Below are 72,089 nucleotides of genomic sequence, written 5' to 3'. Positions count from 1 at the left end.
TAATTATATTTTTTTTAGTTCTTAATTATTTTTTGTGTATTCTGAACTAATTTGGTTCCACTCCTCATGTATCGCCTTTATAAGATCAGATTTATTATGGATTCAATATTTTCTTATATTTGTCTTCAAAACCGACCACATATTTTCGATAACGTTCACATCCGGTAATCGTATGTACATATATATGTATGTATATATATCCCATAAATACATATTTTTCGCTTATCAATCAGTGCTAGCCCCGTCGTCAATGTTAATAAACAAACGATAGACACAAAAAAAGAAGAGTGCCAATAAAAATTTGCTAAAGTCTAAAAAAATATAAAATATTTATGACTTAAAAACGCATACTAAGCAAATCTGTGCTCAAACATACACATTCGCATAACATACAATACATATGTACGTACATGTGTATGCCTGCAAAAGTCCATAGTGTGATGCATTTATTTACCAGCTGGACATGCCTTTCACTCCTTGTCTTTCATCCGCTGCAGTTGTCGCTGGAGACTTGTAGCAAAAAGCGTCAACTTCAGCAACATGAACAGTGACTTTTATGGTATTTTATGCATGCTTTCTTGGCAGCTGTTGACATTTTGGCACATTCATTTGCTTTTTGGTTGTTCTTTACACAATTCTGTAGTTTTTGTTAATATTTTTCTTTTCTCTCTTTTTATCTTTTATCGTTTTATTTTCTGCGCTTCACCATCAAATTGTCATGGACATATTTAGTGCTTGGCCAGTTGAAAGCGATCAACTGTTTGCCGTGTTCACAGCTGATTTTACGAGTATTCCATGCGAAGAGAAGTTGGTGGAGGTCGTCTGCTGTCAAGTGCAGTTTTTCGATGCACACACACACACACGTTGATTCCAATTACTTAGGGTTTTGTTGCACAGTGTTTGGCTTTTGCCACTATACACTTTTGTATCGGGTTTCCAAGGATCTAAACGCGGCTCAAGAACATTTGTCCAAAACATTAAAAAATGTTTGTAGAAGTTGTGATACCTAGATTTTTCTTTCATATTTCAGAATAGGACCACTTTGACCCTACATGTGATTTGATAGCTAAAGTATACACCTGATGTGGCATTGTTTGACTTCCGAAATTGAAAGTAGCACTTCAAGGTATCACTTTTAAGTTGATTTAAGATATACCAAGAAAGCAGAACTCAGCGAAAACTTTATTGAATTATAAAAAAGCGTTGAAGAAGTTTTAATAACTGAATTTTTCTATCATATTTCAGAATGGAACCACTTTGAAGGCAACGCAGTAACTATAAATAATAAATATTTTATGTTTTTTTGACCAATTTCTAGGACTTTCTTGCCGGACGCAGTCGAGGTAGCCACATGACCATAATATTCTTTTTAACATTGGTTGGTTGGTTGGTTTGAGTGGTGATTCTTCCAGAATACAACTAGCGCTTCCGCACCATTTTGTTGCCACATCCTCGTTACCAACTTGTTTACCAGTTATTAACGGCATGACTATATCCAGTCTGTGCGGTTTAAGAACCTTATTAGGTTGTTGACATCTAAGCCAGACAGTTGTTCAAGACTCTGGACCATAATGTTCTGCTGATTTTGCATTTCGTCTGGTCTCTCCATCTACAATCCGCGATTCGAATGTATTTTTGGGAAATTGTACTCTTGACTGCACCTAATGGTGTGAATACCGATTCTGCAAGAGCGTTATTCATGGCAGATCCCCCTCTCGCCAGTTCATCTGCTTTTTCGTTACGTTCAATATTCCGATGTCCCGGGACCCAGATTAAGGTAACTTTATGGTTTTCACTTAAGATGGTGAGGCTATTCCTACTTTGTTCCACCACTTTAGAGGTTGTAGTAGCCAAACCCAGAACCTGGATTGCAGCCTGGCTATCCGAAAGAATAGCGATATTACCCTTAAAAGAGAAATCTCTGATTAGTAGCCTACAGGCTTCCCCAGTTGCCAGTACTTCCGCCTGGAAGACACTGTTGGTATTAGGGAGACGCACAGATTTCTCAATTTTAAGTCTGTGAGAAAATATAATACAGCTCCAACACCGCAGCCCATTTTACTGCCATCTGTATAGACTGTAGTGTCGAAGTTGTTTAGTAAGAATCCCTTATTCCATTCCTCTTTAGATGGAAAGAGAGTAGCAAAATTCCTATTGAATGTTACCGTCGGGACGATGTAGTCAGTCCTCACCGAGGTTAACTGAGTTTGTCGCAATAGTAGACTGGCATGACCATAAGTTTTTTCTCTCCAGTGACCCACCTCGTTTAACCTAAATGCACTCATGGTTGCCGTCTTCTTAATGTGTAGGTCTATTGGAATAACGTGTGTCAGTACGCTGAGATCCTCCCTAGGACATGATCTGATTGCACCAACAGTTATTGCACAGGCTGATCATTGTATTCTGCCGAGTAATTTGGTATTGTAATCTCTCCCTAGAGTTTTCCACCAAACTACCGAACCAAACGATAAAATTGATCGTAGTTGATCGATGTTGAAGACCCCATCTTCTTCCAAGCATACGTTTACAAGCATATAAAGCAATTTTTGCCTTCCTTACCCGTTCTTCAACGTTTAATTTCCATCTAAATTTGGAGTCCAAAATTACCCCTAAGTACTTTGCACTCGGTGAAAGTGAGAGGGTTTGTCCGTTAATATTTGGTAGGGTAAAGATTGGTACCTTATATCTGGTGGTAAATTTTAAGATTAAATACTTTAAAATTTTAAAACTATTAAAGCCAAAATATTAGCAATGCTACTGATTTTTAAATTTTTAATTTAATTTAAAAAAAAGTAAGTAGCTGCTAGTTGTAAATATAAGAAAATAAAAAATCGCTGCACAAGGTGATCCAAATATTAGCATAATTTTGATTCATAAATTAAGTTTTATGACCTACGCAGTATGCAATGAAACGTTTTACATTTACTAACCGTGTTATCTTGCTGGCTTGGAGCTATCAATTGCCTATGTTGGCCATGATTGTACCATATTTGATAATTTTTCTGAATCACTGAAAGATCGATATGGTCAATCCAAATGTGATCGAGGACTTTTGCTGTCGGAGTAGCAGTTAACAATTAGAATGAAATCATTTTTGTTCTCTTTATTTCATTTTTAAATATGAACTTATATTTGAACCACGCTTTATATAAGGTGGCACAAAATTAGTCACCCTTTTGGAAGATTTATAATTTTTGCAAGTGGCGCTGCACGTCAATAATATTGAACACTTGTGAACTAGACAAGACTTGTGAAAGAGACAAGCAATGGAGTTTAAGGTACAAAAAAAAATCCCATCATTCTAATTCGTTTTTTATTTTGTAAAAAAGCTATTCAACAACAAAATTGGATGATTAATTTTGCACCACCACGCACAAAAGATCTGCAAAAATATTATTACAATTCTTAAACTTAAACTCAACAATGTATTTTTATTTTTTTCATATGTATCTTCTGAAATCGAATTCATTAGCATTGCTTACGTTGTTTGCCAAGTTCACATTTTTAATTAAATAATTCCTTTGAGTTCAACACACTTTTATTGTTTTGAAGTAATGCTTCACTGTGCCATGCAATCCCTCTATTCGCGGTTGCTCGCATTTGACATGTCAAATAACATGAACTATGAATGAGTAAGCAGATTTGCGCTGTAAAAACCAAAATAAATTCGCAAAGAAATCCAAATGGTAATCTTTTATTTGCTCTACTCCTCTCGCCTGCCGAAATGCATCTTCTCTTACTTTATACGCCATTTTTGTGTTATTCGGGAATTTGTTTTTGCAGTCGTCGTTCATTTTTGCTCCATCGTCGAAATTTTATTTGATTTTGTATACTACGCGAACTCGACTAACTCCTCTTGACGGGCATTGTGTTCGGGTGACACAAGACATATGTATGCATGCATGTATGCACATGCAATACTCACCAAGTGCAAGCAAGCCTCGCAATGTATGGCACATATCATCCAATATATACACATACATACTTATAATTGCAGAGTCAGCATTGTGATCATTCTCTTAAATGGAAATCCAATGTGAAACAAATTCAACATAATCAACCGCACTGAGCCGCAACTACCCGCTTCAACTCCCCATGCATGACTCCAAAGCTATGGTAGGTTTTACTTACATTTCTCCACTGGAAATATTTTTCTATTACATTTTTATTCGCGGAACTTTAGATTCCAAATGGATTGCCAAATATGTATTAATGGTTATTTCTTTGTTCAGTCTTCTGCTGACCTACAAATGGAAGAGCCTACGGTTTTATTCGAATATGTAGTGAATAGTTTTTTACGAGAAGCTGTTTCATTGTGTATTGAAGGGCGTCCTTTATTAGAGAAGACATTTGCTATTATTTCCTGTTTCATGCCGGTTGTGGGTGAGCGTAAGTATTGTGTTAAATGCTCTCACAAATAAGAGAAAACTATGTAAACGCCTCGGAAAGCAAAACCATGAAATATAAAACGTTAAATATTTAGAAACATTTCCGTGTATGATAAAAAGTGTTGTTGCAGACTACTCCCATTTTCTAGCCTTTACGAATTCGACTGTCACTAGCCCATTAGCGGAGGTTTTGTTACAGGTACTAAACCGAATAATTTACCTTTCTACAACAAATCTGATATGAAACTCGCTCGACTTTCTGCTACAAACTAAAGCCTGTGAAGAAGTGGTATTAAAAGCATACTCACTTCATGAAAGAGCATATATGAACTCTCTGTGCACGTACATGTGTATGTGCATATGTATAAAAGTAATATATAATATTTCATTTGACTTTGGTAAAAGGCACAATTTTCTTTACCGCCGGCTTTACCGCAAATACAATACCTCAATTTATGGCATACCATACGGCGTAGTATTAAATAAAAATATGTATGCATGTACGTATGTATGTAACTTTGCTTCCATTGCAGCACTCACGCATAACTGCCGATGAAATGACCAATAGTTGCAAGAGGATTTACAACCTAGAGACCAGTGAAACATGCAACAAATGAAGTTATTCCAAAATGCCACGTTTGCAGCAACAGCGTTGCCAAAGCGCCAGAGTAAATATTATAGGTGCATACATAAAAAATTGCAACAGAAACAGAAATAATGAAATAAAATTGAATGAAACGTTAAATAATAATGAATGTGAGTATAAATAAATTATGACTGTGAACCAACCGTGCAGCATTCATGGCGCTTAAGCAGCCTTTGCTATCGACAGTAGTGCGTGCCCATTTACGGAGCTTAAAATTTTTTATTTATTTTTTTCTTAATTACACTTGAAGTTCAGTTGCAGTTTTTTAATGGCCAGTGGAGGTGATGGGTTGACGTCCAAGCATTTTGCAAAGAGCTGTCAATCAATATTTTGTCAACATTAAGTGCCACAATAACAGTAGTTGCAAAAAACAAAAGTAATAAAACCAATTATTTATTTTTTAAATCAGCGAAAGGTCCTTTGGCGGTTATATGGCATGCATGTGTGTATGTGTGTGTGTATGACGAACATTTATGTGATTACTGACGCGTTACAGCAAGTCATGCAACACAGAGTTGCATGCATGTCTGCACAGTGAAGCCTCCCTGAGTGTCCGCTCACTGTTAGTCAACTTTCTGCTACCAAGTGAGGTGTCCGCTCAATGGGAGGGCATCTTATTTTAGAACTTTTTAGTTTTTTAATTATTTGATTAATATTTCTTATTTGAATAAATGATTTTATTATTATGCCATTCTAACAAAAATATGTACGTAATTTCTTCAAAAGTGCATATTTCATTTATGTGCATAAATGCATATAAAACCGCATTCAAAGTTGTTTCCTTTGGGAAAATTTCATTAGATTTTTCGGTAATACTCTCAGTAACCAAGTCCTACCCGAAATCTAGGTTTTCCATCCATGCATTATTATCTGTTGTTATAAATTCTACAAAATTTTAAAGAAATTCCAAAAGGATTTTTAATAACTCAAATAACGAAGCCAGCGTTGCTAGCGACGAGTCATCTTCGGCTGTAATTGAGTTGGCATATTTCTACTTTTGTCAAATCCTGCTTTTTGGAAACAGTTTTTTATGATTTCCGTTAGAACCTATGCCCAGGCTTCGTTTACGGAATGTATTACCTTTAAATGTATTGTACTTTTTTTGTTTGCTGGGACAACTAGAAAGACATCTGAGTAGATCTTGTGGTGCCAGGAGCCAAGGAGCCAAGGTGGTCACTTTTTAGCACATCAATACGAAAGACCTCAAGCGAAGGCCGGGCAGACGCACAGAAACTGTGTGAGATGTCTATCTTTTCCGTGTGCTTCGCCCATAGAAAAGGGCCCGTTATCGGTCCAACCAGCACGGGCCGAAATAAGCCCGCAAATTTTCCCAGACATCTTTGCAACAAATCACCGAAACTCATCACAAACGGATAAATGGAGTCCATAAATAATAATGAAATAAACCAACTTTCACATTTTTTTATAAGATCATATCCAGAAAATTTAACTCAGAAATGAATACTTCTATTTTTAATATTCATACTCAGTCTTTTGTATTATTAGTATTTGTTGCTCCAGAACAGTATCAAATTTATAAGTAAGAAAATTTGCTATTAAAAATAGTGTTTGTCTACTAAATCTAATATTTTTCAGCTCTTAAGGAGCATTGCTTGTTTATTATGTCTTAATAGATTTTTCAGCTGCGGATCTCTTACACTGCATCGAGAAAAGGGCGTCATTCGATGAATCTGACTGACCATCCGCATACATTTTAGACACTGATACAAAACATTTGCATTCCGCTGAATCTTTGGAGAATACTAAGAATTCAAAGATCACGAAAATTTTGATATTATTTATCGGCATTCACACGAGCGAATTTTTAGGAGAATATAAATATCTTAAATTCGCCATTTTTAATTATCAATTTTCAATTTTTATTGTTTTTCTTGAATTTTTAATTTTTTTAATTATGATGTTCTCCCAGCAAATGAACGATATGTAATATAATGGAAAAAATTACAATTAGTACCTTCCTTCTAAATCATTTTACAATGAAAATATCTACGGCCATCGATAATCGTGTACCCCCAGAAAACACGTCTCTAGGTGACGCATAGAAAGATGCCATCCGGATTCGGGTGGTAAGTGAAAGTGGTGAAATAAACAAACATGAAAGACCGAAAAAAAATATCTAAAGCTAAGCATAGAGAAGATCGAGAAAAAATCCATTCGGGCATCTACTCGAGTGATACTTTTTATTTTAGTATTTATGATTGATTTCCCATTTATGTTAACATTTATCAGTTCGTAACTGTATGAGCAGATTCCGGAACATAAAATATTCCACATGCATACATACATAACATACACTTCTGGGAATTAACATTAAATGCTAAGCATTGTATTTTCAGCAACTCCAACACTAAGAACACAAAAATGAGAAACTTTGTATGTTGCGTAATAACCACTTTGTCGGTACGTGATTCTTGTACACATTTATGCGAATCTTATGAAAAAAGAAATCTGTCTTTAAAATTCAGAGAAAAAAATGACTTCAAAGCTGTTAGCATATTGTGTTTATTTTTTGCTTTACTCTTCGCCTGCTACACTCGTACTCATACACACGTACTACTCACTCATTTTATCGCACCATTGATAGGCTTTGCATATCCGCAGCTTCAGAAAAATGTTTGAGCACGGAAGAGAGTGGGAGTGCAAAATGTGTATCAACGCCATTGATTGTTGTAATGATATGGATTTTTTTAAGCACAATTGATTAACGGTAAGCAGTACAAGCAGGAAGTGTGCCGAAATAATTTGGTGAGATAATGAGATGTTGATGAGAGAGCGAATTTAAAGTTGGTGCGAGTAAATTTGTACATATTCATATACAGTGCACTCGCGGTAACTCGAATAGCCGCTAAGTCGAACGACGTGCTAACTCGAACACATTTTTTTCCCTATTGACTTCTTTGTAACTCGAACAATATTAAAGCGCTATAACTCGAACAAAACAACAAATTTATTTGTACACACATTCTTTTCAAACATGTACATTTTGTACATACATACATATGTAATAGTATATGTATATAAATTATATGTATACTAGTGTATTGTCCATATGAATATTTCGACGTTAATATCCCGTTAGTTTTAGGGGAACAACATCTTGCATTGACCAAATTGCTTTAAATTTGTCATTTGTAGTGTAACAGTGCACGTGAGTAATGGATCGTAAAAGGTTGAAGTGTTTAACATTAAAAGAGAGGGCTGAAGTCCTTAACAAAATTAAACGTGGACGTAGTGTTACTTCTCTAGCGAAGGAATATGGGGTAGCCAAGTCCACCGTAAGTCTTATAAAAAAAAAAAGTTAAGGCGATTTTAAAAGCAGTAAACAACACGTTTTTGGGTCCTGGGAAGAGGAGAACTTTAAAAGCTTCTGAGTTTCCTAAAATGGAAGCCGCTTTATTCAAAGGGTTTCTGTCCCAAAGAAAAAAGAATTACCCAATAAGTGGACTCATCTTGAAAGAAAAAGCGAAAGCTTTTCATACCCAGTTGTGTGCGGAAAATTCTACATTTTTTGCCAGTGACGGGTGGCTTCAAAACTTTAAGAAACGTTATGGAGTACGCTTGTTAAAAATTTCTGGAGAAAAACTGTCATCACAGCCAGAGCTGGTAGACCCTTTCAAAATGGCTTTACAAGAAAAAATAAAGGAAATGGAGATATGTGCCGACCAAATCTATAACGCCGACGAGTCCGGATTGTACTGGAAACTTCTTCCTGAGAAAACTTATGTTTCGTTGTCGGAAAAACAAGCACCGGGAAGAAAGTCTGAAAAGCAGCGTTTTACATTTATGGCATGCACTAACGCTACCGGCAACCATAAGCTTAAACTTCTCGTTATTGGGAAAGCAAGAAATCCTCGTGTTTTCAAAAATTTTAACTGTCCGGTAGAGTACAAAAATTCCAAATCAGCCTGGATGACTTCGGCGATTTTCAAAGACTGGTTTCATAATTCGTTCGTGCCGCAGGTAAAATCCAGATTCATTAAAACAATTTTTTAACCAAGTTAAATGACTCTAATATTTAGGTAAAAAAATATTTGAAAGAGGAAGGACTACCTGAGAAGGCTCTTCTTCTAATTGATAATGCCCCATCACATCCCAACGAAATCGAATTAAAGTCCGAGGATGGTTTAATTTTAACTATGTTTATGCCGCCGAATGTGACACCATTGATCCAGCCAATGGACCAAAATGTAATTCGTATAACGAAGCTATACTACAGAAATTTTCTACTGGCTTCCATTTTCAACAATAATTGCGATATAACCGAATCTATGAAAAAAATTAATTTAAGAGATTCAGTAACTTTATTAGATGCAGCTTGGAGTCGGTTAGAAAAGGAAACTGTATCCAAATGTTGGAAAAACATTTTGAGTTTTGATAACTTAGGCGACTCTGATGAAGATAATATTCCATTGAGCGTTTTAAAAAAACAATTGTTGGAAGAAAACCAGATAGTAACAGACTCTATTCTTAATAAGCTTAACAATTTAGCCCCACAGGTATTCTGACTGGAATATATGTTTTAAAACTTTGACTTCTTTATGAAAAACATAATTTACAGGTCGAATTTACGCTTCATGATGTTAACAAATGGAATGATGGTGCCGAATTTACCGACACAGAAGAAATAATTGAAACTAGTGATTCTGAGTCTGAGTTTAACAACACAACTGAGACATGTGAGCGGATATCATCTGAGGAGGCAGTTAGCTCTATCAATAAGGTAATTCAGTGGGCCACAACTGAACAAGTAAGCCCCGCAAAGGTTAACACTCTTCAATTGCTGCGTGAAAAAGCCATATTCAACATTGCTGCAGGCAAAAAAAGACAAACACACATTACAGCTTTCTTTTCGGCCTAACTTTTCTGTTAAAGCTGACTTTTTTGTGTAACTGACACAAAGACTGCCAAATATTTGATGAAAAATATTGAAACGAATTAATTATTTTAAACATATTCATGTTCATATCCATATGTAAATAAATAAATAAATTTAATTGAAAAAAATCGATATCGATGACTGTTTTTTTAACATAGCACACTCAATTGATAAGTCGAACAAATTCGATAAATCGAACAGCGCCTGTTTTAATTAGTTCGAGTTATCGCGAGTGCACTGTATATACTCTTATTTATTATTTCCAACGATTCGCTCTTATACGAAAAAATGAGATAAGAAATACGTTTCTGCTTTATTTCCTTTCAGAAGTATTAAAATTTGTTGTACCCGAAATGGGAAATCATTGAAGCAGCTATGGGTGTACTCATCAATTGGGCGACAGACTAAGGTTTAAGTGTAAACCCGAGTAAAACTGAATTGAAGCTATTCACTAACAAGACCCAAATACCAAACTTTATTCTACCAAAAATAAGCAAAATATTTAGGTGTTATACTAGATCCCAAACTCGGGTGAAGGCCCACCTGTAGAATTCCGGGGCAAGAAGCTACTATAGCACTTTGCACGTGTAAGAAAATGTTGGATAAAAAATGGAGTCTTCAACCAAAGCTATCCAATTGGTCTGTGTAAGACCGATTTCAATATTCGCGGCACTAGTCCGGTGGCTTTCTATAGAAAAGAAATACAACCAATCCAAGTTGAACAAAACATAAAGATCAGCGCGTATCCTAACCACAGGAGCGTTTAGCATCAGCCCTACTGAAGCGCTTAACGTACTAACACGTCTATTACCATTAGACTTACATTTAAAAACAACTGCTGCATGCAGTGCGGTGAGAGCCAGAGACATAGAAAGTTGGACAACAAGAGCGTACAGAAATTGGCGCAAGAGTAGCTATATTTTCAGACAGTCCAGCAGCTATCATGGGCTTAGATTCCAGTTTCATTTCGTCCAAACTGGTTTTACAGTGCAGGGAGGAACTATAATTGTTTGGTCATTGGCTTCAAATTACTCTGATATGGGTTGCCGGTCATAGGATTGTAGATGGTAATGAGATAGCAGATGAACTAGCACTAATAACAGAGGCCGTGTCAGTTGCTACCTCACTTTAGCCGAAAGACGGTGGAATCAATTAACTACATGCACTACAACAAGAAAAACCAGGCTGTTGTACAACATCCAAAGGACGAATTATCTGTTAGGATGCTCTCGCCCAAGCATTTCACGTATCACTGCAATTATTACCCAGACTTAACCTTCCTTTGAATGTCATCTGCAGAAGCAGTCAGGATCTTAGGAATGGATATGGCAAAAACAAAAAACAAGGCATCACACGAGAACATTGGCAGATAATAGAAATACTCAACCAATTCAACAACAACAACGACAATACAGTTAGAAGGACGAAATGTGTAGCCCTGAAATGTTCAAAAATATTTAGTGATATTCAAGGAGAAGGAGAGTTTTAGAAGGAAGCTTTCCAACCAATTCGCCCTTGTGTATAAAAAATTGAGTTTCTTTCAATTTGCAGAGAATTTTGTCTTTTACGCGATATTCATATTATTATTTTTTGTAGGTACAATGCACTGAATTTTATAAACATTTTTTTAACTACTCATATTTTTCGAATTCGTGAAAAAAGTTCTGAAGCCAGAGAAAAGTAAAAATAAAAATGCAGTTTTACTATTTTTAGTTCCTAATTTAGCTAGCATTTATCCTGCCATGCTGAAGGAAGGCATAGAGTCAGTGACTGCGCCCTGAAGAAAATCTTCACTGCATGCCTGGCACTGGCTTATATAATACGCTCGTAGAGGATGGTGAGGGTCGCCTTCACCTCTAAGGTTGGGAGAGATGACTACCCCAGCCCCAAAAGCTTTAGACCTATCAGCATGACCACTTTCATGCTGAAAAGTTCGTTGCCTGTTTGTTAAAGGGCCCTTCGCTTATCAACATCTGTAGAAAAGCGAAGAAAACACTGGATATGATTGTCTCTTGGTGCTATGCTAATGGGCTATTGACAAACCCCACCAAAACTGGTATTGTCCTCTTTACCAAAAGGAGAAAGCTTGATGGAGTCGTTCTGCCTAAGCTAAAAGGAGTCACAATTCATCTATCCAAAGAAATCAAATATCTTGGAGGAATTCTCGATAGTAAACTTCTTTGGAAGTCACACGTTGAAACAAAGACATCTAAAGCACTGACAGCTTCTGACAGTGCAAAGGTGTCTTTGGGAAAACGTGGGATCTTTCTTCTAGAAACGTCCTATGGATCTACACGGCTATGCCTCAGTGGTCTGATGCTTTGATTGGTGGTGGTGCTTTCATTCAAGGAGAGGCCATCTGCAGGCTGAAACACAATGGGAACTGGTACGGCGCCTGTCCGGCATTGGAAAACAGAGAAGGGATGGACTTCGATCCAACGATTCTCTCCATGCCCCTTGACTCAGTTGTGGTAAAACTCTGACACCGGCAAACACTTTTTTTTATCATTTTTACGGATGGCTACAGGACCGAGCACAGCTCCGGTGGCCAACTTCTTTGGCCCAGAGCCCGTTCTGCCACTCCCTTCCGCAGCCAACAAAGCCACGGCTAGCAAATGCGTTACTACAACCCACAAGTGACCTTAGCGGTCTTAGAGAGGCTGCAGATGGACTAAACTGATGGTACCTGTCATGTCCGACCTCGCAGTTCCTCCTGTCACTAAGCAGAAGGGACTGCGCACAGCTGGTTGGACTGATGACGGGCCACTTTCTGTGGGCGAAGCTCATGGAAAAGGTAGGCATCTCAGACAGTGTGCTCTGCCCAGCTTGTGAAGAGGAGGAATGCCGCGAACGAAAAAAAAAAAATATTAAAAATTTCAAGTCATTTTTTAGAGGTGTACGAGTTTTAACTTTACTACATAAAAATTTCATATAATTTCAAGTACAAAATTTAGATGGAGGTTTGATTTGTATGGTTTTGGTTTGAACAATATTTAAAAAATAGATAACAAAAAAATTCTAACTTAAAAACATTGTAAATATTAAAAAAAAAAAAATCAACGCGCACATAACTGATGCTCGCCACTATTTGGTATGTAAAGTATGTAAATACTTTATTTAAGGTTCTATGGAGGCAGCCTTATACACAATGGGTCTTTTGTGTTCGTTGCGGCATCTCATTTGACTGACGTAACGCGAAAAACGTACTGTGGTGCCACAAAGAAAGTATTGTCGAATATAAACAAAAAAGCAGGAGATGCTCTTTTCGTAAGAGTAAATACCATATTTCGTGGTGTATAAACAGGTTTTTGTTGGTTGCGAAATATATTGGGTTGGCAACTAAGTAATTGCGGATTTTTTTTTAGAAAGCAAAGACAATTTTTTCATGGAATTAAATAACTTTATTATGCAATGTATTGCCCATTTTGATCAATGATCTTTTGCCATCTTTCAGGCCCAATCATACACCCCCGTTAATAAAACTTCTGGTTTTTATTAGCAAAAAACTGAATTAGGTACGATTTGACATCATCATCATAATTGAAATTTTTCCCATTCAAAGAGTTTTGTAAAGATCGAAACAAAAAGTAATCAGATGGTGCAAAGTTAGAACTATATGGTGGAAGTGGCAAAACATCTCAATCAAGCTCCAATAATTTTTGCCCAGTGGCCAAAGATGTGTGTGGCCTTGCATTGTCAAGAAGGAATACAATACTTTTTCGATTTGTCAATTCGGGCCGCTTTTCTGCAACTGCATTGTTTGATTTCGATAGTTGTTCAATATAGACATTAGAACAGATCGTTTGGTTTTAAAAATGGATAGTGGAGGTGTTCATGAGCTCCGTTAAATTCGTTTCTTTCAGTTTGTGAGGAATCCATGTATCGACTTCTCGAACATAGCCAAGTGGTTTTAAGTGATTTTCAATGCGTTTATGGGATACATGAAGGTTCTCTGCAATCTCACGTGTTGTACTGTGGCGATCTGAATCGATTATTGGTTTGATTAGGACGTCATGAACTTCAACTGGACGAAGGGAGCGTTTTTCATCTTTGAGTGAAAAATCACCAGAACGAAATTTGGCAAACCAATTTTGACACTGCCGTTCTTTTAAAACTTCGTCACCATAAACAGCACATAACTTTCTATGAGCTTGCGATGCGGTTTCCCCTTTGGGGAAATAAAAAAGTAAAATATGACGAAAATGTTCCTTGTGATTTTCCATTTTTCAACAAACGAAAACTACGCAACCGATCAAAAAATTTTTTTTACTGATTGACAGCTGAATTGCCAACTATCAAATAACAAAATGTGTTTTACATTTGTACTACGTCTGCAAACCTAAAAATTCAACTGAAGCCATCTATGAGTGAAATCCGCAATTACTTAGTTTCACACCTAATAAGAGTAACTACGACTTAAACTCCTGTGGTACATATGAAAACCGTTCTGAAATTCCACAAATTACATTAAATGAGCTCAGAAAGGAAATCAAGCAACTTAAAGATAAAAAAGCTCCAGGCTTCGACCTTATAACTGCAGAAGTTTTAAAACAATTGCCAAATAAAGCCCTAAAACGATTGGCTTATCTTTTCAATACAGCTATTAAACTAAAATATTTTCCTGGACTGTGGAAAGTTGCGGAAGTTATAATGATTCCAAAACCAGGAAAAGATCCTCACGACGTGTCTTCATACCGTCCGATTTCTCTGTTATCACAAATATCCAAGTTGTTTGAAAAACTAATATTCCTCAGGTTGAAACCCATTATTGAATTAAAAGATCTAATACCTTCTCACCAATTTGGTTTCCGAAGTAAACACTCCACGTTGGAACAAGTCCATAGAATAATATCAGAAATCGAAAAAGCATTAGAGGAAAAGAAGGTATGTTCAGCAGTTTTCCTCGACGTCGCACAGGCGTTCGATAAAGTATGGCATGAAGGCTTGATTTACAAATTAAAGACTTGCCTCCCATACCAATATTGTAGTCTGCTGGAGTCATATATTACTTCAAGATATTTAAGAATTAAACAGGGAAAGGAATATTCTGAACTGGTTGAAATAAAAGCCGGCGTACCACAAGGTAGCATCCTGGGTCCAATCCTGTATATTCTTTATACCCGAGATTTACCACTAATGGCAAATTGTTTAACTGCCACCTTCGCTGACGACACTGCAATTTTATGTGTTGAAAAGACAGAAGAAAAAGCTGCAAGGAACCTTCAAACTGCAATCGACTCTATGGTATCATGGACGAGAAAATGGGGAATCAAACTCAATAACAGTAAATCCATTCACGTGAATTTTACAAATAAAATTACAAAATACCAACCAATAATGATTTCTAATGAAAAAGTCCCATTCGCTAATACTGCAAAATACCTAGGTATTACCCTAGATGCGAAGTTGCGATGGAAAGAGCATATAAAAATAAAACGAAATGAGCTTAACATCAGGCTAAACAAAATGAACTGGCTAATTGGATGGAAATCGCATTTATCCATATATAACAAATTATTGCTCTATAAACAAACATTAAAACCATTATGGGCCTATGGTGCACAGCTTTGGGGTTGCGCCAGTGAAGAAAATATCAATGTAATACAACGCTTTCAAAACAAAGTGCTGAGAATCATCGTTAAAGCACCCTGGTACGTCAGAAATGCTGATATTCATCGGGACCTTAAAGTTAACACTGTAACTGAAGAAATTAAGAAAATAGCAGAAGCGCACCAAATTCGACTTCAAGGGCATGTAAACGAAAAAGCTAGGAGCATCCTTAGTAACCCGTGCCCAGTTCGAAGATTAAAGAGGAAAAAACCACATGAACTTGCTGGCTATTAACAGAAAATAAGAAATATTGTTTGTAATTTCTTTTTATCAATTGTAATTTATTTTCGAATCAAACTGCTCGTTAGTTTCTGAACTAGTTGTAGTGTAATTAAACATTGTAATTTACTTATTATGTTTGAAATAAAAAAAAAAAAAAAACTTAGTTGCCGACCCAATATTATAAAAAATGCTTAATTTAGCGAAAGGAATAGCTTTTAATAGAATTTATAATAATCGGAGGTGGTCGGTGCGATCGGGATCTGGACGCACCTTAATTTGGAGGACAACTTTTATCTACCCTTTCAAGCTTTTATCGAAAATTATGAAATGAAATTATTCAATTCATTTAAATTGCATTTAAATATATTTCTAATGAAAACACCACCGATACAAATTTGCGCAATACAAAATTGCTCTTCTTCAAACAGTTGTAAAATTCGCCACACTTACCGTGCTGCAAAAGTAGAAAGTTGCCAATTTTTGTGCATTCCGGCATGGCGTGCGGCATAAATGTGGCGCCGGAACGGACGCATTGTGACGGGCCTACTACTTGAACTTTCACGTGCATATGACGGAGCTACAAGATACTCGTATGACAAATGGCTACTTCACAAATTTCATACCGCGCTTTACTTCGCATTTTTGTTTTCGTGAAAGGATTCAACAATAATACATAAAACTTGTTCTTCCCTCTTGTTCGTCTTTCTGCACTTTTTTGTTATCTCCACATTTCAGCAACAAATTAAATATATCCGAAACAACTCTTAACTCCTCACCACTTCAGCGCTTCGAAGTACAAGCATTCCAACGGCGGGCTATTAAGCGAACGCGCGCGAAAGAGAGTGGAGTTCGTGAGTGCATAAAGTGGTAAAGTGCATAAATTGTATTGGCACTCGGCGTGAAACTTTGCTGGCGCTCTGATGTTGTTACTGTTGTGCACTCCAACTAGTAACCACAACACCTCCAAACAGAGGCAACAATATGAGCGAAATGAAAACCACCGCCTACATGGTTCGTTGCACTTTTACTACTGTTAAAATGAAAATTTAACCGGAAGTCGACTTCATAAAAATGTCTGCCACTTAATTTTGCAGTACCAAGCCAGCGATTGGCTTCGTTAGGATTCGGGGATAGCCCGCTTGTGAGGCTGGAACAGTAGGTTCGCTAAATAAATTATGTGGACAGCAGGAAAGTAGTACGAAGGTACTACGTACGTATATTGCCAAAATATGATTAGCTGCTAAATAATTGGAAGTAGTCTTCCGTAAAACACCTGCAAGATTTCTCGTTACTAGTATCGAATCTCAGAAGGTGAAAAGAAATCTATATACCTATCCAATAATAATAATAGACTAACGCATACATACTTGAAAGCTGTTTGGGCCAAGCTTTTCCAACAATTTCTAGTGCGGTTGTTAAGTTGTTGATACTTAACCCTTTAACTGCTCTGCAGACTATACAAATTTTTGGAACAAATTTAGTATATTTATTTATTTCCCATCCGTAATGGCTCAAATTTTGGAAGGTGCACTGGCTACACTCAGTAGTTGGGCTGCCAGTTGGGGTCTCAGAGTCAACTCTGACAAAACGGAGTTGATGCTATTCACCAGGAAATACAAGTCTCCACCTTTTAAGCTTCCAAGACTAAACATCCAGTGTCTTACACTCTCATCGGAAGTCAAGTATCTTGGTGTAATACTTGACCCCAAGCTCCACTGGAAGCTGCACATAGAAAATCGAGTTAAGAAGGCCAGTATTACCTTCTACGCCTGTAAATCTATGTTCGGCAAAAAATGAAGTCTCAAGCCACGTGTCGTACTTTGGATGTACAACTTAGTGGTTCTGCCAGTTTTCACATGTGGTTGCCTAGTTTGGTGGGTAGCTCTTCGGAAGGACTATAACATCACTAAATTAGAGAGAGTGCAGAGGGCCGTATGTACCACTGGGGCGTGTAGAACATGTCCCACTGCTGCCCTCAACGTCCTTCTGCACTTACTTCCCGTGGATCTGCAAGTTAAATCCATTGCTGCTCAGAGCGCTGTTAGGTTGAAGGAGATTGGCCTCTGGAGGCAACTTCCTGTAGGACATAGTAGCATCTTGAAGAAGATCTCCGTTTCCTTCTCTGTACTTCGCTCTGATCTCTCCATCCGGAAACTGGGTTTTGAGGGTTGTGCTAGGGTTATCTTTCCGAGCAGGCAAGATTGGAAAAGGGGAGAGTCGGCACGGATCCAAGATGGAATCTGGAGTGGGATCGGGCGTTTTCTCTCTCAGAGCTCTTCGCGATCCCGCAAGCAAGCAAAATGCTTAGGGATCGCTGTGGGAAGGGAGACTTTGATATTTTTTCCGAGAGTCAAGCTGCGTTCAAGGCCCTGCCGTCGCCGTATTGCAACTCTCTTCTCGTAAACTCCTGGAAGGAGGAACTCAAACGTCTCGAACGTTCAGGAAAAATTTCTCTTATCTGGGTTCCTGGACACTGGAATATAGAGGGAAATGCAATTGCCGATGAGCTTGCCAGGAAGGGTTTCAATTTCAATTGTTCCCTTCTCAGACATCGGTGTCCCCTTGACCTTTGGTAAAGTGAAACTACACAATTTCTTTCTAAAAAAGCGCAAGACAGATGGAGGTCTGTCTCATCGTGTGCTATTTCGAAAACACTATGGCCTTAATACGATATAAACAGAACGCTTAGGGTGATGGGAATCCCCCGCCATTCAATTTCCAAACTCATTGTGGTGTCCACTGGTCACTGGGTGATCAGTACTCATGCGGAGAAGCTTGGAATTCCGTACAATGCCTATTGCAGAAGTTGTGGGGATCCTGCAGAGAAAGTGCTCAACAGTCTCCGGGTAGGCTAGGCGCTTGAGATCAAAAACGGCACGTAAATGCTACTTCTAGTGTACCTGGGGTACTCTTGCCATCTAACCTACCTACCTTAATATATTTATTAAGGTTACTTCATGTGCTGAATTTAAAACGGCGGATAAAATACAAGGGGGTGCAAAACTAATCACCCTATCGAAAGATTCTAATTTTTGCAACCATATTCGAGACTTACGAACTAAAGACGTAGACAATTGAACCCAAACCGACGAATAAACACCACTCCGCCAGCAGAAGGGCAAATAAGGTATGCAATAACAACCACGAGAAATAGAAAAGTAGCAGGAATTGACCGAATGCCTGTTGAGTGCATTAAAGCCGACTTCATCACGATTTCCTAAATTTTGCACCCACTTTTTCATAAAGTATACGAAGAGAAAAGTTTTTCGGATGAGTGGAAGGCGTCGATAATAATGAAATGACCGAAAAAAGGGGACAAGAAAAAATTCAACTATTGGAGAAGTGTCTCTTCATTAGACACCGTTGTGAGAATATTTAACAAAATAATTTTAGAGACGAGTAACAGAAAAGGCAAAATAGCTACGACATCGTTGTACTCCTGCGGAAGGCTTATTGGGAAGAAATGGGGATTGGAACCCAGAATGATACATTCGCTCTACACAGCAGTGGTTAGGCCAATTCTCTACTGTGATATTGTAATATTGCGGAATACACTTGAGAAGGGTGTGAACATCAAAAAACTTGACAAGGTTCAAAGACTAGCATCTGTTCTAATAACCGGCGCGATGTCAACCACATCATCAAAAGAATTATATGCGACATTAAACTTTCTTCCGGTAGATCTGCAGGCAATATATAACGCACGCAGTGTGGAAATAAGGCTGAACACTCTAACTAAGTGGTCAAACACGGATTATGGTCACGGTAAAATCATGGCTGGCACTTTCGGGCTTCTCGGGCTGCTGGACTATCCCGCCTATACTTGCCATTACAGCGTTTACGACCCTCCTACCCTCAAGAGAAGAGTGGGAACGGGACGATGTAAGACCGGGCGAGTCCATCCATGTATACACAGATGGTTCAAAGCTCGAGGGCAGGGTGGGCGGAGATGTATACTCCGAACATCTGGGGATCTCCTTCAGTTTTCGGCTCCACGACTACAATAGTGTCTAGGCTGAACTGATGACAATAATGAAAGCCGCGACACTGATACAGTGTGATGCAATATCCGGAAATGATATCTACATTTTCACTGATAGCCAAGCGGCGATAAAATCCTTCGCAAAACAGTCGACAACCTCCAAGGTAGTCAAGAAATGCCGCACATCTCTTAACGAGATCGCTGAGTCATTTCACATAAAAGTAAAATGGGTTCCTGGCCGTCGCGACATTGAGGATAACTGTAGAGCCGATGAACTAGCGAGACTCGGCACCAAATTGAACGATGAGTGCATTGATAATGACACAAACATGTAAGCTACTCAGCCTTGAAGAAATTGTAAGGAAACCAAACTAAAGATGGCGTAATGAAGCCACCTGGAAAATCGCCCGTCAACTGTGACCGACTCTAAATGCTAAACACACAGAATCTCTGCTAAGCCAAAATAAACACAGTCTTAACACACTGATCTCAGTCATAACGGGGCACTGCTTAATAGGTAGATACACCCAAAGGATGGGTGTGCAAACACATGACTTCTGTATTGTCTAGATGAAGAAGAGGAAGAGACACACACATACCTACTGTGCCATTGCCCTGATCTATCCAGTTGCAGGTTTACTATTCTGGGTAAACAATTTTTTAATGAGTTGGAAGATCTCAGTTCTGCAAAAATCAGAGATATTCTAAAAATTTTGAAAAGTACACCTAACCTAAAATATGGGTGCATCTGATAAACAGCTCAATTCGCAGTACGCAAGCAGGCTTTAGACCTGGACAAATTGACACTAATTGAATAATTATAGGACAAGCATCAGAATTAAACTCGGCTATATATTTAACATTCGTAGACTAGGAAAAAGCTTTCGATGCTCTCAAGTAGTCAACGCAAGAGGAATATCTGCGAAAATCACGAGCATCTTTAAAACAGTTATTGATAACAGTTATGAAGGAACAAAATGCCGAGTATTACATGACAGTGAGCTAGCCGACAGCTGTAAGTCAATTAGTGGAGTTCGCCAAGGTTGCGCTTTTTATCCGTCATACTCGTACTAGTCCGTCATCCGTCATCTAGCATACTCGAAGTGATAGACGAAAAACCCATCACCATAAATTGGCAGCTTAATCAAAAGTTGGGGCATCTAGAATATGTTGACAACGTTGCAGTTCTAGCGAACAAGCATTCAGACATGCAGACCGCCATCGACAAACTTAGTGCAGAATCAAGAAAGGCGGCTTAAACATTAATGAGCCAAGGAAACAACAATTAGAGTAAATGCAAACAAGACTGAAACCAGCTTGCGTATAGAGGGAAATGTTCTAAAAGAGATAGAGAACTGGGAATATCTAGGAAGCAATGTCGTTGACGGTGATGGAGGAACTGCAATAGATATTGAATTACGCCTCAGAAAGCCCAAAAACGTATTTGCGAAACTGACTAAACTGTGGAGATCAAACTCAATATTCTTGTCTACAAAATACGGATTTTTAATGCTTGCGTTAACTCGATTTTGTTGTACGGTTGCGTGACCTGGTCAGCCACAAAGACGAACATCAGGAATCTACACATTTTTGTTAATAGATGACTCAGGCCAATTGTCATAATAATAATAATTTTCTTTACCAATGGGTCCAAGAGTGAAATAGGGTCTGGAGCCGGATGGTACTTAAACAATAGTAATAAGTATCACCATGCTATGGGGAAAATGGCAACAGTTTTCCAAACGGAAATTTTTGCCATCCTGAAAGTAGCCGAATGGATAATCGAGAGGAGAGGGAGCGGGAAACAAATTGCAGTTTTCAGTGACAGTCAGGCTGCATTGAAGGCCCTGGAGAACGCGAAGTAAACCTCGAAGATTCTTCAAGAATGTAAGAAGAAGCTTAATTCTGTCGCAAGACAAAACAAGCTTGTACTTATATGGGTTACAGGACATTCCGGTGTTCAAGGAAACGAAATTCCCGATGCATTGGCCAACCGTGGATCACCGGATCACCAAAAAATTGCCAGAGCCAATAATCGGAATAAGTTCCGCAGGAATCATGAATTGGATCAGCGATTATGTATGCAATCAACATAAAACGGGATGGTCCCTTCTAGAACACTGTAGAACTACAAAGTGTTTTGTGACAAGTCCGAACAGAAAACTGTCAAACTTTCTACTAAAACTTTGAAGGAAAGGCGTTCGATTGATGGTCGGTATTATTACACGACACGACCCTTGGACTCAGCATATGACCACCATTGGAATCAATGTGCCCGTCATGCCTTGAGGGGGCGGTCCTAAGAACGTTGGAACCATTTATGCGTCAATTATTTAAAAATATTCGGTAAATTAGTTATTCGGGAAATTGGTTTTCGGGAAAATGGATTCGGGAAACTGGCATTCGGGAAAATGGCATTCGGGATTTTGGTTATTCGGAATTTTAGACATTCGGGCCAGCGGCATTCGGGAAATTCGATTCGGGAAAATGACCGGATACCGGCGGATAGTACTGAGCACTTTCTCTATGAGCGTCCTGCTTTTGCTAGAGGAATGCTACGAGTGTTGGGTTCCGATATCGTGAGAATAAGTAATATTCGTTTTCTAAAACTGGAGGATATTTACAGATTTGCCAATAATAATCTGGAAAAATCTCACAGTACTAACTACCTTTATCCCCGTCTCTATTCTTTCCTATCTCTTTCTCTGATTCTTTTCTACTTCCCTCCTTGACCATCTACCCTCGTTCCAGAGCTCTAAATACAATGGACTTTTGAGCCTGAGCGTTTTAGGAGTCACCTATTCAAATTTCAATTTCAAATTTTCAATAATAATGAACTAGACAGGATGATTAATTTTGCGCCACCTTGTATGACGAATTCTTTTTTTTAATTGTAGCTTCACAAATAGCTGAAAAAAGTTCCAAATTACCACCCGCGTTTCAAGTGTATTCGCAAACATTTTGAATACATAAATATTTATCATATTAATCCACCATTCCAAAATCCTTTTTTTCCAAAAAGAAGGGTGATTAATTTTGTGCCACCTTGTGTGACGATTTTCTTTTAAACGGAGCTTCTTGCAGAAAATGTTCCAAAATTTTATGTTTTATTCAAAAACAAAGGGGTGATTAATTTTGCGCCACTCTATATGACTGCTAACCGTTTCCTAAACACCGTCATTAACCACCGCGAAATACTTTCCAGTACTGGCCTGCGTTGGGTCGTGTCCGCATGCCACCATTCCACATGCAATTTTGTATACACACACTTACATACACACATTTGCATTTTTTTTCATTTTTTTTTTCATTTCCGAATTGTTTCTGCTTTTCAGCAGTTGGCCATATGCAAGCATTGCAAAAAAATGCATGGGAAGGCTAAAAATAGCAGATAATAAATGCACAAGCCGAATTGTGTGCTCAAGAAAGAGTGTGTGAAAACTCCAAAGGTCACCTCGACGTGGCTGAAACAACACAGGAACTTGTTAGCCCATGCTGTTGGCGACTGGCTTACTTGCTAAGCGGTGTGAAGGCGACACGATGAATAAATAGTGGCAGCGAAGTGTGCAACTTGCGGTGACGCCTCGATAAGTGAGCTCGCGAACGCCGCTGGTTAAGTCAGGCGGAAGTACATGCCACATTGAGATGCAGCGAGAATTTAAAGCAACACCATTGAAATTTGCACCACCAGGAGGGTAGCATTAGGGCGCTGAGAGGAAATCCTACCCTCATCGCTGTCATTCACTAGTGCAACACATATACTTACACCTACATGCGCACACAAGTACATGCAGGAAAAATAAACTTCAATGTACCGGAATATGTATCGACTTCCTTTGCATAGACATATGAAGATAACGAGTGTTTTGTCGAGACGTACACATATCACCTTTTATAGGAATGTTGCCTGAACCACCTTCCAAAGAAAACAAATAAGAGCGGCCACTCCTCGGCAGGCAATGACAAAACTTCGAGTGCTTAGTTTTTGTCGAGGGCATGAAAAAGGCACTCCGAAGCTGAAAAAAGTTGCGCAAAGTGGTAGCGCCTTCCTGGGCTTACTAACACGCAGTTTCAGCAGTCATACGCCTAGAATTATTTATGAACTTTAAGGGGGGAGCCTGCTTTAGAGGCTTCAAAAAATCGATTTTTGCGTGGATTTTTTTGGGAAGTAAAGAAATATTCGATTGAAACGAAACTTTCGGGTTTTATTGTTATATATTTCATATATATCCTCTCAAATTTTTTCATTAAAATATATGTCATATTACGCCTGGTACAATCATTTCGCTGAGGTGCCTCGCGTGTGCATGTGTCGTGCGGCGGGAAAGATGCAGGTCGCAATTTTCATCTGAAACCAAAAACCCAAAAAAAATTTTATTTAAGTATAGTATAGCTTCTAGTTAAATCAAGAAAATTAAACAAAAAGTGAGATATTCAACAACTTTTCGCTAATTAAAAAAAATCATTTTTTTGGAAAAACAAATTCACTTTAGATTGTTTAAAAAGTGGGTTAATCATAACTTTCTTAAGGTTTTTTAGGTTCAACTAATATAGAAGATAACTTAATTCCGAATACAATCAATGTTATCTCGTTTCGATAGGACGTTTACTTTTTCCTTATCTTTCCCGCCAATTAGGAAAAATCGTAAAAATAAAAAACCGAGAAATCGCACTTCGAGCGATCCGGCCGCTCATATACCTGCTCGACGCTTGCTCACAATTTCTTCTGTAACTCCGAAAATATTTTGAATTTCCTTCTAAAATATTGAGGGCACATTTTTGGATAGTTTGGGATAGCATTTATGCAAAAAAAAAATCAATTTTTTGAAGCCTCTAAAGCAGACTCCCCCCTTAAATGACATTTTTAGAACAACATCAAGATGCACACCCCAAATAGGAGGAGGAGCTCGGCTAAACACCCAAAAAGAGTGTACGCGCCAATTATATATATATATAAATGACATTTTATAATTTTTTCTGTTTTATATGAAAAAGAGTTCTATATTCCTAAAAAACACCCCTTACTTGCATACACTTATTCAGTATGCATGCAAGGGCTTGCCACTACACAGCTCTGGTCGCTATGCCGCTGTGGTTTGCTGTTTGTTGTTGTTGTTGCATTTTGTTAATTTTCTTCTTTCTTTTACTTTTTAAATACATGTACAATTCAGTTGGAAATTTTGTTGCCTAATGACTATTACCGATGCGTTGTTACGTCTGCCAACTGCATGCAAATGAGCGCTTGGGTGCAATTTAAATTAACATTTTTTCTCTCTGCCCAACCATGAGTGTTTCAAACTAAATACATACATACACATTTTTTGTTGCTCACTTTTAGATGTTGCCAGAAAAACGAAACTTTACAGCTCCCCAAGGTGCTTAGCACAGATTGGAACTTCAAATAGTGGTCATATAGTGTTCTCTGTATTTTTCAGCAATTTTAGTTTGGTTTGCTAAAGGCAAAGAGAGAGGCAACATGCTCGTTACGTCAATAAATTGGAGTAAGTTACTATTTATTTACTAGTTTTAAATAAAGGGTTTTCCAATAAGAAGTGTTATTTTGATCAAAGATCAATGGTTTCGTTGCTTGGGTGGCACGTAGCGCCGTCTTGTTGAAAATAATCGTTCTCCAGATCAATACCATCCAATTCCGGCCACAAAAAATCGTTACTCATCTCTCGATAGCGCAATCCATTCACCGTAACTGTTGCTCCAGCTTCATTTTCGAAAAAGTAAAGTCCAATGACTCCGCCGCACCAAAAACCGCACCAAACAGTCACACGTTGAGAATGGAGAGGCTTTTCAACAATAACTCTTGGATTTTCTGAGCCCAAGATCCGTCAATTTTGCTTGTTGATGAAGCCACCGAGGTGGAAATGGGCCTGATCACTCAAGATGATTTTTCGATCGAATTCCAGATCATTTTCATGCATTTCAACCACCCAATCAGCAAAGCCACTACGTTGTTGATGATCGGCCGGCATGAGTTCTTGTGTAAACTGGACTTAATGACGTTTGTGCAATGCCTAACTCCAAAGAACGTCGAAGAATGCACAAACCAGGGTTTTCTTCAACACTTTCGCCTGCAACAGCAATATTCTCGGCTGTTCTTGAGCGACGTGCACGGGTTTTATTCCTCACATCACTAACTTGTCCCAACAGCTCGAATTTATTCACCAATTCCCGTATTGCGGTCCGACGAGGTGCTTAACGATGACTCAAAAATGTTCGAGTTTTACAACCGTCACTGCCAAATTTTCACCATTTTTATAGTGAATTTTAATAATTTCAATACATTGTTTAAGCGCGTACCGTTCCATTTTTATCAATGGCGTAGTTTATACTTGTCAAATATTAAAAAATGATAGCTTCAAAAGCGACATTTATCGAAATAGCGAGGTATTCAAAATAACACCTGTTATTGGAAACCCCTTCATTCAACTATAAACATGTGGCAACACTACTGTGAATATGGAAACTCTGACATTGTCATTGTAAGGTTTGATATTTTTAATCGTAATCGCACTCACAATGTTATGCCAGTCGTATGAGTGCAACAGCACTGATTTATAGGCAGTTGCTTGAAACATTCACCTAAGTCATTGAGTAGTACTTTATCTTGAACATTTTTATGTAATGAGTTTCTATGATTTTCGGCATAGATCAACCACCGCGAGCCAACGTATTTCGTTGATTTTTCGAATTCAATTGTAAGCCCTGTTTCACTCCAGGGCTAGTTACGTGAGGGTCTCTCGAAATTGGTTGTGAAGAATCATATCCAACCATTGTCCAAATAAAAAATAATTTTCTTTCTTTGCAAACTGGATCTTTTATCACGAATTTTTCCTTCAGCTGGTTTAAAAGTTTACAATAACAAACAAAATTCCTTTCGCATTCCAAAAAATGATGCTAACACCTTTTTGGCCGATTTCTGAATAGGAACTCATCATTCTTTAGCCTCCTTTTAGGAACATTGTGACAGACCTAAGTCTAATTCATAGTGATGAATTGATGCACAAAACCCACTTTATCCTGTCGAAAATGCTCTTAATGTTGCTGAGAAAGGCGCATTCGAACATGTTTCTGTTCCACTGTTAGCGATTACCGCATCCTTTGTGCACACAGCTTTCTGAAATCCAATACTTTAGTCAAAATATTGCTTACACTGCCCAATGAGATGCCTCGTGCTTCTACTAAATCTCTTCCAGTCACTCGATGATTCTCCAATACGATGTCCTGTATTTTTTCTACGATTTCTGGAGTCGTTGCTGTTTTTGGACGTCCTTGACGACCACGTTTCAACTTAGCAACCCATCTTTTTACTGTACTAATTGATGGCGAAAAGTCCTTATACACTTTCCTTCATAAATTTCCTTTGCTTTTAAGCCTTCCAAAAATAAAAATTCAGTCACTGTACGATTCTTGATTTTTTCCATTGTAGATCTATCTCATGTCGATACTAAATGGTTTCTAAACAAAGAATGAATTGATGATTGAAATGCAACTTCACATACGTTGATGTGAATGGTGTTACAACTTAACAAAAAAAAAATAATAATGGCTATTACCAACGCCTTCTCTTATCGAATCGCAAAACTTATTGAACAAAATTATTTTGGCGATAAAAAAATTTGTGGATAACCTGATACACCACGATTCATGCGTGACCTCAGTCTATTCTTACAAACTTAAGGTTCATCCCCTTGGTGACTGATCAATGCACCTCTCGCTTAGTTCAAGCGGAACATTCTCCACACACTCACATTCCTTCAAAGGAAGAGTTCACGGATGGCTCGAAGTTGAATTGAAGGATCCTTCTTCTTAATTGGCGCGATAACCGCTTACGCGATTTTGGACGAGTTTAACAAAGCGCTCCAGTCATTTCTTTCTAGTGTTAAACGGCGCAAGTTGGACACACCAAGTAAAGCCAGGTTCTTCTCTACCTGGCCTTTCCAACGCAGTGTAGGCCTTTCCCTGCCTCTGCTACCACCAGCTGGCACCGCATCGAATTTTTTCAGAGCCGGAGCATTTGTACCCATTCGAACGACATGACCCAGTCAACGTAGCCGCTGGATCTTTATTCGCTGCGCTATGTCTATGTCGGCGGCCGCCATAGCCGAATGGGTTGGTGAGTGACTACCATTCGGGGCTCACAGAGAGAACGTTGGTTCGAGTCTCGGTGAAACACCAAAATTACGAAAAACATTTTTCTAATAGCGGTCGCCCCTCGGCAGGCAATGGCAAACCTCCGAGTGTATTTCTGCCATGAAAAAGCTCCTCTTAAAAATATCTGCCGTTCGGAGTCGGCTTGAAACTGTAGGTCCCTCTATTTGTGGAACGACATCAAGACGCACACCACAAATAGGAGGAGGAGCTCGGCCAAACACCCAAAAAGGGTGTACGCGCCAATTATATATATATATATCTATGTCGTCATCGCTCCATCGTTTACGATATTCGCCATCGCAAACGTGAAAAGGTTTAAAAATCGTCCGCAGAATCTTTCTCTCAAATACTCCAAGCGACGCTTCGTCATATATTCTTCTACATATGATTCAAGCAGCTCACAACTTCCGGGATTAGTCCAAGTGTTCTCTGGGTAGCTTCCGAACACCCGTGAGAAGGCGATGCACCCCAGGATAGCTGGTTGTGCGCTGGGTTTGGGACCCGCCATGTAAAAATCCCGAACAAGCAACAAAATTAAAATTAAAATTAAATTCAAACCAGAAGTATTTAGACATTTCCTCCACTTTAATCCATTCAATATGCCATTTTTAAGGTACTTTTTCTTTGTTCACTTCTCGACAAGACTTGTCTTGCGTTGGTTTCGTTAACCTAGTTTGCTTTCTGACAGGTTAGGTGATTAGCCTGCCGCTACCAGTCCTAAAATAAATAAATAAATTATTGGCGCGTACACTTCTGTTAGGTGTTTGGCCGAGCTCCTCCTCCTATTTGTGGTGTGCGTCTTGATGTTGTTCCACAAATGGAGGGACCTACACTTTCAAGCCGACTCCGAACGGCAGATATTTTTATGAGGAGCTTTTTCATGGCAGAAATACACTCGGAGGTTTGCCATTGCCTGCCGAGGGGTGACCGCTATTAGAAAAATGTTTTTATTAATTTTGCTTTCACCGAGATTCGAACCAACGACCTCTCTGTGAATTCCGAATGGTAGTCACGCACCAACCCATTCGGCTACGGCGGCCGCCCGCTACCAGTCCTAAGTGGTGGAAATGCCCACCTGTCGTTCCTTAGGATCAAAGCCTTCTTTACTGCTTGGAGCGCCATCTGAATATTTCATGAGATAACAGCCTAAAGCTTACTTCCAAAATCTTTCTTTCAAAAGTGAATATGTAGCCTCAGCCAAAAGCCTCACACTGTGGCCATCATTGTGCCGATGTTGTTGCCGGCAGTTTTTCAGTGTTTCCCTGCTTTTTTTGGCTATAATTAAACGCACATTGTGTTAACGCACATTTCTGGCAATTTAATTAGGCGTTTTCTGTTTGCATTGACTTAAGTACGGCTGCAGAGAGCCTATGTTTGAGTTGGTGTATTGGTGGTTAGGCGGTGACGTGGCTGCGCACACGGGTGGAAGTGAGTCCGTGTGAGTTTCTGAGGCTGGGTGCAGGTGTTATTTGTGGCGCATTCAAAAACTTTTGTACTGCAGTACTTTTGTGTGATATAGTAAAATGTCTCTACATGAGCCCATGCAACTATATATTTAACTATGTATGAATGTATGAAGGTGTGAACGCATATTTGTATGTTGAACCTAATTGGAAATTCGCAGATTCCATTCGTATGATTTGTTCAATAGTTCGTTCAGAATTAATACTTGATGAGGATATCTTATCAAATTTGATAGTTTCGTGGCGTTTGCCTCTAAGAACCTCTTATTTTTACGAACTACATTTATTTACTTAAAACAACAACTGAACTGAAGGAACAATAAAGCGAAACTTGCAAAAGAATCCTAAGTAGAGATTAAGTCGGCAGATTTTTGTTTTTGCTGTGATAAGTCGAATATATGACATCACTACACTGCGGAGGATGCAAAGGACTGCATGTATTGGCATCAGCAGAGTATGTACAACTTGCCCTAGTGCTCCCCTGAATATCGTTTTGCACCAACTTCACATCGACTTTTACGTTATTTCCATCGCTGCTCAAAGAGCAGTCAGGTTAAAGGAAGCTGGTCTCTGAAGGCAATGTCTCAAGGGACTTGGTAGCATTTTTGGGCATTAACACCGTATTTCTCTGAACTTCGGACAACTCTCTATACGAAAACTGGAGTTTGGGGTCGTGCTAGAGCAATCTTTCCAAATAGGCAGGATTGGGACCGAAGCTGACACCTCTGTCTTCACTGACGGTTCCAATATAGATTAGAGAGTCGGAGCAGGAAACATTTCTTTGATCCGAGTACCAGGACTTAGGAACATAGAGGAAATTTAAATTGCTGATGAGCTTGCTAGGAAGGAGACTGAATTGGTCTCAAAGACCTTTTATCCGGTCATCGGCATTCTCCTGAGTATTGTTAAAGCCAAATTGCTCAACTTATTTCTCAGGGAAGCGCGGAAGAGGTGGACTTCTATTTCTTTGTGTGCCTCAGCGCAATATATGAAGGACTCAGATATTCCTGGGGACTCCAAGCCATTCAATTTCCAAACTCGTCGTTGTGTGTACCGGTCATTGGACGATCGGCACACACGCGGAAAAGCTAGGTTAGCCATTCACCTACCCTTTCAGAGAGAGACTTTTGAGAACCTTCTCTGTAAATGTGCGGGCCTGATAACTAGACCATTAAGGCGACTGGGTGCTCTCTTCGACAGCCTGGGGCAGTGCTTCAACCTAAGTCCCATCAGCCTTATACATTACATTAACAGCTCTGTCGGGCTGTAGATATCTGCCCTTTGGAGGTCTCTTGATGGTATCAAAACAGCGCTTTAGTGCTACTTGAGAAGTGCCAGAGTGGCACTTCAACCTTTTCACCTGCATACCTACCTTTCAGAACCTTCTAAAAAATATAAACCAAGGTAGAAACCAATACACTCTGATTAGACCTCTGGTGTAGTTATGAAGTACCGAGTGTCTTCACTGGTTCCAGCTTTCCCAGCAGGGTCTATTTGTGCCAGGACAATGCGTATGAGAAAACTGTTGTATAAATTTCGCCCGCATATGTTGCAATTTTAATTGCGTTTACAAAACCACGAAAACAAAAACAAACAACAAACATATCGAGGGAGTGGCAGACGGAAAAATAACAATACAAATACACATTTCCAAGGGGTACCATCAGCACATTTGAACAAAGAATTATTTAGAAATGTGCACTGCCCATCCCCGACCACTATTCACTTTCTAAATCTTCATCCATATAATGGACCCGCATCGGCACAACCTGCTGGAGTGTGCAAATGTAATAAATACAACAGCCTAAATGCAAAATGATGAGGCTGCAAGTGGCAGGCAACTTTGTGCTATCGCATTAGGCTCCTCTACGACCCGCTAGATCCAGAACAAAACACTCAAATACATACAACTATATTTTAGTGTTTTTCTTTTATACTTATGCGATTCGCTAGCTTTTTCTCCAGCTGCAGGCACAGCAATTTGAAGCACTTGTGTGCTCGATATTAAATGTGTTTGCTGTGTGCACTTAATGCGTGTTGTTTTACATACTCGTATTTTTGGTTTTGCCTTGTGTGCCTTTTGTGTTGCGAGTATTGAGTTATTAAAAAAGTTAACGGTATGGTTTTAGATGAAAGGCTGAGCGAATGCTTGTGCGTTAACATCAAAATTAAATTAGACATTGTCGAAAACTTTTTAATAGACTAAAAAACCAGAGAAACGCATCGCAGCTGTAGACGGATGGCCATCCCATAGCCAATTTAAAATTTATGGCAAAAAACGGAATCGTAATATAATTTTGAATAAATGTTAGGAATTTATGATAAGCGATGAGTGCTGCATATAAATATACAGGGTGTTAAAAAAACAATGTAAAATATTGAAGCAAAAATGTCTTATTATGCATTGGTCCACAAAGTTATTATAGTTTTTTAATTGCTTTGTTACTTGTGAGTGATTTCACGTCAAGTGGTCCAAGTATATATATTGGATTCGGTTTATGCCTACAAGAGCTTAATAAGAAGTAAACTGAAAAAACTTGGGGAAAAAGCTTTATAATTTTGAGATTTACGTAATGTTGAAAATTTTGGTATGGAGTTTTTGAAGTTAAATATCAAACAATGCTTTTTTAAAAAGTACTATATATTTCATCCCAACAAAAAATTTATATAAATTTTGGCAAAAACGAAAAGTTAAGAAATTTTTTTAAGCATATTTTATCTTAAAAAAAATGTGTACATAACAAAACTTTTTTTGAAAATAAAATGTTTTGTTAGTGCAAAAAAAATATTATTTTAGTGCAAAAATAATATTTTTAATTTAAAAAAAATATTTTTAGCTTAAAAACAATATTTATTTTTAGTTTATATATATGTAAGTACATATATAACTTTTAAATAAACTAAAATATACTTAAAACAATTTATTAAAAAAAAAGGCTGAGGGAATTGTTTTTCACAAACTCTTGTTTTTTTTAAGAAGCGTTTGTCACAACTGACAAAAAATATATTTTTTAGTTTCCATAACAAACCTTTGTTTGGAAAAAAAACTTTTTTTTAAACAAAATATTTTTTGCACTAAATTTTTTTTTTAAACTACAAAAATAAATACTTGTTTTTTAAATTAAATATTTTTTTTAACTAAAATTTTTTTTTTAAGCTAAAAATATTTTTTTTTTTCAAAAAAAAGGTTTACTTTTTTTTAAACTAAATATTTTTGTAAACTAAAATTTTTTTTTAACTAACTTAAACTAAAAAATATTTTTTTATGCTGGAACTAAAAAATATTTTTTTTTTTCCAAAAAAGTTTTCTTATGGAAAGTAAAAAATATTTTTTCTGTCAGTTGTGGCAAATGCTTCTTTCAAAATAAAAAATAGTTTGTGAAAAACAGAATTGTTTTTTAAAGTACATTTTTTTAAGTATATTTTATTTTATTAAAAAATTATATATACTTACATATATATAAATGTTAAAAAACCCGAAGATATTTGACTTTAAGAAAACTTCATACCAACATTAAAAAAAAAAAGTACGTATAGCGTAGTACACATAACAGAAGTGAAACTTTCAAGGCAGACAAAGAAAGAGGGAGTAACCCGGGAGAGAATAAGAGAGAGAGAGAGAGGAAGAATACATATCTATATAAATTCACAACATTTGTAGAGAATACAAATAGACAAAGTTTACAAGAAACGGAGAAGGCTCGACTGGTGTAGGTAGAGGCCGTTCACAAACTGAGGCAACTACGCGTACTACTCCGAGCGTTTATCACTCGCACAAACGCAGCGATTCCAGGACCGCAGCAATGGCACAAACTACCGCAGGGCAATACCAACAAATCCGACGCCGAACTAGATATCACTTTATAGTACGCACAAGTACTAGCCAGGAAACGGAAATAAGCGCCAAAAAGTAGGCACAAAAAAAACTCCAAAAAAATTGGGACCGAAACACGCCCGAAACAAATATAACGGCAAAAAGTAGGCACCAAAAATATATTTCCTACAAGTTTGCATCAACAAATAAGCGCCAAAAAGTAGACAATGATGTTTCTCACTAGAAATTAGCAACCACAGGAAAAACTCAGGAAAAACAGCTTAACCCTGCAGTAGTCGCGCGGTCTACATATGTAATCCACCATTGTTAAATTTTAAATTTCTTGAAAATTGTGCATCGATTTCATCGGAGATTTTTGCTACTTGTAACTAACAAATAGAGAGTCCCTCTCAGTGTTCCGCAGTTAATTGGCGCGTGCAGTTTTGTCGCTAGAGGTTCGTGAAATTCATGGTCTACGTATGTATGCCACGCGACCGATTACGTAAGTATTTTAAATTAGGTTTTATGCTAATAGCTAGTTATATTTTGTAAAGAAAAGTGGACTTTTGGCATACTTTTTCATTTTAAAATTTTGTGGAACTTTTCTGACAATATTTACATATGTATGCTACTCGTACATATCAATTTCTTTGAGTTTGAAGATCATGGCAAATAGGAGAGAAAATCAGACTGCAGCGTGGTTGGACGAAATTGAAAGTGATAAATTTGATGACGATTTATCATGTTCAGAAGACGAAGAGGACTTTATTGGAGAGGAGTGGTCTGACACAGAATCCGATCAAGAGCAAGACGTTTGTAATCAAGTATCTGACTACGATAATGAGCCCCCTCAGCGAGACAGACGTGGAGAAATATATCTAGGTGTTGATAATACTTTGTGGACAAAGAATGCCCCCGCTAATAGTGGTAGAATAAGAAGGCATAATATTGTGTTCGTGCCCCCCGGTCCTAAAGGAATCGCTCGACAAAAAACCAAACCCGAGGACTGCATGTCACTTTTTTTAGACGATGATATAATTGGTCTCATTATAAAATATACTAATATAAAAATTGAAAGTATTAAGACTAAATATGCACGTGAAAGGGATGCCAAATCAACAGATGAAATTGAAATCAAGGGATTTTTGGGAATTTTACTAATGGCTGGTGTGTTAAAGGTAAGCCGTTAAAGTACAAGTCAAATATTTGATAAGGAAAAACACACTGGAATAGGTTCAATATATTTGACCATGTCTGAACAACGATTTAAGTTCCTTCTTAGATTTATACGCTTTGATGATATTACTGACCTTCAAGATCGTGCAAGCATCGATAAACTAGCGCCTATTCGCGAAATATGATTTGGTTTTTGGAAATTTTCAAAAGTATTATACACCAAGTGCTGAAATGACTTTGGACGAACAACTCTTGTCCTTCAGAGGGCGTTGTTCTTTTCGGCAGTATATTCCAAGTAAACCTGCTAAGTATGGACTGAAAGTTTTTGCACTTGTTGATGTTCATTACCCATACACCTATAACTTAGAAATTTACGCCGGCCAACAACCCGAAGGGCCATTTCGGTTAAGCAACGAGAGATTTGATATCGAGATGAGAATGGTGCAACCAATTTTGGATAGACATATCAATATGACTATGGACAATTGGTTTTCCTCTCTGAAAATTGCGAAGCAATTATTTGATAATGGAATTACAATGGTTGCTACCGTTGGAAAAGATAAAAGAGAAGTTCCCCGGGAATTTCGAATAGCTAGAGGGCATCCAATATGCTCTTCAAAATTTGAATTCCACTCTCCATATACTCTGTTTTTTTATGTACCAAAAGCCAACAAAGTGGTAATGGTCATGGCTACAATGCACAACGATACAGCGATTGATTCTGACCCCGGAGATCAACGAAAGCCGGAAATAATAACATACTATAATCGCACTAAAAATGGCGTTGATCTGGTTGACAAGATGTGTTCTCTTTATGACGTATCTAGGAATTGGAGAAGGTGGCCGCTGACTAAGTTGTATAATCTTGTAAACCTCAGTGCTCTCAACGCATTATGTATTTACACTGCAAACAGTAACTATGAGTCTGTCAAAAGGCGTGATTTTCTCATAGACTTAGCCTTGCCTTGGATGAAACCACTGGCTCACCAAAGATTAACACTTACCACGCTACCTAGAACACTGACATTTAAAATAAAAGGCTTCCTGGATCTTCCACAAGTTGTAACTCATCAAGGTCCAACGCACAAAACTACGTCGGTCGTTGCTACGATTGTGGAAGGGCCCGTAATAAAAGCACCCGTAAAGTGTGTAACGCTTGCAATAAACGCATTTGTCCTGATCATTCCAAGACTGTATGTTTGTCATGTTTCGAAAACAATTAAAACATCTCAATTATCTTCTGGTTATTTTATATATATTTTATACTTTTGTGAAGTATCTTAATTTTTTATTAAAAAATGAGGTTTTGGTTTTTATTTATTTTATGTAAGAACAGAAAGTTTATTTATGTTATTTTTGATTAATATTAATAAATTAAACAAAAACAAGAATATTTAAAACAAAAGCAATGGAAGAATTAAATATTTATCTTTTGTTTTTTTAATTTTAAAATGGATTACATATGGGCATTTCCACAGAAATGTCAACCGAAGCCAAAAAATTCAAAGTCTATAAAATTATGTTGTTTTAACATATTTTTATAGGGAATCTATCAAATGTAACTAATGTAAACAAATTTTACATTTGTACAAACCACATTTTGAAATATTCGAATGCAAAGTCGAACCAGTGCAAAAGTTCCATTTTAAACATTTCTGTTGCATGTTTTGTTTTGATAAATGATCTTGATAAGATATATTATGCCGTGACATTTGATTTTTTAAATCTCGGTTTATATGTAAAGAATGTAAGAAAAATGTGAAAGGAACGATGCGATTGCCAATTACGGTATATTTTTTCTTTGATTTACCGTATAACTCGATGTCGCGTGCGACATTGAAAAAGAACATTTGTTATCAGTGAGTCGAAGGTATTTGTACAATTTGCATCAAATATTAGTAGCAAATAGATATTTTTATTGCTAATTAAATAAACAAAACTTTGCTGGAAAATAATCAGCGCTTTGCTCTTTTTACTTATTTAAAGCTAGTAGCGTGCGACATCGTAAGTGTAAAATGTACACATTCAAAATAAATTTTCGTTCGAAAATATCTTTATTAGTATATGTAAATACAAAATATAAAATTTTTGAATGTAGATGAGTAAAAACGACGGCGAGAAAAATAAGGCGAACTGTAAACGGTGGAGAGAAAGGTTAAAGGATGATGAAACAAAATTACAAAACTATAAATTAAGAAACAAGGAAAGAATGCGGAAAGCTAGACAGACGTGGAGAGCACTGGCTGAAGGCAAAGAAGATATAATTCAAGAAAAACGGAAATATAATCGCATACGACAACGAGAGAGGCGCCAAAAACTCTTAGAAAATGGAATGTCATATGCACGTCAAAGCCAAAACGCATCTTACGAATGTAGACAAACCTTGGCGAAAGCTGCTAAAAAAGTGGAGAAAGCGATGCCAAAAGACATGCACAGAAGGCTAAAAGTTCTTGAAGTCCTGGTAAAAAAAATATAAGCAGTTTGAAAAAAGAAAAATGTTAACCGATCCAACAGAACCGTACCAGAAAGCCTAATTAATGCCATCAATGCTTTTTATCAGAATGATAATATTAGTGTGCAAGCTTCGGGAAAGAAAGACGCCATTATAATTGAAGGCAAATTAGTAGCTAAGCGCTTTATGTTAATGACTAGTAATGCCAGTTCTCACGGAAAGGGAGCGGTCATTAAAAGAAAAGTGTGGCAAATAACAAAATCTAAAAACGTTGTTTTACCAGATGCACTATCGTTTTATCAATGTGCACAAAACAACACAAATGGAATTAAAATGTATTTTATGCCATCTGCTCAAATTGAAAATTTGTCTCTTCATTATAAGTTGGACGAAAAATGGAAGGAAGTGAGAAATATCTCAGGTATATCCCAGTTGCATTCGTTTTGTTTCGATGGCCAACAGTTAGAAGCAGCTAGGACTGCATATTCCATTAAAAGAACTTTATTTGACATTAGTAATACTATTCTCAGTTAAGTTAGTTTTCGTTGTTTGTTTTTACATAGTATATAAGATTAATATACTTATTTTTGTTTTTCTTTATTGACGATATTTTGTTAAGTTTATAATTTTGGTTGTGAAAATAAATATATTGAATATATTAAAAATCATTTATAATCATCTTTTGCATGTCTAATTACATAAAAAGTAAAAAAATAAACATAAAAAGTATGGTGGAACAAAATGTCGCATGCGACATGTCGCGTGCGGCAGTGATTAAAATTAAATAAAAAATAAACTACTTAATATTTTTGAATAAAATAAAAAGCATTATTAAGATACATCAATGCATAACATTTAAAAATTAGTCGCATTAATATATTTCTTCAGGTTTCGCTGAAAAAAGTGTTTGATTTTTTTGCTTTGAAAGCGACTTCTGTTTTTGTCGCATGCGAATGGCTTCATTTTTTGTAATTATCTTGAAAACGAACAATTTCCCAAAATCAACCTTAGCACCAATCATAGTGCTAATCAAGTGCTATAGCTTTCGCCTTTTGTCAAAATAAAATAATGTTTTGGTATATGTTTTTTTTCACTTTGAATGCGTACGAATGTCGCATTCGACATTGGAGAAATGCCCATATGTAGACCGCGCGACCAATTACGTCAGTTTCAGGGGCGCGACTACTGTAGGGTTAAAGTGTATCTAAGATATATATAAGGTAAAACTCTCACTCTCCTTTTCCTCAACGTTATATCTTTTTTCTCTCTCGCGGAACGATAATGCCCAAAGCGTTGCATGGTCTTGAAATTTTACTCTCCATTCTCGCTTGTCCATCGATACCTAAGAAGTTTCACTTCAAAAAAATATTTTTGAAATTAAATTATAAAAAAAATTGTCTTGTCAATTGTGAAAAACACCCCTCAAAAAAATCTTTTTTTGTTTTTTCACTTACGAAAAACACTATCCTCAGTTTTTTTTTTAATAATAGCTAAACCTATGCTCAGAAACCCCTCAACATTTCATAGTGGAATTCCATTCACTTTTCGAATTATATTCAAATGCGCACAACGAATCTATTCAGTTCAAAATGCCATATATCTGCTTACTACTTTACGTAACGACACTTTGACCGATGAAGGTAATATTCGAAATGGCGGAAAATTAACTACTCTATTGAAAGATTTATTATTCTTGCAAATATATTTCTTGTCTTCAGTCATCTGCAGTATGCAAACAGTAAAGCAATGAAACGCGTAAAGGTCAAAATAAAAATTTCCACCACTCAAATCTATTTGTTTTTAATTTAGTAAAAAAGTTATTCAAAAACCAAATTGATGATTAAATTTGCGCTGAAATGAAAAATTCGGAACTTAAAAAAAATATTTTTTTCGAAAATAATGAAATAATACCAAAATACAATAAAATAATAATAATAGAAAAAATTAAAAAAAAAGTATTTTTCTCAAAATATTAGGTGCGCAACTAAGTTCTCGCTGTTTTTTGATGAAAATACCACTTTTTTCTGAAAAAATGGTTACAAGTGAATCATTGAAGGTATTGCCCATAGCTGGCTACAACTTTTTCCCATCTTTCTGGTAGATCTCGTATACCGTCGCGGTAAAACTGTTCATCTTTTGAGGCTATCCACGGATCAAGCCAATTTTTGATGACTTCATATGAATGGAACTGCTGGTCAGCTAGATCATGTGCCATAGATCGGAACAGGTGATAATCGGACGGCGCAATATCTGGAGAGTATGGCGGGTGGGGTAGGATTTCCCATTTCAGTGTTTCCAGGTAGGTTTAACGGGTTCGGCAATGTGAGGCCAAGCGTTGTAATGCTGTAGAATCACTTTTTCATGCCTCTCCGCGTATTGCGGCCGCTTCCCGCGCAGTGCTCGGATCGATCCCCAGTGATGGTTTCGCTTGGCTTTGACAGTTCATAATAAATAACACCAAATTGGTCCCACCAAATACATAGCATAACCTTCGCATAACCTTGAATATTCGGCCGAGGCGACGACGTAGAAGCATGACCGGGCAGTCCCCATGACTTTGTTTTCTTTGGATTGCTGTAATGAATCCATTTTTCATCACCCGCCACGATGCGATGAAGAAAACCCTTCCTTTTTTGCCGCTGGAGCAGTTGTTCACAGGCGAAATAAACGACGTTCAACATCCCTTGATTTTAACTCAGCATGCATTCGCTTGGAAATGGGTTGGCGGGTAACTCCTAATACTGAAGAAAGCTCTTCTTGCGTTTGACATGGATCCTCATTGAGCAATGCCTCCAATTCAGCGTCTTCGAAGGGTTTTGGCCTTCTTTCACGCGGACAGCCATCATCATTAAAATCACCGTCTTTGAAGCGACGGAACCAATCTCGCCACGTTGTTTCACTTAAAGCAGCATCTCCATAAATTTTTGTATGGACAGACATTTTCACAAAACCATCTTTGTTGATACCTAAACAAATCAATAGTGTGTCGAAACAGTTTGTTTACCATGTATCTAAGCTTGGTATATGACGTTTACGTCATGTTAGAATCGACTAGCTGCTGGCGGCATCTATTGACAAACCGCGAGAACTTAGTTGCGCACCATAATAAAAATGATAAAAAACACATTGAAATAATAAAAATAATTAAATAAATTTTAAATTTTCGTATAAAAATAAATTTTTTGCAAAATCTGTTTTTAAAATTATATTTTAGCTTAGAAAAATTAAATGTTTTTCAGAAAAATGGTAAAGAGAACCGTAAATATTTGACTTTAAGTAACTCTGTGCTAAAATTTTTCAGTATAAGCAAAATATATTATATTTTTTATAAAAATTATAAAAATAACGAAGACTTTAAACTATTCCATACTAAAATTTTTAAATATATTTTAGCTTAAAAATAATTATTTCTGTATAAAATTGGTAAAAAGAACCGAAGATATTTCACTTTCAATAATTCCATACTAAAATTTTTAGCATTGAATAATTTGAAAATTATTAGATTTTTCTGGGTAAAAGAAAATACTTCTTTTAGTTTTAGAATCGCTCCTACGTGTTGTTATTGGTATGCTGTTTTTCTAATCGGTTTGATGGCAAACGATGATTATGTAAACTTTCTGCAGAGCACAATGGTTGAGCTTTTGAACGACATTCGGATTTCCTCCTGACAAAGATGTCGTACCTGCTGGGAAATGGAAGGAGCGGTCTTTGAAGCACTTTTGTAACTAAAAAAAAAATAAATAATTGGCGCGTACACTTCTGTTAGGTGTTTGGCCGAGCTCCTCCTCCTATTTGTGGTGTGCGTTTTGATGTTGTTCCACAAATGTTTTTATTAATTTTGGTTTCACCGAGATTCGAACCAACGACCTCTCTGTGAATTCCGAATGGTAATCACGCACCAACCCATTCGGCTACGGCGGCCGAAGCCAAAGTTAATATGCGGACCCATGTTTTTTAGGACTTTTTTGCTCCTTTGGTCCCTTCTATTAACTCCTTATATATTTTACATAAGTTTTTTTTAACATACTGCATGGCACTTGCATTCAGCAAAAACAAAATTGAAGATTCAATTTGCACCATTTTGAGCTTCCATTGTGCGCTAGGTGTTTGGCTGAGCATATAATTTGCGGTCTATCTATTGAGGTTGTCCTGTGAATGAGACGATTTAGTCTGACTGGCAGCTGGATTTTTTGGAAGTTTTTTTTATTTCAGAAATACAATCGGAGGTTTGCTATTACCTGCCGAAATGCGTTCAATATTACACGAGTTTTTTCTATTTTCATTTATACAATATATTTTATATTCTAAATGACTTCGAGCCCGGACTCACTGAATGGTAGCCATGCCAAACTCCTTATGTTATGCTTTTTGTTTCTTAAATTATGAGCTTTTTTTCGCGAAGCCGCACTTAAGGAGGGCCTGCCAGTTAACCATTTTTGAAACTCTTCGAAGTAAATTTTTTCATGTTATCAATTCCATTTTATGGCTTTATAATTCTATGCTGCTAAAATTTGTATAGACTTATAACTAAAAGCACATATAACCACACACACACACACACATAAGCGCTGTGAATATCTCACAAGCAGTTGAAATATTCTTAGAAATCGCTAAGATATTCTAAGCCGTTCCTTCCCAGCTATTTAGGCGCTTTTGCCAATTGGTGTTTGCGAAATCGCTTGGTGCATAAGCTCTTTATTGCTATGCTCACATATCATTTATCTTCCATGTTGACATTTGTGACCGATTTAAAATCCTGGCAACAGATTTTAATTTGTCAATCAAAAAGTTAAATCTTAAAAATCCTTCACATCTCTGCACCGCTAAATGTTTCAAAATCAAAAAAATTTTAGAAATTGTCTTTCTGTCTGTGACGGATGCTTGAAGTGATAGTTGCGCAGACAACGGACGGATGACTAAAGCGCACAGTGGTGAGTTGCATAAAAGTAATTTTTTAAATATATAAATATCATCAGTGTTGTAAAATTATAATAAAAGGGACATTTGGTAATAAAACATAATAAAAAAAATTTAACTAAATAAAAGGGTATAAAAAAATATAATAAAATATAAAAAAAAAAATTCAAACGGCTGAGCGTTAAAAATAAAAATATAATAAAAAAAATATATGAAAGGATATAAAAATATTATTACTATTATTTGTTTAAGCGCTGATTATGTGGCGCTTAGTGCCAAAATTAATGATTTCCATATATTTATTGTATTTCTATCGCGATCATTTAGGATCAATTGAGACCACGTGAGATCGCTGCGAGTTATTTCGTCATGCAGGCAGCGTCGCCAGGAATGACCAAGATTCCCTGCATCTATACCCTTGGGGACTCCATTCAAAGGCCGATGGCCGATTGGTATTTCTTGGGCTGGTTTTCTGAAGGTGTGTCTAATCCATGACTACTTCTTCTTACGAAATTCTACGTCGATTGTAACTTGATTGCGCCTTCTGTGCAATTCAATGTTCGCTTTCCAATTTTCTGGCCACCAAGCGCGTGTTATTGTTCGATTTACAAACCTTTGCAGTTTGAACGCAATTTCCACTGATGTTGGCCAGGACTCGCAACCATACAATAAGACCGGTGTGATATTAGAATCAATAATGCGTATTTTCGTTTTCTCCATAAGCTGCTTTGAGTACCACACTTTTTCGAGCATTTCAAAGGCTGCTTTGTTTAATCTTACTGTTATATACAGGTACCAAGATACGTTAACTCTTCAACTTCTTCAATCTGTTGGCCATCAATGGTAATATTATTAGGCTGGATAGCATTTATGTTAATTGAGCATTTATTTAATTGATTGATTGCTCAACGGTACAATACCTCTTCGGGGATATATAAAATAAAGGGTAGGTAAGTTTCAAGGGCTGGTGTTGATTTTGAATAAACTACAATTTTTTTAAGAAATTATTGTCATTTCTTTTTATTATGATAATACTGATATAGCTCAATTACGTATAGAACAAAATATCGGCCAAATAGCCGATTGAAAAATGTCAAATGAAATGCAGAAAAAACTTGACGTTTAGGTGTGGTTTATATTCAACATTGGGCCTTAAACTTTAACCACCCTTTATACAATATAAACATTAAAAAAAAAATTGTTTATATAAAAAAATATAGAACATAAAACAACAAAATTTGTTATATAAAAAAAACCTAAAATATAAAAACATTCTATTGGCTGATCATTAGGAAAAATCATCAACTGTCAGAATTTGGATAGTTCTATACAAGTGGCTTGGCAACAAATGAACCTTCTATCTAAATGAAAATAAAGGTGAGCTCCAGGGCAAAATTATTGCCATAGTTTCCTACAAAATCCAGCAATAGCTCTCATTTGCCATTGACATCATCTTCTGCCTTCTTCACCTTGCGCCAAACAACAAATCAGAGAAAATTGATGCGGAACCGCATTATTTTTGGTTTTGAGCGGTGAGGTTGGGTTAAAGTTGCTTTGGCACCATATAGTAATCGTCGTTATGACGTATGTGATGATTCTCTTCTCTTGAATTTTTCCCTCAATCCGGGGACTGCTTCGACGTAAAGGTTCAAGATGGCGTACTAAGAAGGGCATATTCACGTATTCACCCTGCGTCCAGGGTCGCCTGTTTTGAAAAACCTACGCTTAATGCGCTTCAGCATAAGTTTCCATTTCACGCTTCTTTTACCGAATAATATACGACGGCATTCCATTTTTCTTCATCTATCATCATTTTCTCGATTATTTCTTCAGTTGTACATTCCCCAATAGTTCGTTGCAGAGTTGTTCTCTCTGTATTTTACCTGTCTCATTTGAATGTGTCTGCGTCATCGTATTCAGTATCTCCATAAAAGGAGTTTGATATATTCACCTTTCCATTCACTACAAATAATTGCGAAAGGACCTGTGTCCGGACAAAAACTGTGTGAGGTAATTGTTAACGCCACCGTGCTTTGTTTCTATCCACTTCTTAAATCGGGTTTTACTCTCGCTGGTCATTTACCGTACCGTTCAGAGTTCCATCTTGTTGGTCAAAACGTGAACGTTTGAATTTTAATGCCAGAGAGGCATGGTCCTGGAATTCCTGAGATTTTTGAGAGATGGGAGTATCCGTTTGCGTTCTTGTGCTACAAGGTCTATAGGGTTGGTTCCACTGATAACTAAAATCGCTGCTTCTGATACTGAGCGCGCTGGTGCGTTGCTCAGATAGTAAAGTTTTTCGCCTCCATTTCACCCTCAGAGTTGTACCTCCAAGGTTTGCCATGAGCTTACTTAACATGCCGTTTACTTTGGCAACTCTTGTGGCAGCATGATTTATGTGCGCTCAGCAAGTTAATACTGAGTCTAGTTGCACTCTTAGGTATTTGACCACTTTTTTTTGTCGATAAAGTGGTACTGAAGTCATAACAAAGGATTTCTTGCCATCAGTAGCTTATTTTTTTTAGTTATGAACTGTTGACAACTATAAATACGCTACTGTAGAACAATTCACTGATTTGGGAACCAATGAGAACACCTATAATGTCGACGTTGAAATCTAATGAATACCTCTTACCCCAGCCAGTGATACTCCAAACTAAGTAAACAATTGAAAAGTTGCTAAAAATATGGTAGAATTGTAGAACGAACACCAGCTTATTTTGCTCATAACTGTCCCACTGTCTGCACAGAAGCGGCGTCTGCTTAACGAAATCAAATCAACTCGAGAACATTTGGCCGCATTTTCTAGTGGATTTTCTTGCGTTGTTCACGCCAAGCGTTTACATAAATATATGTGTCACTGCGGCTCTCGATATCAAAGCATAAACGCTTTTAAACATACGCACACATGCATGCGTACATTTAGGTTGGCAAGTTGGTGGGTGTATTTTTAAGTTGGTAACAGTTGACGTACTTGACGTGAAAGGGTGGCACACATGCATGCATATATACACACACACTTTAGAGAGCGTCCTGTAGGAAAAGGCACTTGTTCCAAATTGGTGGCTTTACAGAAAAGCTGCATACAATCAAATATGAAACAGAACTGAAACTGATTTTCTGAATTTACGAAGCGATCCCCCATAGAAGGTCACTTAGCTCCATTGACGCTCTTTCTCAGAATTTGTGCATAATTTCGTTTTTTAAGAAATCAATTATTTTTTGTGTGATTGATAAGGTTCATAAAAAAATTAACAAATTATAAAAGTTATAAAATTCTGCGCAAAAAATTAAAAAAAATTAAAACAGACGCTCACGCTTTCGAATTTCAGTCTTCAGTATAGATTTTCTTGCCAGCTCTATGAATGCCTGAAGTAATCCCCAGCATACACTTTTTATAAATTTTTTTTCTTTAACTAAACGCCACTTCTACATAATTCTAACGATCTAGCACCACTTTTTAAGGACGAAGTGAGACCCAATCGAATTTCTGTCAATTTTCTTAATATTCGAACAAAATAGGGCGGTAAAGAAAACGATTTTAAAACCTTCCGCTTTTTACAACAAAATAACAAATCCGCCGTTACAGAAACCAGAGAGCATACATTTTTCATCTTTCACCCTGCTTATTCGCTCTTAGTGGAGTTTGTCACCGAGGGAAAATATTTATAAGCAACTATTTTTTGGAAAAAGTCTGCTTTTGTTTGTAATATTTTAATTGTAATAAGAGGTAATTGGAGCAACTTGATGAATGCAGAGTGATAGTATACAAATTATAATATACTTATTTATTAAGAATAAGAATTTACCAAAAGCTTAGTTAGTAAAGCTAGCAATCGTAGTGATCTCCAAATTTGTCCATTCACAACAGAACTCCCATTAACCAATTAGGTGAAGGTGAGATTCACACTGAATTTCTCTTCGCTGTTAACTGCCACTGTCTCTCACATCAATATAATATATTGACACTTGCATATCAACTGCAAGCGATGCGTATGATGTTCGCTGTTAACTGCATTGCCTCTCACTGCAGTAGACTCACACTTGCATTGTAACTGCAAGGGATGCTGTAGAGTCATTTGGGCATGATATTCGCTAGTTGAAAGATATTAGAGAGCATTACCCTTTATGTAGGTGGAGAGCAGTTCTTTCTGCTTAACTTATTTATGAACATTTTTATCATTTTTAGCTTATAGATATACCGAAACAACTTTGACATTAGATTGAGAAAGGAGTAGCTTCAAAATATTTAAAACCCCGTTCATAGTTATTAGCGAACATATGCCTTCTTTTTTCACCCTTTATTTTAAAAGATGTTATCTCTACATGAAACAATAAAATCAAGACAATAATAAAGACAAGACAAAAAATCGTGCATTGATTTCCTATCGGGTATGAGTTATACAATTACTTATCTAAGTATATGTAAATAAATTCATAAAATATGTTTTCTGTGTGTGCGTATGTGGGTGATAAATGTGGGTGATAATTTATTTATGTGCATTATTATTGTCGCATTATTTATTTTAAATTTCGATTGAATACACAGCGGTAGCATTTGTTTAAAATATTTCTTTTTGCACACATTTACGTATGTGAACATACAATAAAAGTAAGCACCGATATAAAAAAAAGCAACGGTCGCGCATAAATCAAGATGAACCATCAGTCGCGCTTACATACGAAAGTTGTCTTTTCGAAAAAATTACCATAAATAAATGTTATGATTATACGTGCTATGTATGTATGTATATATGTAAAACCGTTTGTGGCAATAGCTGAATGGTAATATTATATTTTTCCCTTGACTTTCTTCTTCTAGTTAAGCATTAATTTTCATGAAAATAAGGAAGTCCTACAAATATAGATACTACATACTTGTATGCTTTTTTACGTCAGGTTAAAAAGTTTACTCGAGTTGAGTGTGCATATTTTTTCTACATCGATAGAAATCGTAGCTTAAGTTAAATGGTTTTGAGTTGCATATGAAAATTTTTCCTATATAAAAAGAAATGTTAACTCGAGTTAAATGAAGTCCCTCATATATACTACTTGTATGCTTTTTTAGGTCGGGTTAAATAGTTTACTCGAGTTAAATGTGCATATTTTTTCTACATCGATAGAAATCTTAGCTTAAGTTAAATGATTTCGAGTTGAATATAAACAAATTTTTCTATATAAATGGAAATACTAACTCAAGTTAAATGGTTTCCGAGCTAAGTTAAGTCTTAAATCAGATGCTCACAATGAAATTAAAATAAAACTTTCATAGCAAAAGGAATTTTCGCGCAAAATCGATATAAATATGTGACTTTGATGTTAACCCTACTCGAGTTTTAATTTAATTATTCACATATGCTGAATGTAAGTGAGTAAAATAGAAGCATAAGCCTAAAAATGCGATGGGTCTGAGTTCACCGTCAGCTTTAGAGATTAGCAAATTTGAGCGATTTTCCAACATTTTGGGAAAACGGGTGTTGTTAGTATCATGCCAAAACAGTAACGGATATATGGAAGTAGAATCGGCAAAACAGCTTTCAGTAAAAACAGGGTGCATACCATCCATCCCAGTGGCATTTGACGTGATCCTTGAACATTCAAGGACATCGGACTGATCAATTCACGAAACACACACAAATTTATGTTAGTGTTCGTGACTCGAGGTGCGGAAATATTTAAAAATTTTTTATTCATAAAGTCAAGTTCTACCAAGCTTTGACAATTTCTCACTTAATATTTAACCAAACCAATGGATTTGATTTTTTGCCAAGTTTGTTTGCTGCCGATTGCCCTTTCAAAACTGTTTTATTTGGATGCATTTCTGACCATTCTAATAACTTCTTACCTCATAACTAAAACTGAATGTGAGTATTGAATGCTTTGTATCTCTTCCAATGGTAATACATTGTTTTCCGCCTCTCTATAGCTTTTTTAATTTCTGAATTGAACCAAATGTTGTTATAATCTTGCTAAATCGTTGTCTTGATTGGAACGTTAGCGTTAAATTTACTAAATTCTGCTCCAAATATTGCATTAGGTCGTCAGTAGATTTGATGTGCTACCACTGCTTCCTTAATTGTCCAACTTCGATCCATCCGTAAACAATGGCAAACATGTCTCCAAATGTTGCACAGCGCCCACTCCTCCCTTAAGCGGATATGAATGGAAAAAGTTCCGCTTGGACCCAGAGAGGACGTACGTTCAACCAGCACCATTGAGATGAACTCAAACGTTTCCACGACAGTCGGTTGTACGTTACCGAAACGACCCGGATTTATATCCAGCCAAGGACTGTCACTACAGCAGCATTCTCCGTATGCAAGTATGAGGAATGTTTAGGCTGCTACAACAACAACAACAACAACAGATGAACTCAAAGGTTTTAAGAATAGTAGAGTGTCCGTAGCTTAAGTCTAGCTTTTTGCCCTAACACCTCAATCTGATTGCGGCGGGTGCAGCGGCAGTTCACCCTGCGTTGTCCACGGGTACAATATTCAGCATAGCGTTAAGCCACCACTGATGCCAATGAGAACAGACCTTTGTACCTTCTCTAGCTTCTTATCTGATGTCGTCCTTTCCAGCAAGTTCCACCAATTTCGTACAAAAATAATTGTTTTATATAGCCAAAATGTAACTTGGTAAGAAGTTTCGAAAAAAATTTCGCTGTGCAGTTTCATAGTTCATTCAATTTTAGTATAACAAAGTGCAAGTTTGAAGTGGCTCAAAATTTTCATTGATTTTTGTTACTTTTTGGATATCGCCTATTTCCTCAGTATAAAAAATCGTGCATATGTTTTGCATTTATTTTTATTTATTTATTTACTAGCGTACCCTCGCCCGCTTCGCTAGGCGATAAATTCAATGATTTGCTGAAAGAGAATAAAATTAATACGAAACAAAGCAAATTCTTTGATAGAATTTCATTCGAACTTTATTGTAACACTTTTTGGTAGACATCGTTCGCTCATGAGAAAAAATTGGGTATTCTAAATTAATACCGCACATTTGTAGAGACTGTCTTTGCGCCTTATTAATTGTCATAGCGAAGGCAAGCCGAATAGGGAACTGCAAACGTTTGAAATCGAATGGTAAATCCGTAGGGAACAAGTGGAATTGTGGGTATCAAAACGTCTTCTCCTTTGTACTTCCCTTTCAAAATTGTTTCTTCGATAACGTTACCCATTAGCTTTTTCACAACGAGTCTGGTACCGTTGCAAAGTCGTGGCCATTAATGTTGCGCAGCATAATAATCGGTGCTCCAATTTTTAATCGTAAATTATGAGGTGGTAGGCCTGGCAAATCGAGTGAGCTTAAGAATTCAGTTGGATAATTTACGACAGCATCTTAATCAGTAATAGTGTCCATTGACTTACTTATATGCAACTATGTCACCAGGTATTTGATCCAAAATAGCTGCATTTATATCTTTCGCTGTGCCAATCATGGTTTTTGTAATGTTGAACTATGTTTGGAAATACACTCTGTATCAATGCCTCTTTAGACTGTGCAAAAGTGCAGAAATTGTTAGGCAATGTAATCATTCCTGTTGGATCGACAGACATTTGGCCATTTCCGATTTTCAGTAATTGGTGTGAAAATTCAGCTGCTGACGGATCGTTCTGTAGTTGAACACGTACGTTTGTGGCAAGTGTAAGCGTGTTTACATGTCTCCATAAATACGATGGTTTTAAGCATGCATTGATTTCATCTGCAGCCGTAGATTTTGGGATCACAGGTAATGTTTGCCTGAAATCTCCAGCCAATAAAATCATGGCACCTCCAAAGACTGTTTGGCTTCTTCGTAGATCTTTCATAGTTCTATCAAGTGCTTCCAATGGTTTCTTGTGTGCCATAGTACACTCGTCCCATATTCAAAGGCAACTTTAATGCAAAATGAGCTGTGCGACCGCCTTCCAGTAATGTAGCCGCAGTTCCGGAAGAAGCGAGTGCCAATGCAACGTTATTATCTGATCGAATTGTTGCTAATATCAATGAAATCTAAAAGGTCTTTCCTGTTCCCCCAGGAGCATCCAAGAAAAACAATCCACCAGTTCCATGGCTAACATTATTCATGATTGTATCATAAACATGTTGTTGTTTATGTTTACTCTCCGTCGAAAAAAATTTGCAACTTAGCAACACGACACAAATCGTTTCACAATAACGAAAAATTCGCATTTTTATTCAAAAAAAGTTGTACATATAAAATGAATGTTAATTCGAAACTTAATCTAAGAATCGAGCAAGTTCTGCGGCAATTTTCACTAAAAACACAATTGGTACAATATTTTGGGGTTTTCTTTTTTTATATGAAGAAAATATTAAAAAAAAATTTTTTTTGCTAAAAACCTTCCCCTAGTGGATCCCTATAATATGAAAAAAGAACGAATAAAATTCGGCCCAATAAAATGCGTACAAACGAACATCATTTCATTTTTATATATATAGATTAATTATTGTTATGCAGGGTTTTATCACTGAGACTTGGAACGTTCTATTGTCTATTTCTCTATTTTTTCATTTGTCTTATTTTATTGAGTTTTATTTTCGCCTCTGGTAAAATATTTTTACATCAGTTCTGGGTACGATGCCAGCAATTATTTGGCGGTTTCATCTTCCTTCCTACAGAACCTGCAAGTTCCCAGGTTAGTAAAATGGTGATTGCATCTACAATACCCTGCAGTAATGTCTAAGTCTAAAAATATTCTTACTTAGTTTCATACAACCTTGAAATCAGTTTAGGTAAAAGTTGCCCATCGTTGATTTTGATTGCGATAAACCCAGCATATGGCCTTAGTAGAAGGCCTTAGGTTCTTCTCTACTTCCTGAATAAGTGAAGGGAAGCTTCTCTTTCCCATGCCGTAAAGTGGCTCTAGGCCACAATATATTGTAGCTCTGCACCTTTAAATGGGACGTCCCTTTTCTGGCTAATTTATCTGCCATCTTGTTTCCAGCAATTCCTATGTGCGCTGGACCAAGATACCATATTCAGCTTATCTTAACCTGGAAAGAGTTTAGAGTCTTAATTGGCTATCAGTGAGCATAGCTACGCTTCTGTTTTTAAAATTCCGTTCAAGGTTAAAGTGAGCGCATTTACCTACTGCGTAGACTTTGTTCATATGTGGTGCCTCTATGATAATTTTGCCAATGGCATTCTTTTTAGTGAAACTGTTAAATTTGTTCTTTTAAATCAGTTCTTATACAAACCGTCTGATGCCAAATTAGAAAATATTTGCGCTATAGAAAATGCAATATAATCTTGAAATAAAAAGAAAAAAAATTCTTTAATGAAAGTCGCCCCGTAATTTTTCAGACCAGTTAACTGCACTTCCTAAAGTGAGGCAGTGAGACAGAATACAAAGTTGAAGGTGAAAGTATTCATAGCATAAATGAAAAAGTACTTATTCACTGGTATACTCGCACTTTCGTTAACAACCGGGGGATGCACTTTGTCAAAGCCAACAAACAGATTGTTTCTCATGACTCTGTGCGAAAATCTATGCTCAAACATGTGTGAAAGAGACTTAATTATTAAAGCATACATACACACATACCTTTACATACATACGTATATGCACTTCAAAGGTTACAGAATTAAGCAACGCAAATTATTACTTTCGTAGTTGAAACTCATTAGTTTCGCTTTTATGGGTACGTTCATATAAATACGAATGCATGCTTTGTCATTTGTAGGGCTTTCATTCAAATTTATTGCTGCCAAAAGCTGCAATTGAAAATTATTACTTACCCACTACCTCAAATGCAAACTTTTTATTCACTTTCACTGACTCTTTGGTTTGAATCTCCTTCCTCATACTTTCTGGCATCTTACAGCTGCTCGTCGACGTGCAGCTAGAAAATTAATATTGTAAATCGCTTTAAGTAACAACCCACGCCGCTAAGCTGCTGATTGGATTATTTTATCTTAACAGAATTGCTGCTCAAGTTCTCAACATTCTCGACCTAGAAACGCGTAACAGATAAGATCTTGTTATTGCAATGACACATTAACAGGATACCGGAGGCGATCAGGTGGAAAATAGAAGCGTGACATATTTTCGCGTCTACCGTACGTAGGTGGTAAATGCAGGCTTTTTGTGTGCATTTACATATACGCTTACCGGCCTACTGATTCATATGAATACAGGTTAAGTATACGCCATGGCGTTGCTGGGAACTGATATAACTGCATCATGAAAAAGTGGAAATGTTTAAATTATAGATGTTGTTTTTTATATCTTAAATATTAGTAGATACCTGTAATGTCAAGTTTTGCTATTTGCCTTTGAAATTTGAGAATATTATAAATTTGCTATTAAAAGTTCTTACATTCCTCGCCTTCTTTGCCTTATTTTATTAATTTTACACTAACAAATTTGGAAATAGTGTGACAAGTGTCTAAGAAATGTATGCATGTTTGTAAAGGGTCTTTCGAAAGACGTGACTCGACGTTGTTTTATAACAAAACATGTACAAATTTTAGATTCCTTTAGGTTTCACTATTTTTATTCAAAATACGGCTCTTAACAATTTTGCCTGAAAAATTACATCATTTAAATGTCTACAGGTAAAATCCGTCAGCAACATTTTGCGGAACAGCATCAATATTCTCAATTGAACGTCCAGATCTTGGTCTGCTAGTCTTCCTAGTCTACCCTCGACAGAACCAGTTTCATGAACGATTATTCGGACAATTATTTCTACCAAAAAGAAGAAGAAGAATTCGATCTACGATACGGAGTTATTTTTGAGAGTTAATAAAAAATTGAAAAAAAAATTAAGGAAAAGAGAATAAAAAGAAATAAAAAAAAATTTATAAAATTTAAAATAAAATATTATAAGATAAAATTCAATAAAATAAAACAAAAATAATTTAACTATAATATAAAAATAAATCGCAAAATGTGTTGGTAAGCGCATAACTCAACAACGCATAGACCAATCTTAACAATTCTTTTTTTATGTTCCTTGAGGTCCAAGGATGGTTTTTATGGCGAGAAAAATTCGAAAAATTTCCGGAAACCCTAAAACAGCCCTTTTTTCCATACAAGTATTTTCTAACTAAATGTAGAGTCGTGTGTGTCCGTGTTCGCGTTGGAGGATCTAAGGCGTTCACACAAAAGCGATAATATCTCGAACCCGATCAAATTGAAAAGTCAAAAAATGAAAGAGCTATAGATTTGATTGGTCTCGGAATATTCTTTCTTTTGTTTTAGCTTCAGAACGCGGCATAAATTACATCAGTTTTCACGTAGTTGCATCTGCCAAACCAACCGCGTTAAAAAGCATTTATTATCTTAATAATTAATTTTGATTGTTTTCTATCGGGTTTTATGCAAAGTGTTTTAATATTTGCGATTAATATATTAATTATTGCATGTGACATAACTTAGATAAGTATATTCGATAATCCTCCCATAAGACGAACTAATTTAGGTAGAAAAACCCGAAATGCTACAAACCAAACTAATTGCCGATATAATCATACTGCACAAGAACGTGACGACCGAAATGAACGTGAAAGAATTTATATATCACGAACGCGGGTAGCGTGAGCAAGAGATTCAACTAATAATCGCGCAAGTTTGAATAGAGCTGCTTTCAATTACGATTTGTCAATTGACTAAAGTAACTACCAATGTGTTACTATTGGATTGTGTTGCGCAAATGGGAAAGTGAAATTGATTCCATTGGATCCACCAGCAGAGCCATTGTACTCATTGGTTTCAGGAATAGGATCAGATTCCATACACTTTTTGTTAAATATTCAACAACAACACAAGCAGTTCGGAAAAATTGCATGCCAACTTTTAAGGTATGTATTATAGCAGTTAATCAATAATTATTTTAGTGAACAAAATTTCCTGTTAACTAAGTAAAGAAGTATCATGAACCTTCAGTTCCATAATCCCCACGAAATATATTACTTAGTCATACTATTATTTGGTGATTCAGTATTAGCAACACTTTTATTACTTTGAAACACAATATAATTATTTGATAATGGATATTAGTTACAACTAATTATTACATATTCACGACCTAAGCGTAAAAGTTATTATTTGGTGATTCAAATTGGGAGACAGATATACTTTTTAGGTACAAATATGTATTATTTAAATTTGATCAAATAATTTTTTTTAATTTACAGATACAAGGCCAAATATATCTTAGAGCAAGCTCACGGTTACCAGTGCCAGATAGCAATTACAAATTCCTGCAAATTTATTTCATGGGCAATTCACCACAAGAAATTGATATGCGTTGTTCACATAACAATTCACTAAAGAGGTCTTTTGTAGAACAATTACAAACTTTATTCTATGAACACAATCAATTGATTATGTTGTTTAGAACTGCACTGTATCTGGTGCCATCTGATAACCACAAAATTGTAATCAGAGCTGATAAAACACCTGTAGGCCAACATGCAAGACGTTTTAATGCATCAACTATTGATGAAGTTGCCATCGTTGTAGTTGGAGAAAACTTGGAATCCCGTGATATTGTTTTACATCGTCGGAATGATCAATCGGTTATTAACCCGAAGTTAATTCGAAATTTGAAACTTTATTGACGTAAAATGGTTACAAATTTAATATTCAAAATATTGTCCATCGCTTACTACTACTTTTTCCCATCTTTCTGGCAATTCACGGATTCCCTTTGTGAAAAATTCGGTCGGTTTTGCCGCAATCCACGAATCGATCCATTTTTTGACTTCATCGTAATTACGGAAGTGCTGGTCAGCCAGGCCATGTTGCATCGATCGGAAGAGATAGTAATCGGATGGCGCAAGGTCTGGACTATACAGCGGGTGGGGTAGGACATCCCATTTGAGCGTTTCTAAGTATGTTTTGACCACTTGTGCAACATGTGGCCGAGCATTGTCATGTTGCAAAATAACTTTGTCGTGTCTATCGGCGTATTGCGGCCGTTTTTCTCGCAGTGCTCGGCTCAAACACATCAATTGTCGTCGGTAGACATCCCCCGTAATCGTTTCATTCGGTTTCAGTAGCTCATAATACACAACACCCAGCTGGTCCCACCAGATACACAGCATAACCTTCAGGCCATGAATATTCTGCGCCGACGTCGATGTTGAAGCATGGCCAGGGTATCCATACGTTGCCCGACGTTTTGGATTGTCGTAATGGACCCACTTTTCATCGCCAGTCACAATTCGATGCAAAAAACCCTTTCTTTTGTGCCGTTGAAGCAGTTGTTCGCATGCCATAAAACGGCGTTCAACGTCTCTTGGCTTCAATTCATACGGCACCCAATGGCCTACCTTTCGGATCATTCCCATGGCTTTTAAACGTTTGGAAATGGTTGATTGATCAACTCCCAAAGTTTTTGCAACCTCTTCTTGCGTTTGAGCCGGATCTTGATCGAGCAATTCCTCCAATTCGGTATCCATGAACTTTGGCGGCGCACCCTCGCGTTCTTCGTCTTCCAAGCCAAAAGCACCACTTTTAAAGCGTGCAAACCACTTCTGGCACGTTCGCTCAGATAGAGCATGCTCACCATAAACTTCCACCAAGATACGATGACTTTCGGCTGCTTTTTTCTTCATATTAAAATAATGAAGAAGAATTCCCCGCAAAAACACATTATTTGGCACGAAATTCGACATTTTCAAGTGTGGTAAAAATATTGTTGTTTACGCTTCAAATAAAAAACTTATACTGACGTTTGTGCCTTACGACAGTAGCTCTCCAATGAATGTTTGGAAATGTGGATCGATGGAATAATAATCAAGTTACGCCATCTGTTGTAAAACCGCACGAACTTATAAATAGACCTCTTAATAAATAATTAATAATCTCTATTTTTTGTCATTGAAACACCCACTTTATAAATATTTGTCACCTTTAGATTCTCACTATCCCTTTAGATTATTTTTCAATGAGGTTTGAACCTTTAGTTCCCCCCTTAGTTTGAAGCCTTCTGGCAGACATCCCAGTCGGGATTTTTAGTGGGTCCCAAAAGGGTGGTCAAATTTCATGGAAGCGAAGATACTTAGGTCACCCGAGCTGACGCTTTTCTTTAATTCTCCCGAACAGAACCGTCACCATGATGATAGGGCGGTGTGTGAGGGTCAGCAGAGTAAAAACGTCTTAAGGTCGAAATATATAATGGCCCACATTCAAAAACTTATTTGACAGAAAGAAGTCTGTCGGGTCCGCTAGTATGAAATATAATCTAAAATGAAACTCATTCAAATAAAAAAAAACTTTTTATGAAAGAAATAAAATATAAAATAGCAAAAACAAAATAAAATTCATTCAAATAAAAAACAAATTTTATATAAAAGCAAATATAAAATAAATAAATAATAATATAAAAAAAAAATGTTACTTAAAGGGATATATGAAATAAGTGAAAATAAAATTTAATAAAATTAATTAACAATATTTTATGTGAAAGAAATAAAATATAAAATAGCAAAAATAAAATAAAATTCATTCAAATAAAAAAATATTTCATATAAAAGAAAATATAAAACAAATGCTTTAAATGAAAAAATATATGAAATAAGTGAAAATAAAATAAAATTTGACAAAATTAATTAACAATATTTTATACGAAAGAAAATATAAAATAAAATGAAGAAACGGTAAAAATAAAATAAACTGCAACAAAACAAAATAACAATATTTTTTATGAAAGAAAATATGAAATAAATAAAAAAATAGTGAAAATAAAATAAAATTAAATACAAAAGTAGTTAAAACAAATTAAAATTTAATAAAATGGAATAACAATATTTTATGTAAAATAAAAAATAAAATAAAGAGAAGAAAAGGTAAAAATAAAACAAAGTGCAATAAAATAATAATATATAAAAATATTTTATATGAAAGAAAATATGAAACAAGATAGAAAAATAGTTAAAATAAAATTCAATAAAAAAAAAAATAATTTTTGTATGAACGAAAATAGAAATAAATTTAAAAACTCCTTCTTTATGTCGAAGAAGGTTATTTGACTCATTTCCTGCCTTTGAAATGTGCTTTATTCTATATTTTATCAAAAAAAGCAATTTATACACACTCCCACTTTTTCATACGAAAGGATCTTCCTTCTCACATCATTTGTCGCTTTATACTTTTTTAACTTTTCCTACATATTTTATATGTATAGAGCATGCCATGTTTCTCGTATGCGTGCATGTATATGTGAGCACATTTAAAAGGACATTTTTCAATAAACTTCGCGAGTATGTGTACTCAAGTGTGCGGATCTCTTCATGTGTTTTTATTTCGCGCATATGCGGCTGATGTGTTTGAGAGCGTTAAAGGCATGTCTGAAGACTGCTTTTATGCTTTTGAACAATTTACTTTGATAATGAGAATTTAAGTGAATGCACGCGTCGTTTATTCTCTTACTTTCCAGCCCCATCCCGGAAACAGTGCCAATGAACTTCCAAACAACTGTGTTACTTGTGTACTTGCGATTGTAGTGGTGTGTGTACATATACATACATATTTCTTCTCTTTTGTGCTGCCAAAAGAAAACCTCAACAATTAACGCTTGCATGTAGTTACATACATGCAAGTATACATACACACAAATATTATATATATATACATCTACAATATTAATGAATGCTTTAAGCGCGCATATGTTCATATATATTTTTTTATATTTTTTATAGGTATGTTAATACAAATTTTTCAAGAGGGCTTCTATGTACTCGTATGCGCTCAAACAAGCAGAAACGGATGAGATTATTAAGTCATAATTATGTATTTGTACGAATTTACGCATCCACAAAGGGTTGCGGATATATGTAAGAGTGTGTGTGTAGCTGGTTTATGTTTGATGTTCTTGTGAGTAGGCTGATTAAATTTAGATTTCATGCGAATAATATTTAAATAAGAGACAAATGTTCTGCATTTTCGAAAGCTAAGAAGGTATGAATTTTACCTGAATAGAATACTCAACTCTCCCATACCCGAGTCAAATCGAGTCGTAAAGAATTTTTTTAGAGTTAAATTCCAAGCAAAGAGAAAAAAATGAAAAAACAAAACTTTAGAATATAAACTGAAAAAAAAAAACAACAAATTGGTATGAAATAAATTATATTGCGTAAAAATTTCAGGTATCGACATTTTTTTTAAATAATAAAAGAAAAAATTACTATAAATTCAACAAATTTTGTTTAGTACCAGAGTTAAATATCGGATGACAGTGGTCAACATATTTGTGCTGACGGCTTAAAGATGAACAATGGCAGAGTATTGGGAGTGTGCCCGGAACAATTGTTCTTAAAGTGCTCCTTTGGACACCCAGACCGGTGTGCCATCTTCCAAGCTGAAAAATACTCTATAGATAAAGCAGCAAAAACGATAAGACTGACGGACTTACAGTCTGTGTCAGAAAAAAGGAACCACGATTATTCATGAAGTATAAAAAATATATATTTAAAATTTTATTTACAGGAAAGAATGAGTCGCAATTACTCAATAAGCCATGCAGTCTTCATCGTTGCCTTCGTCATGCATTGAACCAACTTTTCTGCGTAGCTCGTCGACAAACAAGACTAGGTTTTGCGAACTTGACGCACGAGTTGCTTTAAATCATGGTCTGGCTTTCAGGTAAGATGCGTTTTCATAGTTTCTCACACATTTTCAATGGGGTTAGCGTCGGGATCGTGGAAGACCAGTCCAATACTGTGACACCATGTTCTTGTTTTGATGCTTCTCAATGTGATTTTCTGAGAGCAGTGGTTTTGATGACGTGGGACGGTAGGATATGTTCGCCTCCTTCAGTCGACGTTCGATGGTATTGATATTCACATCTATTCCCGTTTTAGCAAGAACTGATCGTGCTTGGCGTAGCCACAAACAAGGGTCTCTTGAAAAGTTGGACGATCACTTTATCCTGTTTTTTTGTCGTCACTCGCTTCAAGTCAACAACATTTTTGTACACCTTATTCCGCTGATTCCACATCGGAACACATATTTTTGATTTTTTTATTACTTTTGCAGCCGCGACATAAGATAGTTTCGGCCCTTTCGAATGTGTGCATAAAAATACCACCTCAAAACGCTTTGCGTACTTCTCACTGATTTTTGTTTGGTTGCGTTTACGGGAAAGTTTCATAGAACACTAACCTGAGTTGGCACTGGCGATGTAGCCCTTGAGTGGGACTATTATGCAGCAAAAAGGCAGAACGAAATATATCTTGAAGTTACAAGAAAAAAACCGTTTCTTTTCTTCTGGCACAGACTGTACCTCCAATGAGCCATACCATTTTCGTTGGGTCAAGCAGCGTTTAAAGCACTGGCCTTAATGCGCACCCATTCAAGATAGGTTAAAGAATGCAGGAGATCACTCTCGCCTATCCGAAAACACAACACTACACGTTGTTGTGTCCCCACCACTCTGGTTTGGAGAAAATTAAAGAGCGGATGAGTGTGCAAGGAAAATCTCTGAGCATGACCTTCAGCGAGTGGTAGAGGACATAAGCAGTCCTCTAAATGAACTGTACAATGCCATTGACTTGAGCGTAATCGCGGAACCCAATAGGAGGTGGTCTCTGACTACTAGCTGTAGGGGCTCCAAAGCACTCTAGTCAAAACTTAATCTTAAAAGAGAGAAATGCCTGGATTCAACAGATCGACTACCAGCGCCCTCACAGGGGTTATAACGGGTCACTAGACTATTTGCACCCTTTCCAGTTTGCACCTCACAATGATTTCAGCAGAAGTTGTGAAGATGAAGAAGAAACTGAGTCGGTACTACACCTCCACTGTGAAGGTCTTGCACTTCAAAGAAGCCATGCCAAATATCTTAGAAGACCTGGGAAATTTACAAAATGTCTCATTGGAGGGATTAGTTACCTTCTTAAAAAGATCCGATTGGTTTAAGCAAATTATTTAGGGGAGAGAAATCAAATGCAGGTATCACAATGGACCTTAGGGCCACCGTGTGTCTTGCCTTAGGCAAGCAACCTGGCTAATCTAACCTAACCTACACTACAAATACTTCTGAAGTTTTATTTGACTGACATCAGAACTGGGCACAATTCCTGAAAGTTCGAAACGCCGCACTCCATATTCTCGCTTGCAAAGTAGTGTCTGGCTTTTTCGGCATCCTGCCAATGAAATTAGTTTTGGTTTTTAATGCCATTTTCTAGTATACAAATAAATATCTTAGATGTTGAAATTTTATTGTTCGTCTCTCAAAAGAAAGTGGAAAATAATAGTCAAATGGCTACTATTTTCGCATGAAATTCATTTTGCCTATAAGGGAATAAGAGAATCTGTGTTCGAAAGTGAAACATTTCCGGGTGAAATTCATATTAACCCATTTTCTACCGCCGTTGCGTTTTCGCAACAGCAACTTTGAACCTTGTGGCTACAGTAAAAAAAAAGATATCTCTAAAATGTTATATAATGTTTTATATTGTAACTGGGCCTTTTGACTTTATAATTATGCTCTAAGATTTTTTGTGTGCGGATTTGTTCCAAATCAGGAGAGGTGTAGAAAAAAGTGTGCCAAATAATAACTTTTTCATAAAACTGATTGAGAACTGAAAACAGTTTTTTTTTACGTTTTCTACTAGTTTCTTAAAAATAAGATATGAAATAATAACATTATCATACCAGCTCCTAGTGCAGCTGAAGTTTTCTTCCAAAAATAAACTCTTAAAAACAGGTGTTGCGAAAACGCAACTCTGGTTGAAACGACTCATATGACTTCAACGTTTTGATGACAATATTTTTGGCGCGAAAATTGATGTTTATGTCATTTTCATTTGGCAATTTGTACCATAAGTGCTATTATTTTTATTTGTGCAAGTAAAAATACATTTAGAAGTATTTCGTTCAAAGCTTTTATCGTTTTGGTAAGACTAATGTGCTCTTGATATTTTTTGTCAAAATTTTGTACCCTTACTTAATTCTTTATTGGAAGAGTAATGGATCGTTGACGTTTTTTAACCATTGGGGAAATAGAATCCTACATAAATACATCGAGCAGTGAGGATGAAGGCGAAGTAGTTTCAGCTAAACGATTGAAAATTGTTAAGCCTATTTCGAAAAAAATAACTTCTGTCGTATATATTCTACCAGCAGATGTTGATGCTGTAAATGACGAAGAACTTATTGACGATAATGAGATGATAACAGAGGTACCAGCTATGACGGATGTTTGTGGAGAGTTGGAGGTCGAACATGAATCAGATGTGGAAGATTTTGCGTCGCCGCCGTCATTCTTAGTTGGAATACCTGATGATGGACCATCCTGTTCTGCAAAAACAACTAGGTACACAGCAGAAAAAGATTTCGGTACACCAAACTGGAAAAAACCCAAACGAATTGATTTTAAATTTGGACCCCCTGACGAATCTGGCGTGGAATCTTTAAAAAGCAATATTGTTGATTCTATGAGTGAGTCTGAATATTTTATTCCTATGATAATTTTGGGCTCATACAATTTTTCTTTCAGGTGGCAAAACACCATTTGAATTGTTTCTGCAGTTCTTCGACGAAGAAATAATGGAAATGCTGGTCGTGAATACAAATATGTATGCTCACCAAAATAATATCGTAGTGGATATTAGCAAACAACAGATATATCGTTTCATCGGAATTTTGATACTAAGTGGTTATCATAAAGTACCTCACGTTGAACATTATTGGAGTACACAGCAAACATTTGGTATACCTATAGTAAAGCAAGCTTTATCACGTAATAACTTCCAGTTGATCAAAAGAATATTTCATCTAATGGACAATTATGGCATTGATGCCACAGACAGATTTGCTAAAGTTCGTCCACTTATTGATGCACTGAATCGTAAGTGCATGCTCTTTGGAGTTTTTGAAACGTTTCTGTCAATTGATGAACAAATGATACCATATTTTGGTCGACATTCGTACAAAATGTTTATTCGTAACAAACCAATTCGATTTGGTTTCAAGTATTGGGCTCTTTGTTCAGACAGCGGTTATTTATATGCAGTAGCACCATATGGAGGATCGAGTGTACCTTATGACAAGAATGTAGGCTTAGGCGCTTCTGTTGTTCTATCATTGTTAGAAAACGTTCGAATAATAAGATCACAGCCATATATTTTGATAATTTTTTTTCGTCATACTATTTGTTTTGTTTGTTGAGTGAAAAACGTTTCAGAGCAACAGGAACTGTAAGATCAAATCGTCTTAGAGGTGCAGAGAAATTGCTAAGCACTGGAAAAAAACTGAAAAAACACCAATACGACTACTGCTCCGAGATAAATAATAAATTATTTGTTGCTCGTTGGCAAGATAATGCAGAAGTAACAGTCATTTCTAATTTCAAGTCTGTCGACCCACTAGCTGTCTCACAACGTTGGTGCAAAGCCGAGAAGAAATAAGTATCTGTTGAACAACCTGGACTTATTCATGACTACAATCAGCACATGGGAGGGGTATACCTACATGATAATGCCGTAGCTAACTATCGCGTTGGTATTCGTGGAAAAAAATGGTGGTGGCCGTTATGGACTAATTCAGTCAATAGTACCACTGTTAACGCATGGAAAATTCATTGCCTGATTTGTAAGGCAGAAGGAACTCGCCATATGTCTCAAATTTCTTTTAAAATTGAAATTGCAGAATCTTTGCTTTTATATTGTGAAGAAGTTTCTGATGAAATAAGTGATTCATCAGACGTCGAAGAAGCAGAGAAACCACTCCATTTACCTCGCATAAATGTTCGTGATCATGTCGTATGGAAACCTCCAGGCAACAAACGTGAAAGATGTGCTGTGTGTCACTCACAAACCGTTTATGAATGTAAAAAATGTAATTTGAGATTACATCCAAAATGTTTTGATGAATACCATACAGAGTTAGGAAATAAGAAAAAATAATGTTTTTTTTAAATATTGCAAAACTATTACATTGTAAACTTAACAAAATACAACTATATTAATAAAGAGAATTCAAAGAAATGCCCAACTACAACTCTGCGTAAGTTATATTATTTCTATGAATAAGATCACAGTGTTTCAACCAGTGTTGCGTTTTCGCAACAGTCTGTCCTGGTGCATCCGGAAGACCTATAGGTCTGAAAATTTGTAAAGGTGATCAGGAGTCCTTTAATACCAACCATACAAAATTTCACGCAATTATCTACACGGAATCTATTACCGGTAGAAGATGGGTTAAGCGAAAAGTGAAATGCCACCTTGATCAATCGGTTCCCGGAATATATTCAGGAAATTCAAAATGCATAAAATTCTAATCCTCAAAAGTGATGTTATCGCCTTGAAGGTGCTCCACATTGCACTTATGCCAGCATTTGATTTAGATTTCGAAACATTTCGGGAACTCTATTTTCGGTATAGCCATTAGACTCATCTTCGATTTTCCATTACTTCATTGCGGCTATTAAAGCGCTTTCCTGGCATAGGTTTTTTGACTCGATCAAACAAACAAAGTCGCAGGGGCCATACCAGGTAAATTCGAAGGCTGCTGGGTGTTATTCGTTTATTCTTTTATTTGACTTCCTCTTAGTAATAATTTATCTCATCCTACCTTCCCACTCGTTCGATTTTATTTTATATCAACCTCTACTGCAAGTTTTTGTTATCAGAGCTTCGTATGGGAATACTAACGCGGCACTGACCCATAAGTCGTATGACTGTCAGACTCCGAGTCCCGCATATTGATTTTTGTGAAAGTTGTGTAAATGAGGAGAGGCAGAGCCCATTCAGCATGCAATGCCCGATTACTTAACGCTTTGAAGAATGCGTTTTAGGAACCACTTCTTCGGAACCACTTCAGGCACAGTTTCGCCGGCAGGGCTGATCTGATCTCTCAAATGATGCAGGGCTAAATCTTTTCTGGACATCGTAGTTAGACGCTGCGACAACCGAATGAACTTTATTAAGACAAGCTGGTCGTAACACAACATTCTTTTTTTGTGTACTTGCTTGCCGTATTAAGCTGTACTTAGTTCCAGTTTGTAAATGAGTTAGCAGTCATTTGTTCTCATAGTATTTGTGATTATTCTTATCAGTGCAATTCAGCACGCCAGTAACGGACTTCAGCCGCTCTATGTTTATGCATTTATTTATGTATGCACAGGGTGACCCATCTAATGAGCGGAACTTGATTTAGGGCGACTGTAAATAAAAGAAGCATATATTTTGTTTCATGGATTTGTTTTGTTCTATTTAAAATAATAAGCCTGGTCTTTAAATACGGAACTCAATTTCATTTAAATAATTTCCTTGGCTGGTCTCAGAGTAGCATTTTCTGTTAACTCACATTTCCAGTGCATTTTCACGGTTTCTGACACTTATCTTCATAATGGCAACTACGATTTCATTTTTCAACTTTATTCTTAACGGCCCTGCTTAAAAAATAGTCTAATGCAGTCAAATCAAAGCTTCTAGGTGGCTAGTTTCGTGTGCCTTTGTGGCACATAGTGTCGATCTGTTAAAACTCAATGCCCTCCATATCAACCTCCTCAATTAGCGAAAACAAAGATACGGTTAACATGGCCTAGTAAAGCTCGAGAAATACTGTCAACACGGTGTGAAGTCGGGTGTGAAATGGAACACCGTACTTTAAGTGTTGTACAAAGTTCACTAAAATCTGTAAACTTATTAAACTTCTGGTTACAAATTCTTTATAATTCATGGAATAACTTACTTTTTTAAGAAAACACAAATAATATCCGCGGAACTTTGCTTCCATTTGCTCACAATTGGCACGTGAATGAGTTGAACAGTTAGAAAAATAAATTGTGTGAGAGTGGAGAGTTTTGACAGCGAAGGAGAATATAGGTAGAACGAGACACGGTTCATAAGGTAGGGCTGGACCCTGGTCTCCTACGCTGCGAATTTCACGATAATGTCGTCGGGTAATGACATTGATGGCCTGTGCGCCAAAATGAACGATTACCACACCAACCTTCCTCGCTTTTTCACTGCGAGGAATCTGCAACTTTCACCCACAAAGTCCATGGCGACCCGTTTTACCACCTGAACAAAGGAGGTCAAACAGCAACTCAAGGTTAAAAACGATGACACACAAATTCCGACTGCTTTGCTTTCCTTCTCTGCGCATTCAACCGCAATTACCACTTAAGTCCAAAATCGCAACAAGGTCCTCAAATCGCTTGCCGCAGCACTTGGGGCAAAGACAAAGAAATGTTGTTATCCACATTTAAGGCAATTAGTCGGCCAGTTCTAAATCAAGTGTGCCTGTTTGGTCGCCTGGAACTAGTGTCACGCAGTGGAGAAAGCTCCAGATTCGCCAAAGCACTGCTATTCGGACATCGACCGGTTGCCACCTTCACAAAGAGGCACAGATACTAACTGTAAAGGAGCTCAATAAACTGATCAGCAAGCAGTTCCTGCTAGAGTGCTACCGCAGGTTTCACTCATGTAGATATCTGTTTGAGCCAGAGCCGCCTCCCAGGTACGTCACGAGGCAACTCTTCAGTAATGCCGACGAGATCCAGGACAAAACGAACATACAGCGTTTAGATAGACAATAAACAACATTCATCGGGAGACCCTTATCACCTTCCTACAACAAATGAAGAGCTCCAGATAAACCGTGAGACCCGCGTGACCTTGGCACAATTACGCTCTGGACACAGTAGCAGGTTAAACTTCTACCTATCCAGAATTGACAGGCAATAAACAACATTCATCGGGAGGCCCTTACCACCTTCTTAAGTTCCCGACCTCAGAATGCCGTAACCGAAGTCCAACCACCACCTACAGTAGATGAAGATCTCCAGCTACCCCGTAAGACGCGCGTAACCTTGGCACAATTAAGTTTTGGATATTATAGCAGGGTAAATTCCTACTTATCCAGAATTGACCCCGACATACAAACATACCTATGCCCACCTTTTCAAATGTCCCACAAAACCGACTCATCTAACCCCCTCTCCCTCTGGACCCAACCTGTCAAAACAGCAATTTTCCTGGGCCTACCTTTAGATGAGTTAGACGAAGACGACCGGTGATTTATACTACACTGACAAGGTTTAGTATTGCTGCTACAACAACAACAATAGGTAGAACGAAGAATGGCAGTGCTTTGTTACGGTGAAGCGAATAAGAGGCGGTAGTATACGAACGTTGGTTCGAATCTCGGTGAAACACCAAAATTAAGAAAAAGTTTTTCTCGCCCCTCAACAGGCAATGGCAAACCTAGATATGTAGATTTATAAGGGGTTTTCTAATAAGAGGTGTTATTTTGATCAAAGATCAATGGTTTCATTGCTTGTGTGACACGGCCGTCTTGTTGAAAATAAACGTTGTCCAGATCAATACCATCCAATTCCGGCCATAAAAAATTGTTAATCATCTCTCGATAACGCAATCCATTCACCGTAACTGTTGCTCCAGCTTCATTTTCGAAAAAGTAAGGTCCAATGACTCCGCCGGGCCATAAACCGCACCAAACAGTCACACGTTGAGGATAGAGAGGCTTTTCAACAAGAACTCTTGGATTTCTGAGCCCAAGATCCGACAATTTTCATTGTTGACGAAATCACCGAGGTGGAAATGAGCCTCATCACTCAAGATGATTTTTCGATGGAAGTCCGGATCATTTTCATGCATTTCAACGACCGAATCAGCAAAAACACGACGTTGTTGATGATCGTCCGGCATGAGTTCTTGTCTTAACTGGACTTTATAAGCCTTAAGACCCATATCTTCATCCGAAATACGGTGTAATGACGTTTGTGGAATGCCTAATTCCAAAGAACGACGAGGAATGGACAAACCTGGACAAAGCCTTTAACACTTTCGGCTACAACAGCAATATTTTCGATTTTCGGCTGTTCTTGAGCGATGTGCACGGGTTTTATTCTTCACATCACTAATTTGTCCCAACAGCTCGAATCTATTCAACAATTTCTGTATTGCGGTCGGACAAGGTGCTTCACGATGACTTAAAAATGTTCGAGTTTTACGCACCCTCTTTGCCAAATTTTCCCCATTTTTATAGTGAATTTTAATAATTTCAATGCGTTCCATTTTTATTAATGGCGTAGTTTCTACTTGTCAAATATCAAAAAATGACACCTTTAAAAGTGACTTCTACCGAAATAGTGGGGTATTCAAAAGAACGCCTGTTATTGGAAAACCCTTTATAATTTCAAAGGAGGCGTAACACACGGCTTCGTGCTTATTGAAAGATAATAATAATAATAAATAAAATAAAATAAAATAAAATAAAATAAAATAAAATAAAATAAAATAAAACAAAGTTATATCTTTAGCTTCCATTCGGCCAAATTTCGCAGAAAGCAGTCGCTTATTATGCTTGCGTCGGCTTCTCCATGACGATGAGCGAATTTCCCAGCCCCCAAATGTGATAATTCTGAATAATTCCAAGGCGAAAATGAATTTCGTCTGAATGCATAATTTTTGGGTATAAATGGTACGGTGCATCTCAGTGATATACTTTTAATATTTTTTTAAGTGAGCCGTTTGTAAATGTTAAACGATAAACTAAATTTCCGATACATTTGCTATTTTAGCTATTAAACTAACAAGAAAAAAATCCATTGCTAAAATTTACAATATTAACTGGATCACCCTGTACCATAAATGCCAGCCTAGCTCAACTGCTCTAAATAATGAGGGTGACTTAGAATACAACTCGTGAACATAATTGAGGTTAATTTATACGGCTCTATAAAAATAGGCCTTGAGTGGGTGTATGAACTTGCACCAATAAGCTGCTCTGCTCTGCTCTGAGTTCGAATATGTGTTTGACCACAAAAATGTATAGGTAGGCAACTGGTAAGAATAACTATATTTTCTCGACAGTCACGAACTACCCACAACACTATCTGACTTCGTGTGTGATTCCTCTGCGTATTTTATACCGCTAAGCGTGGTAGCGCACGTATCTAGGCGGCACGCACTTGGCTATCTTATATGCAGTTGCTTCCATAAAATGTTCTGTACAATTATAATAATTTGTGTCAGCATGTATAATTAAATGTTAAATAAAACTCATTTGTACTCACAATGTTCCTCTTGTGTATACTCTGGTATTTTTCTCGATGGTCAACGCCCGACTGTAGCCACACTTACGCCTTACTTCGTGCGTACAAACCGACATTGTCTCTGGTTGGCATTTTTATGGCGCACATGCGACAGAAAAGCCAAAGAAAAATTACTAAGTATTTGTTGTGTAGTTCGTATGTGTACATATGTGTGTGTTTCGCAACAATGTACCAATGTACTTCCTTAAAGCCACAGGCTTTCGGTATCCCTTCCCCATCGTGGCACATTTTTGTATTTGCTATTTGTGGACACTACGGAACTATCTTGTCCGAGTATGCAGCCAACTGGGTAAAACTTAATTATGGCCTCAGCTTCATAATGAATCATGTGTGCATTTAAACGCTTAAATGCTCTTCCACATTTCGAAGAGTTGAGTAAATATTCAATTTGTATTCCTCTTACATTTTCGAAATATTCTCAATATAAATTTTCATGCAATTTAAGGCATTTATTTAATAGGGTGCTGTAAAGCGTTTCCTAAAAAATTCAATGAGAACAAAAAGGGCTGCAGGTATGTCTATTTAGGCAAGCCTGCACGATTCAATGTAGAGCGCGGAAGGAAAACTCTATCGGTAGGTACAAACCGCCTCAGGAGCATGAATGGGCACACTGCGTTTATACAGCCCGCGAAAAATTATGGCACATCAACGTTTTAAGCAGTTTTGACTATTTTTATTTCTTATTAAAGTATAATTCATCGTCTAACAAAAACTATATAAATTCAAGTTTCATATTATACATAAACAAAAATTATAAAAATTTCACAAACCTTTCATTCCAGTTCTATTGTTTTTAATTAGAAAGTCTAGAAAAACCTTTTGGTACACAGTTTTATAGTTTATCAAATTTGAGTCTAATTAGACATAGACATAATTCTGGAAACATACACGAGATGTAGAATAAACGGGAAGATAAATAAAAAACTAGGGTTTCTGTCATATGCTGACGACGTCGTATTTGTTAGTAATTCCTTTAACGAAATGTAAGTAAAGACTTTGAAATGTGTCAAAACACTGTTTAAAGCTTGGTCCTAACTTGGCTTGGTTAACACAAATAAGACCAAGTCTTATTGTGAGCAACCGCACACAATTCGAATGTGATGGAGAAATCGTGGAATATACCTATAAACGAATTCGACTATCTCGGAATCCTCCTCACCCTTGGCATTGGTGTAGCGTCGGACATTTAGCGAAGTTTGCTGGGCTATGAAGTATGTGGTCGACCCGAGCACCTACGAATAGGACTATGAATAAGTTCGCGCGGTTTTACAACAGATGGCGTAACTTGATTATTATTCCATCGATCCACATTTCCAAACATTCATTGGAGAGCTACTGTCGTAAGGCACAAACGTCAGTATAAGTTTTTTATTTGAAGCGTAAACAACAATATTTTTACCACACTTGAAAATGTCGAATTTCGTGCCAAATAATGTGTTTTTGCGGGGAATTCTTCTTCATTATTTTAATATGAAGAAAAAAGCAGCCGAAAGTCATCGTATCTTGGTGGAAGTTTATGGTGAGCATGCTCTATCTGAGCGAACGTGCCAGAAGTGGTTTGCACGCTTTAAAAGTGGTGATTTTGGCTTGGAAGACGAAGAACGCGAGGGTGCGCCGCCAAAGTTCATGGATACCGAATTGGAGGAATTGCTCGATCAAGATCCGGCTCAAACGCAAGAAGAGGTTGCAAAAACTTTGGGAGTTGATCAATCAACCATTTCCAAACGTTTAAAAGCCATGGGAATGATCCGAAAGGTAGGCCATTGGGTGCCGTATGAATTGAAGCCAAGAGACGTTGAACGCCGTTTTATGGCATGCGAACAACTGCTTCAACGGCACAAAAGAAAGGGTTTTTTGCATCGAATTGTGACTGGCGATGAAAAGTGGGTCCATTACGACAATCCAAAACGTCGGGCAACGTATGGATACCCTGGCCATGCTTCAACATCGACGTCGGCGCAGAATATTCATGGCCTGAAGGTTATGCTGTGTATCTGGTGGGACCAGCTGGGTGTTGTGTATTATGAGCTACTGAAACCGAATGAAACGATTACGGGGGATGTCTACCGACGACAATTGATGCGTTTGAGCCGAGCACTGCGAGAAAAACGGCCGCAATACGCCGATAGACACGACAAAGTTATTTTGCAACATGACAATGCTCGGCCACATGTTGCACAAGTGGTCAAAACATACTTAGAAACGCTCAAATGGGATGTCCTACCCCACCCGCCGTATAGTCCAGACCTTGCGCCATCCGATTACTATCTCTTCCGATCGATGCAACATGGCCTGGCTGACCAGCACTTCCGTAATTACGATGAAGTCAAAAAATGGATCGATTCGTGGATTGCGGCAAAACCGACCGAATTTTTCACAAAGGGAATCCGTGAATTGCCAGAAAGATGGGAAAAAGTAGTAGTAAGCGATGGACAATATTTTGAATATTAAATTTGTAACCATTTTACGTCAATAAAGTTTCAAATTTCGAAAAAAACCGCACGAACTTATTCATAGTCCATTAGAATATTTGATGTCTGCATAAAATCGATCTTAATATACGGCGGTGAAAAATTGCATTTAAAGAAAACTACAGTCTTTTGCATCATCGGTATTTGGTGGCCGCGAACCAAGGCATACGGCAAGCAAGGCCAATTCAAAAGCAGATCATAGGCAGGGAATACAAATGGATTGGACACATACTGAGAAAGAATCCAGATGAAATAGCTCACACAGCTTTAGAGTGGAACCCTCAAGGAGCTAGAAATAGTGACGGTCCTAAATTAACTCGGCGGAGGTATGTTAATAAGGAGCCAAGCAAATCATTTAGCGAATTAAAATATCTTGCAAAGAACCGTAATTTGTGGAAATCTTTAGTAGATAGACTAAGTTCTTAGTTACGATATTTGATTGTAATTTTGGAACATGTTTTAATAATAATATGGCTATCACGGTTAATATAGCATTTCCTGTTAGGCCGGCAGAGGTCTGTAACATAACTTTGATCTGTAAGAGAATTTGCTAGCTTTAATGCAATACCAAATTCGTGTAATTTGGTAATTAAATACACTGTTTAACTACAGTTACGCATAAACTGCTATTAAAGCCCGGTGGAGAAAGGCTTATATGTGAATCCCATGTGAATTCCAATTCCAGTTTATGGTAATGACTTGCTCACATGGCATGACAGGTTAATGAGAGTTTATCACGAATCATCAGGCTAGGTTTTGGTGTTCCTTCTCTTTTTTATTTAGTGCATGGCTGACCTTCGCCTCCAGTTTGTGGCGGGAGTCTTAATGCTGTTCCACAAATGACAGTTTTATGTTGGGAGAAGTTTTTCATTACAAAAATACACTCGGAGATTTGCTATTACTGGACAGCTATTAAAAAAAAAAAAACTTTTTCTATAACCTTTTGCTTCATGCCCACTCTGGGTTTCGTAATCGAGTTGTGCTAAATGCTAGTGGATATTTGAATCTCTGCGGAATATAGTCTAATAGAGCAGTCTGAATATGCAGTTTGTCAAGCCATGCGATTTCCATATTTTATAAAGGTGATTCTTACTGGCTGAACGAAAAATACCAAAGAATTTTTTTATGTGAAATGCCTCCTTGATAACGAGTATAAACTTTAAATTGTTTCTGTCATGTATGAGAGCAACCAGATGTAATTGAGACCCCGACCGAACATGTTGTCCCACGGATTCCATTACTTAACACATACATTACATACATATGTACATAAGAATTATACAGTTTCACCGTAATAAATACCATACGTTCAATATATAACAGTTTCATCGATACTTTACGAGGTACCTATCACTTTGCCATCTACCGAGTAAATAATGGATTTCCTTTTGATTTGATCTCTTCTTTACAAGACCTGATTAGTTTGTATCTACACCATGGCGTCATCAGAGCCTTGCTCGTGGTTTGACCATCGCAAAAAATGTTAATATCTCCCTCGCTCTCACGTTCTTTAAGCATTTTGCGTGCCTGAAAAATACTAGCAGTATTCGCCTGTTTTAAGAAAGATAGATAAATTGGCTGAGCCCTGCTTTGATTCCCGATTCCATCTTGGAGCCGCCAGTGAAGACAGAGGTACGAGCATTGGTGCGGATTTTTCAATCCTACCTACTTGGAAATATTATCCTTGCACGACCCTCAAGCTCCAGTTTGGGGATAGAGATATCTGTACGAAGTTAGGAGAAAAAAAAGAAAATATAGACCTGACTCAAATATTATGCTTAAGTCCCTAATATCCCTTAAGAAAACAAATTGTGCTCCTATTTTAAAATATTCCTC

Source organism: Anastrepha ludens, chromosome 2, assembly GCF_028408465.1.
Source record: "Anastrepha ludens isolate Willacy chromosome 2, idAnaLude1.1, whole genome shotgun sequence".
Classification (NCBI taxonomy): domain Eukaryota; kingdom Metazoa; phylum Arthropoda; class Insecta; order Diptera; family Tephritidae; genus Anastrepha; species Anastrepha ludens.
This window is presented reverse-complemented; position numbering follows the sequence as displayed.